The sequence below is a fragment of the Nomascus leucogenys genome, chromosome 22a (assembly GCF_006542625.1).
Source record: "Nomascus leucogenys isolate Asia chromosome 22a, Asia_NLE_v1, whole genome shotgun sequence".
NCBI classification, from domain to species: domain Eukaryota; kingdom Metazoa; phylum Chordata; class Mammalia; order Primates; family Hylobatidae; genus Nomascus; species Nomascus leucogenys.
The window spans coordinates 118,738,868-118,810,956 of record NC_044402.1 but is presented as its reverse complement, the minus strand read 5'-3'; the positions used below and the strand labels follow the sequence as shown (position 1 = coordinate 118,810,956).

At 45.0% G+C, this 72,089-nt stretch overlaps 2 protein-coding genes across 2 annotated transcripts; one reads left to right on the top strand and one right to left on the bottom strand.

The window, feature by feature from the left end:
• Nucleotides 1-21,359: 21,359 nt before the first annotated feature.
• On the bottom strand, nucleotides 21,360-43,604 carry RUFY4 (RUN and FYVE domain containing 4). The gene is made up of 13 exons (XM_030803422.1): nucleotides 43,270-43,604; nucleotides 43,058-43,135; nucleotides 41,966-42,117; nucleotides 41,743-41,849; nucleotides 40,495-40,620; nucleotides 40,111-40,217; nucleotides 39,611-39,754; nucleotides 39,112-39,181; nucleotides 37,248-37,892; nucleotides 36,455-36,561; nucleotides 28,734-28,880; nucleotides 22,577-22,687; nucleotides 21,360-21,989 (listed from the first exon to the last, which is right to left on the bottom strand). Exons 3-13 carry the CDS (start codon nucleotides 42,009-42,011, stop codon nucleotides 21,887-21,889), a joined length of 1,713 nt encoding a protein of 570 aa, XP_030659282.1. The 5' UTR covers nucleotides 42,012-42,117; nucleotides 43,058-43,135; nucleotides 43,270-43,604; the 3' UTR covers nucleotides 21,360-21,886.
• A 7,654-nt stretch (nucleotides 43,605-51,258) lies between these two features.
• Nucleotides 51,259-53,392, top strand: LOC101177447 (C-X-C chemokine receptor type 2-like). Its single transcript, XM_030803424.1, has one exon. The coding sequence runs from the start codon at nucleotides 51,722-51,724 to the stop codon at nucleotides 52,205-52,207; it is 486 nt and encodes a 161-aa protein (XP_030659284.1). The 5' UTR covers nucleotides 51,259-51,721; the 3' UTR covers nucleotides 52,208-53,392.
• The last annotated feature ends 18,697 nt before the right edge of the window (nucleotides 53,393-72,089 follow it).

Genomic DNA, 72,089 nt, shown 5'->3' with positions numbered 1-72,089 from the left:
TGGAACCCCCACTAAATATCACAAGGAAATTGTGGAGTTATTGCGTGCTGTGCAAAAGCTCAAGGAGGTGGCAGTCTTACACTGCCAAAGCCATCAGAAAGGTGAAGGAGAAAAGGCAGAAGGAAACCACTGGGCAGATGCTGAGGCCAAAATTGCTGCCAGGTGGAACTTCCCATTAGAAATACCTATGGAAGGACACTTGATATGGAACAACCCCCTCCGAGAGATTAAGTCCCACTATTCCCAGACTGAAACAGAATGGGGACTTTCACGGAGGCGTAGTTTTCTCACCTCGGGGTGGTTAATGACAGAAGAAGGAAAAGTACTTATACCTGAAGCCAGCCAGTAGAAAATACTTAAAACCCTCCACCAAACTTTTCATATGGGTATTGAAAACACTCATTAAATGGCCAAATCCCTATTTACAGGGCCAAATCTTCTCCAGACCACCTGACAGGTAGCCAAAGCCTGTAAGGTGTGCTAAAGGAATAATCCCTTGGTCCATCATAAGGCCCCTTTGGGGGAACAAAGAATAGGTCACTATCCTGGAGAGGACTGGCAGTTAGACTTCACCCATATGCCTAAGTCAAAGGGATTTCAATACTTGTTGGTCTGTGTTGATATCTTTACAAATTGGATAGAAGCTTTCCCTCTGCAAGACAGAGAAGGCTCAGGAAGTGATTAAAGTCTTAATTCATGAAATAATTCCTAGATTTGGGCTTCCCCAAAGCTTAAAGAGTGACAATGGTCCAGCTTTTAAAGCCAGGGAATTTCCAGGGTGCTAGGGATACAATGTCACCTTCACTGTGCCTGGAGGCCACAATCCTCAGGGAAAGTTGAGAAGGCAAATGAAACACTCAAGAAGCACTTGAGGAAACTAACACAAGAAACTCATCTCCCATGGCCTACTCTTTTGCCCATGGCCTTGCTGAAAATCCGAAATTCTCCTCACAAAATGGGGCTCAGTCCATATGAAATGCTGTATGGACGACCTTTTCTCACAAATGACCTCCTACTTGATCAGGAAATGGCCAACTTGGTCAAAGATATAACTTCTTTGGCAACATATTAACAAAACCTTAAAAACCTACCTGAAGGATGTCACAGAGAAAAGGGAACAGAGTGGTTTCAACCAGGAGATCTAGTGTTGGTCAAATATCTCCCCTTTACCTCCCCATCTATGGACTCTTTGTGGGAAGGACCATACTTGGTAATCCTCTGTACCCCCACTACAGTTAAGGTGGCAGGAGTGAAATCTTGGATTCACCACACCTGAGTTAAATTCTGGATATCCTCTGAGGAACCTGCAGGACCATCAGCTCAGGGTCCCAAGATAGGCCAGACCAGCCTCAATACACCTGCGAACCATTGGAGGACTTGCACCTTCTATTTTGGAAGGAAACATCCCAGACTAAAAAGGCTCCTACCACTGATCCTGAAGAAAAACCCCTTCCTCCTTAAAAAAGATAAATGAAAAGCTACATAATTTTTTACCACTTCTCCTTGCCCCTTTAATGGAATCCTTTTACTATTTCATCATATTATTAAGCAGCATACTAACCATACTCTTTGTGATAGGACTGTATACTGTAGCTCCTGCTGGGACAAAAATAAAATAGAACACAGGGAACCGCTCAGTTTGCTCTCAACACCCCTTTCCAGCCACTCACTGGAGCTACCCTGGCAAGTACTCTAGAAGTATGAAAAAATGAAAACAACAAACTCACACACCTTTTTAACATACACAACCAGTTCTGTCTACCCAGCCAAGGTATATTCTTCTTATGTGGAATGTTGACCTATATCTGCCTCCCCACTAACTGGACAGGCATCTGCATCTTAGTCTTTCTAAGTCCCAATATTAACATTGCCCCAGGAAATCAGACACTATCAGTACCCCTCAAAACTCAAGTCCATCAGTGCAAAGCCATACAACTAATACAACTTAACCCTGCTTATAGGGTTAGGAATGGCTACTGCTACAGGAATCAGAATAGCCAGTTTATCTACTTCATTATCCTACTACCACACACTCTCAAAGAATTTCTTAGACAGTTTACAAGAAATAACAAAATCTATCCTTACTCTACAATCCCAAATAGACTCTTTGGCAACAGTGACTCTCCAAAACTGCTGAGGCCTAGACCTCCTCACTGCTGAGAAAGGAGGACTCTGCACCTTCTTAGGGGAAGAGTGTTGTTTTTACACTAACCAGTCAGGGGTAGTATGAGATGCTGCTTGGCATTTACAGGAAAAGTCTTCTGAAATCAGACAATGCCTTTCAAACTCTTATACAAACCTCTAGAGTTGGGCAGCATGGCTTCTCCCCTTTCTAGGTCTGGTGGCAGCCATCTTGCTATTACTTGCTTTCAGGCCCTGTATTTTTAACCTCCTTGTCAAATTTGTTTCCTCTAGGATCGAAGCCATCAAGCTACAGATCGTCTTACAAATGGAACCCCAAATGAGCTCAACTAACAACTTCTAGTGAGGACCGCTGGACCAACCTGCTGGCCCTTTCACTGGCCTAAAGAGTTCCCCTCTGGAGGACACTACAACTGCAGGTCCCTTTCTTCTCCCCATCCAGCAGGAAGTAGCTAGAGTGGTCATCACCCAATTCCCAGCAGCAGCTGGGTTGTCCTGTTTAGAGGGGGGATTGAGAGGTGAAGCCAGCTGGGCTTTTGGGTTGGGTGGGGACTTGGAGAAATTTTCCGTCTAGCTAAAGGATTATAAACACACCAAACAGCAGTCTGTGTCTAGCTAAAGGTCTGTAAATGTACCAATCAGCACTCTGTAAAAACGCACCAATCAGTGCTCTTTGTCTAGCTAAAGGTTTGTAAATGCACCAATCAGCACTCTGTAAAAATGCAGCAATCAGCACTCTGTAAAAATGCACCAATCAGCTCTCTGTAAAACGGACCAATCAGCACTCTGTAAAATGGACCAATCAGTGCTCTGTAAAATGGACCAATCAGCAGGACGTGGGTGGGGCCAAACAAGGAAATAAAAGCTGGCCACCTGAGCCAGCAGTGACAACCCACTCGGGTCCCTTTCCACCCTGTGGAAGCTTTGTTCTTTTGCTCTTCACAGTAAATCTTGCTGCTTCTCCCTTTTTGGGTATGCACTACCTTTATGAGCTGTAACACTCACTGTGAAGGTCTGCGACTTCACTCCTGAAGTCAGCAAGACCATGAACCCACTGGGAGGAACAAACAACTCCAGACATGCCACCTTTAAGAGCTGTAACACTCGGGGGGAGGTTCCAAGATGGCTGAGTAGGAACAGCTCCAGTCTGCAGCTCCCAGTGTGAGCAACACAGAAGATGGGTGATTTCTGCATTTCCAACTGAGGTACCGGCTTCATCTCACTGGGGCTTGTCAGACAGTGGGTGCAGCCCATGGAGCAGGGCGGGACATTGCCTCGCCCAGGAAGTGGAAGGGGTCTGGGAATTCCCTTTTCTAGCAAAGGGAAGCCATGACAGATGGTACCTGGAAAATTGGGACACTCCCACCCTAATACTGAGGTTTTCCAATGGCCTTAGCAAATGGCACACCAGGAGATTATATCCCGTGTCTGGCTTGGAGGACCCCAGGCCCATGGATCCTCACTAACTGCTAGCACAGCAGTCTGAGATTGAACTGCAAGGCAGCAGCGAGGCTGGGGGAGGGATGTCCGCCATTGCTGAGGCTTGAGTAGGTAAACAAAGCAGCTGGGAAGCTCGAACTTGTGGAGCCCACTGCAGCTCAAGGAGGCCTGCCTGCCTCTGTAGACTCCACCTCTGGGGGCAGGGCACAGCTGAACAAAAGGCAGCAGAAACTTCTGCAGACTTAAACATCCATGTCTGACAGCTTTGAAGAGAGTAGTGCTTCTCCCAGCATGGGGTTTGAGATTGAGAATGGACAGACTGCCTCCTCAAGTGGGTCCTTGACCCCCAAGTAGCCTAACTGGGAGACACCTCCCAGTAGGGGCCGATTGACACCTCATACAGCCGGGTGCCCCTCTGAGACGAAGCTTTGAGAAGAAGGATCAGACAGCAACATTTGCCATTCTGCAATATTTGCCATTCTGCAATATTTGCTATTCTGCACCCTGCACTGGTGATACCCAGGCAAACAGGGTCTGGAGTGGACCTTCAGCAAACTGCAACAGACCTGCAGCTGAGGGTCCTGACTGTTAGAAGGAAAACTAACAAACAGAAAGGACATCCACACCAAAACCCCATCTGTACATCACCATCATCAAAGATGAAACGTAGATAAAAACCACAAAGATGGGGAGAAACCAGAGCAGAAAAGCTGAAAATTCTAAAAATGAGAGTGCCTCTTCTCCTCCAAAGGAACGCAGCTCCTCTCCAGCAATGGAACAAAGCTGGATGGAGAATGACTTTGATGAGTTGAGAGAAGAAGGCTTCAGACAATCGGTAATAGCAAATTTCTCTGAGCTAAAGGAGGATGCTGGAACCCATCACAAAGAAGCTAAAAACCTTGAAAAAAGATGAGATGAATGGCTAACTGGAATAAACAGTGTAGAGAAGTCCTTAAATGACCTGATGGAGCTGAAAACCATGGCATGAGAACTACGTGATGAATGCACAAGCTTCAGTAGCTGATTTGATCAAGTGGAAGAAAGGGTATCAGTGATTGAAGATCAAATGAATGAAATGAAGTGACAAGAGAAGTTTAGAGAAAAAAGAGTAAAAAGAAATGAACAAAGCATCCAAAAAATATGGGACTATGTGAAAAGACCAAATCTACATCTGATTGGTGTACATTAAAGTGATGGGGAGAATTGAACCAAGTTGGAAAACACTCTTCAGGATATTACCCAGGAGAACTTCCCCAACTAGTAAGGCAGGCCAACATTCACATTCAGGAAATACAGAGAATGCGACAAAGATACTCCTCGAGAAGAGCAATTCCAAGACACATAATTGTCAGATTCACCAAAGTCGAAATGAAGGAAAAAATGTTAAGGGCAGCCAGAGAGAAAGGTCAGGTTACCCACAAAGGGAAGCCCATCAGACTAACAGTGGATCTCTCAGCAGAAACTCTGCAAGCCAGAAGAGAGTGGGGGCAAATATTCAACATTCTTAAAGAAAAGAATTTTCAACCCAGAATTTCATATCCAGCCAAACTAAGCTTCATAAGTGAAGCAGAAATAGAATCCTTTACAGACAAACAAATGCTGAGAGATTTTGTCACCACCAGGCTTGCCTTACAAGAGCTCCTGAAGGAAGCACTAAATATGGAAAGGAACAACCAGTACCAGACTGCAAAAACATGCCAAATCGTAAAGACCATCAATGCTAGGAAGAAACTGCATCAACTAATATGCTGCAAAATAACCAGCTAACATCATAATGACAGGATCAAATTCACACATAACAATATTAACCTTAAATGTAAATGGGCTAAATGCTCCAATTAAAAGACACAGACTGGCAAATTGGATAAAGAGTTAAGACCCATCAATGTGCTGTATTCAGGAGACCCATCTCACATGCAGAGACACACATAGGCTCAAAATAAAGGGATGGAGGAAGATCTACCAAGCAAATGGAAAACAAAACAAAAAAAAAAGCAGGGGTTGCAATCCTAGTCTCTGATAAACAGACTTTATACCAACAAAGATTAAAAGAGACAAAGAAGGCCATTACATATTGGTAAAGGGATCAATTTAACAAGAAGAGCTAACTATCCTAGATATATATGCACGCAGTACAAGAGCACCCAGATTCATAAAGCAAGTCCTTAGAGACCTACAAAGAGACTTAGACTCCCACACAATAATAATGGGAGAATTTAACACCCCAATGTCAACATTAGACAGATCAATGAGACAGAAAGTTAACAAGGATATCCAGGAATTGAACTCAGCTCTGCACCAAGCAGACCTAATAGACATCTACAGAACTCTCCACCCCAAATCAACAGAATATATATTCTTCTCAGCACCACATCACACTTAGTCCAAAATTGACCACATAGTTGGAAGTAAAGCACTCCTCAGCAAATGTAAAAGAACAGAAATTATAGCAAACTGTCTCTCAGACCACAGTGCAATCAAACTAGAACTCAGGATTAAGAAACTAACTCAAAACCACTCAACTACATGGAAACTGAACAACTTGCTCCTGAACAACTACTGGGTACATAATGAAATGAAGGCAGAAATAAAGATGTTCTTTGAAACCAATGAGAAAAAAGACACAACATACCAGAATCTCTGGGACACATTTAAAGCAGTGTGCAGAGGGAAATTTATACCACTAAATACCCACAAGAGAAAGCAGGAAAGATCTAAAATTGACACCCTAACATCACAATTAAAAGAACTAGAGAAGCAAGAGCAAACACATTCAAAAGCTAGCAGAAGGCAAGAAATAACTAAGATCAGAGCAGAACTGAAGGAGATAGAGACACAAAAAACCCTTCAAAAAAATCAATGAATCCAGGAGATGGTTTTTTGAAAAGATCAACAAAATTGACAGACTGCTAGCAAGACTAATAAAGAAGAAAAGAGAGAAGAATCAAATAGATGCAATAAAAAATGATAAAGGGGATATCACCACTGATCCCACAGAAATACAAACTACCATCAGAGAATACTACAAACACCTCTATGCAAATAAAATAGAAAATCTAGAAGAAATGGATAAATTCCTCAACACATACACCCTCCCAAGACTAAACCAGGAAGAAGTTGAATCCCTGAATAGACCAATAACAGGTTCTGAAATTGAGGCAATAATTAATAGCCTATCAACCAAAAAACGTCCAGGACCAGACGGATTTACAGCCGAATTCTACCAGAGGTACAAAGAGGAGCTGGTACCATTCCTTCTGAAAATATTCCAGTCAATAGAAAAAGAGGGAATCCTCCCTAATTCTTTTTATGAGGCCAACATCATCCTGATACCAAAGCCTGGCAGAGACACAACAAAAAAAGAGAATTTTAGACCAATATCCCTGATGAACATCGATGCAAAAATCCTCAATAAAATACTGGCAAACCAAATCCAGCAGCACATCAAAAAGCTTATCCACCACAATCAAGTTGGCTTCATCCCTGGGATGCAAGGCTGGTTCAACATATGCAAATCAATAAATGTAATCCATCATATAAACAGAACCAAAGACAAAAACCACATGATTATCTCAATAGATGCAGAAAAGGCCTTCAACAAAATTCAGTAGCCCTTCATGCTAAAAACTCTCAATAAACTAGGGATTGATGGGATGTATCTCAAAATAATAAGAGCTATTTATGACAAACCCACAGCCAATATCATACTGAATGGGCAAAAACTGGAAGCATTCCCTTTGAAAACTGGCATAAGACAGGGATGCCCTCTCTCACCACTCCTATTCAACATAGTGTTGGAAGTTCTGGCCATGGCAATCAGGCAAGAGAAAGAAATAAAGGGTATTCGGTTAGGAAAAGAGGAAGTCAAATTGTCCCTGTTTGCAGATGACATGATTGTATATTTAGAAAACCCCATTGTCTCAGCCCCAAATCTCCTTAAGCTGATAAGCAACTTCAGCAAAGTCTCAGGATACAAAATTAATGTGCAAAAATCACAAGCATTCGTATACACCAATAACAGACAAACAGAGCCAAATCATGAGTGAACTCACATTCACAATTGCTACAAAGAGAATAAAATACCTAGGAATCCAATTTACAAGGGATGTGAAGGACCTCTTCAAGGAGAACTACAAACCACTGCTCAGTGAAATAAAAGAGGACACAAACAAATGGAAGAACATTCCATGCTTATGGATAGGAAGAATCAATGTTGTGAAAATGGCCATGCTGCCCAGGTAATTTACAGATTCAATGCCATCCCCATCAAGCTACCAATGACTTTCTTCACAGTACTGGAAAAAACTACTTTAAAGTTCATATGGAACCAAAAAAGAGCCCACATTGCCAAGATAATCCTAAGCCAAAAGAACAAAGCTGGAGGCATCATGCTACCTGACTTCAAACTATACTACAAGGCTACAGTAACCAAATCAGCATGGTACTGGACAGGTACCAAAACAGAGATACAGATCAATGGAACAGAATAGAGCCCCCAGAAGTAATACCACACATCTACAACTATCTGATCTTTGACAAACCTGACAAAAACAAAAACATTTAATAAATGGTGCTGGGAAAACTGGCTAGCCATATGTAGAAAGCTGAAACTGGATCCCTTCCTTACATCTTATACAAAAATTAATTCAAGATGGATTAAAGACTTAAATGTTAGACCTAAAATCATAAAAACCCTATAAGAAAACCTAGGCAATACCATTCAGGACATAGGCATGAGCAAGGACTTCATGTCTAAAACACCAAAAGCAATGGCAACAAAAGCCAAAATTGACAAGTGGGATCTAATTAAACTAAAGAGCTTCTGCACAGCAAAAGAAACAACCATCAGAGTGAACAGGCAACCTACAGAATGGGAGAAAATTTTTGCAATCTACCCATCTGACAAAGGGCTAATATTCAGAATCTACAAAGAACTTAAACAAATGTACAAGAAAAAATCAAACAACCCCATCAAAAAGTGGGCAAAGGATATGAACAGACACTTCTCAAAAGAAGACATTTATGCAGCCAACAGACACATGAAAAAATGCTCATCACCACTGGCCTTCAGAGAAATGAAAATCTAAACCACAATGAGATACCATCTCATACCAGTTAGAATGGTGATCATTAAGAAGTCAGGAAACAACAGGTGCTGGAGAGGATGTGGAGAAGTAGGAACAATTTTACACTGTTGGTGGGACTGTAAATTATTTCAACGATTGTGGAAGACAGTGTGGCAATTCCTCAAGGATCTAGAACTAGAAATGCCATTTGACCCAGCCATCCCATTATTGGGTATATACCCAAAGGATTATAAATCATGCTGCTATAAAGACATATGCACACATATGTTTATTGTGGCACTATTCACAATAGCAAAGATTTGGAACCGAACCAAATGTCCATCAATGATTGACTGGATTAAGAAAATGTGGCACATATACACCATGGAATACTATGCAGCCATAAAAAAGGATGAGGTCATGTCCTTTGTAGGAACATGGATGAAGCTGGAAACCACCATTCTGAGCAAACTATTGCAAGGTTCTCACTTATAGGTGGGAATTGAACAATGAGAACACTTGGACACAGGGTGGGGAACATCACACACTAGGGCCTGTCATGGGGTTGGGGGAGGAAAGAGGGATAGCATTAGGAGATATACCTAATGTAAATGACAAGTTAATGGGTGCAGCACACCAACATGGCAAATGTATACATATGCAACAAACCTGCACATTGTGCACATGTACCTTAGAACTTAAAGTATAATTAAAAGAAAGAAATTAGTTTTACAGGAGGCATGGACCACATAGAAATCTAGAGAGGTGACAGAGAGAGAGTTACTACAGCCTTTAGTCTCTTAGTGACTAGAAGGAGCTGAGCTAATTTCTACATGGAATAATACCACAGCCAAGAAGATCTTAGCTTGTAAAACCGCATTCCCTATAAGTAACAAGCATAATAAGCAAAAAGGCACCATCTAAATGTAGAATCAAAAGGAACCATGTAAACACACTGAGATAGCATCCTAGGTGTTTCTGCCACAGACAATAGTTATGTAAACCAGAATCCCAAATCTACCAAAGGAATTACAGGATTCTGTTTGTTGGAAGGTATAAGATAAGGGGGTGTTCTCATAACAAGGAGGCACCGGGATGGCTCAGAGAGAATGGAATTAAATGAACAGAAATGTAGACAATAGCTCAGAAGTTAGTTTTCTTCCTTAATATCACTATACTACAAATTTCTTATTGCTTCTACTTTTGTAACAAAACATATTGCTTCTACTTTTGTAACAAAGTTACTTTGTTATATTGCTTCTACTTTTGTAAAAAAGTTACTTTTTTTAAAGTAAGTAAACACTTTCTTTGAAGATATTTTTAAAGATAACTCATGTGAAATCCTACTTTGTAAAATTAGTAAAAGTGGATCTTTTCTGGTTAAAGTTGATTCTCATAGCAAAGGGCTCTGCCTCTTTGACCACCCTCCTTTCTCCCCATCCATCTGTCTGCCTCCTGTGTTCCTCCAAATCCAAGCCCCTTTAAGCTTCTTTAATTAACGTCTTCAGAATTGTTTTTGTATATTGGTTATTCAGACATTTGAGAATTTCTACTTCCAACCTGAAAGTATGTATGCAGAAATGAATGTTATGATGAAGCAACTGCCTAAGAAGTTTAATTATTGGCTGTGATTCTGACTTGTTGATTATTATACTTAAAACATGAAGCGATTTCTGGCTCTGACTTAGCTTCTTTAATCGGAGGGTCACCCACACTACCTTGCCCTGAGCATACTTCAAGGCTGCAAGTCATTTTCTTGTTTGTTTTGTAGATGTTCTGTTTTCCATATTAAAAATATTGTCTTACAGATCTGGAACCAAGCATAACTTTGATAAAATAAAACAAAATGTAAAATTAAAAAAAAAAAAAGAGCTGTAACACTCACTGCGAAGGTCTGTGGCTTCACTCCTGAAGTCAGCGAGACTACGCCCACCAGTAGGAACAAAAAACTCCGGATGCGCCACCTTTAAGAGCTGTAACACTCACTGCGAAGGTCTGCAGCTTCACTCCTGAAGTCAGCGAGACCACGAACCCACGAGAAGGAAGAAACTCCGGACACATCTGAACATCTGAAGGAACAAACTCCAGACACACCATCTTTAAGAACTGTAACACTCACCGTGAGTGTCCGTGGCTTCATTCTTGAAGTCAGCAAGACCAAGAACCCACCAGAAGGAACCAATTCCAGACACAACATCCCAATTTTAACATTGAATGTAAGTGGCCTAAATGGTCCACTGAAAAGATACAGAATGGCAGGATTGATTTAAAAACCACCCACCAAAGATCTGCTGTCTTCAAGAGACACAACTAACACATAAGTGTTCCCAGATGAATGAGGTCCAGCTGCTTGCACTTATGGTCCAATAACAAGATGCAGACCGACTGGGGAAGAAGGGAGTTTATTTCTGTAACTGGTTACAGGGAGAAGGTTGGAGCAAATCCCCAGACCAACTCAAAGTTACAAATTTTTCCCCAGTGCTTATATATATTTTACACTCTATGACTACATGTGGGAGTGCAGCTACAAGCAAGAGTGTTTCATTCAATCTATATCTAATCTTTAACTAGGGTTTGGCATCTGGAAAACTTTCTCTAGAGCCTTGGAAAGTTTCTTAATCTTAAGTGGGCCCCAGTATGAGGTATATGTGTTGGAATGCTTTTATTATTTCATCAGACTTTAGGGTCTGAGAAAACCCAGGCAAGGTCTTAATGGGTTTGTTTTTGCATTCTAGTCCTCATACTCAATGACATGGTTTGGCTCCATGTCCCTACCCAAATGTCATGTTGAATTGTAATTCCCAGTGTTGGGGGAGGGAGCTGGTGGGAGGTGATTGGATCTTGGGGGTGGATATCCCCCTTGCTGCTCTCATGATAGTGAGTGAGTTCTCATGAGATCTTGTTGTTTGAAAGTGTGTAGCCCTTCCGCCTTCACTCTCTCTCTCCTGCTTTGCCATGGTAGGACATGCTTGCTTGCCCTTCACCTTCTGCCGTGATTGTAAGTTTCCTGAGGCCTCCCAGCCACGCTTCCTGTATAGCCTGCAGAACTGTGAGTCACTGAAACATCTTTTATTTATAAATTACCCAGTCTCAGGTAGTTCTTTATAGCAGTGTAAGAATGGACTACTACACCCAGACACTGGTTTCTCTAGTTCTTTAATACTTAACTTATGTATTCATCAAAATTGTAGTAAAGGGTTAGTGGAAACTGACCTTGGCTGCTAATGAAACCTGACCTGCCGCATAAAGACTCATATAAACTCAAGGTAAAGGGAAAAAAGATATTCCACGCAAATGGAAACCAAAACCAAGCAGGTGTAGCTATTCTTATTTCTGGCAAAATAGACTTTTGATCAACAGTAAAAAAAGACAAAGAAGGACATTATATAATGATAAAAGAATTAGTCCAACAAGAAGATATTACAATTCTAAATTTATATCCACCTAACACTGGATCTCCCAGATTTATAAAACATTTACTACCTGACCTAAGAAATGAGATAGACAGCAACACAATAATAGTGGGGGACTCCAATACTCCACTCTCAGCACTAGACAGATCATCAAGACAGAAAACCAATGAAGAAACAATAGGCTTAAACTATACCCTAGAACAAATGGATTTAACAGATATTGACAGAACATTCTTTCCAACAACTGCAGAATACACATTCTTCTCAACAGCACATGGAACATTCTCCAAGATAAAACATATGATAGGCCACAAAACAAGTCTCAATAAATTTAAGAAAATCAAAATAGCAAGTATCTTCTCAGACCACAGTGGAATAAAACTGGAAATTAACTCCAAAAGGAACTCTCAAACTATACAAATACATAGGAATTAAATAATCTGCTCTTGAAAGATTTTTGGGTTAGCAACAAAATCAAGATGGAAATTAAAAAATTCTTTAGTATGAATGATAATAGTGACACAACTTATCAAAACCTCTGGGATACATCAAAAGCAGCACTAAGAGGAAAGTTCATAGTGTTAAATGCTTACATCAAAAAGTCTGCAAGAGCACAAATTGACGACCTAATGTCACACCTCAAGGAACTGGAGGAACAAGAACAAACTAAACCCACAACCAGCAGAAGAAAAGAAATAATGAAGATCAAAGAAGAACTAAGTGAAATTGAAACAAACAAAAACAATATAAAAGATAAATGAAACAAAAAGCTGGTTGTTTGAAAAGATAAACCAAATTGATAGACCATTAGTGAGATTAACCAAGAAAAGAAAAGAGAAGATCCAATAAGATCAACTAGAAATGAAACTGGAGATATTACAACCAATCACACAGAAATACAAAAAAATCAATCAAGGCTACTATGAACACCTTTATGTGCACAAACTAGAAAATCTAGAGGAAATGGATAAATTCTTGGAAACATAAAATCCTCCTAGATTAAATCAGGGAAAAATAGAAACCCTGAGCAGACCAATAATAAGCAATGAGATTTAATCAGTAATAAAAAAATTGCCAACCCAAAAATGTCCAGGACCAGATGGATTCACAGCTGATTTCTACCAGACATTCAAAGAAGAATTAGTACCAGTCTTACTGAAACTACTCCAAAAGATAAAGAAAGAAGGAATTCCCACCTCCCCCAAATCACTCTATGAAGCCAGTGTCACCTTAATACCAAATACAGGAAAGGACATAACAAAAAATGAAAACTATAGACCAATACCCCTAATGACCATAGATATAAAAATCCTCAATAAAATACTAGCTAACGGAATCCAACAGCACATCAAAGATATAATACTTCATGATCAAGTGGGTTTCATCCCAGGGATGCAGGGATGAATTAACATACACAAGTCAATAAATGTGATACATCACATAGATAGAATTAAAAAGGAAAACCATATGATCATCTGAATAGACACAAAGCATTTAATAAAATCCAGCACCCTCAACAAAATAGGCATAGAAGGGACTTAGCTCAAAGTAATAAAGCCATTATATGACAAACCCACAGCCAACATCATACTGAATGGGGAGAAGTTGAAAGCATTCCCCCTGAGAACTGGAATAAGACAAGGATACCCACTTTCACCACTTCTATTCAACATAGTACTGGAAGTCCCAGTCAGAGCAATCAGACAAGAGAAAGAAATAAATGTCATGAAAAACGGAAAAGAGGAAGTCAAACTGTCACTGTTCACTGATGATATGATCGTATACCTAAAAAACCCTAAAGACTCATCCAGAAAGCTCCTAGATCTGATAAATGAATTCAGTAAAGTCTCAGGTTATGAAATCAATGTACACAAATCAGTAGCACTGCTATCTACCAACAATGACCATGCTGAGAATCAAATCAATAACTCAATCTCTTTTACGACAGCTGCAAAAAATAAAATAAAATACCTAGGAATATGCTTAACCAAGGAGGTGTAACATCTCTACAGAGAAAACTACAAAACACTGCTGAAAAATCATAGATGACACAAACAAATGGAAACACACCCTATGCTCATGGATGGAAAAATTAATATTGTGAAAATGACCATACTGCTCAAAGCAATCTACAGATTCAACGCAATTCCCACCAAAATGCCATCATCAGTCTTCATAGAAATAGAAAAAAAAATCCTGAAATTCATATGGAACCAAAAAAGAGCCCACAAAGCCAAAGCAAAACTAAGCAAAAAGAATAAATCTGAAGACATTACCCGACTACAAATTATACTACAAGGCTACAATTACCAAACAGCATGGTACTGGTATGCAAATAGGCATGTAGACTAATGGAATAGAATAGAGAACCCAGCAATAAAGGCAAATGCAGCTATCTGAACTTTGATAAAACAAACAAAAACATAAATTGGGTAAAGGACATTTCAATAAATGGTGCTGGGAAACCACATGTAGAATAATGGAACTGGATCTCCATCTCCCACCATATCAAAAATCCACTCAAGCTGGATCAAAGACTTTAAATCTAAGACCTGAAACCGTAAACATTCTAGAAGATAATTTTGGAAAAACTCTTCTGGATATTGGCTTAGGCAAAGAATTTATGACTAAGATCCCAAAACCAAATGCAACAAAAACAAAAACAAATAAATGGGACCTAATTAAACTAAAAGGCTCCTGCATAGCAAAAAAAATGACCAGCAGAGTAAACAGACAATCCAGAGTGGGAGAAAAGATTCGCAAACTGTGTATCAGACAAAGGACTATTATCTAGAATCAAGGAACTCAAATCAGCAAAATAAGCATCTGAAAAAGGACTAGAATCTAGTATCTAGAATCTACAAGGAACTCAAACAAATCAGCAAGAAGAAACCAAATAATCCCCTCAAAAAGTGGGCAAAGGACATGATTAGACATTTCTCAAAATAAGATATACAAACAGCCAACAAACATGAAAAAACGCTCACCATCACTAATCATCAGGGAAATGCAAATTAAAACTGGAATGAGATGCCACCTTACTCCTGCAAGAATGGCCATAATTCAAAAGTCAAAAAACAATAGATGTTGGCGTGGATGTGGCGAAAAGAGACCATTTTTACACTGCTGGTGAGAATGTAAAGTACAACCACTATGGAAAACAGTGTGTGGATTTCTTAGAGAACTGAAAGTGGAACTACCATTTGATCCAGCAATCCCACTACTGGGTATCTATCCAAGGGAAAAGAAGTCATTATGTGAAAAGGACACTTACACACACATGTTTATAGCAGCACAATTCACAATTGTAAAGATATGGAACCAACCTAAATGCCCATCAAACAATGAGTGGATAAAGAAAATGTGGTTTATATACACCTGAAGGGGTGGCCTGCCCCTCCACACCTGTGGGTATATCTCATCAGGTGGGACGAGAGACTGAGAAAAGAAATAAGACACAGAGACAAAGTGTAGAGAAAGAACAGTGGGCCCAGGGGACCGGCGCTCAGCATATGAAGGACCTGCACTGGCACCGGTCTCTGAGTTCCCTCAGTGTTTATTAATTGCTAGTTTCACTATCTCAGCAAGAGGAATTCGGTAGGAGAGCAGGGTGATAGTGGGGAGAAGGTCAGCAAGAAAACATGTGAGCAAAGGAATCTGTGTCACAAATAAGTTCAAGGGAAGATACTATGCCTGGATGTGCACGTAGGCCAGATTTATGCTTCTCTCCACCCAAACATCTCAGAATAATGGCGCAGCATTGCTGCCAACATGTCTTGCCTCCCACCACAGGGTGGTTTTTCTCCTATCTCAGAATTGAACAAATGTACAATCGGGTTTTATACCGAGACATTCTGTTTCCGGGGGCAGGCAGGAGACAGAGGCCTTCTTCTCATCTCAACTGCAAGAGGCCTTCCTCTTTTACCAATCCTCCTCAGCACAGACCCTTCATGGCTGTTTGGCTGGGGGACAGTGAGGTCTTTCCCATCCCACGAGGCCATATTTCAGACTATCACATGGGGAGAAATCTTGGATGATACCTGGCTTTCCAGGGCAGAGGTCCCTGCGGCTTTCCGCAGTGCATTGTGCCCCTGGTTTATCGAAACTGGAGAATGGCGATGACTTTTACCAAGCATACTGCCTGTAAACATTTTGTTAACAGGGCACATCCTGCACAGCCCTAGATCCCTTAAACCTTGATTCCATACAACACATGTTTTTATAAGCTCAAGGTTGGGGCAAAGTTACAGATCAACAGCATCTCAGGACAAAACAGTTGTTCAGGGTACAGGTCAAAGTGGAGTTTCTTATGTCTTCCTTTTCTACACAGACACAGTAACAGTCTGATCAATACTACTCAGCCATAAAAAGGACCAAAATAATGTCTTTTGCAGCAACTTGGATGGAGCTGGAAGCCGTTATTCTAAGTAAAGTAACTCAGGAATGGAAAATCAAATTTCATAATTTCAGTTGTAAGTGGGGGCTAAGCTATGAGGATGCAAAGGCCTAAGAGTGATATAATAGATTTTGGGGATGCAGGGAAGAAGGTTGGGAGGGAGGTGAGGGATAAAAGATTACATATTGGGTACAGTGTACACTGCTTGGGTGACAGGTGCATAAAAATCTCTCAGAAATCACCTCTAAAGAACTTATCCATATAACAGAAAACCACCTGTACCCCAAAACTATTGAAACAAAAAAGAAACACACAAACATACAAAACTTTTAATATGACAAAACAAAGCATGCATATTTTAAAGAATACAAGCAATAAAAAAGCACAAAATCATATAAAGCACAGCTGGAAAGTCTCCCTTCCGTTCCTATGTTCACCCATATCTTTTCCTCAGATAACTACTGTCTACAACTTGGTGTGTACATTTTCCCGGAATTCTCCCTTTGCAAATACAAACATGTTTTCCTTCCTTCTTTCTTTAATAAAAAAGGTATATCTACTATATCATATATATATGTATATATCTCACCTCAAGTGATCCTGCCATCTTAGCCTCCTGTGTATCTGGGATTACAGGTGTGAGCCACTGGAACCAGCTGAATTAATTATTCTTATCTGTTCCCCTTTTGCTTTGGATTGTTATTTTATTATTATTATTATTATTTTTGGCCTCAAGTGATTCTCTCGCCTCTGCCTCTCAAAGTGTTGGGATTACAGGCATGAGCCACTGCGCATGGAAAGAAATATACTTTTTTTTCTTTTGGAGACAGAGTCTCACTCTGTCGCTCAGCGTGGAGTGCAATCTTGGCTCACTGCAACCTCTGCCTTCCAAATTCAAGCCATTCTCATGCCTTAGCCTCCTGAGAAGCTGGGACTGTAAGTGTTCACCACCACTCCTGGGTAATTTTTCTAATTTTAGTAGAGACGGGGTTTCATGCCATGTTGGCCAGGCTGGTCTCGAATCCCTGGCCACCCACCTCGGCCTCCCAAAGTGCTGGGACAGGCGTGAACCACCATGCCCAGCCTTGGATTGTTATTTTGTTATTGATTGATTTTGTTATTGATTTGTAGGACCTCATTATATAATTTGGGCATATTATGTTTTGAATATTTGTCAATTATGTTAAGATATTTTCTTGCTGCCTGCTGTATGCTTTTCAACTTTATTTATGGTGGAAAGTTACTGTTCAGGTCTTACTTGATCTCTGTATCATTGAATCCCACTGACCCATCCTCCTCTATTCCCCTTGACCCCTCTTGTCTTGTTTGTTGTTCTATTTCTTAATTTATTTCTCACATATTGAGGTTCCTGGGATTCTACTTCGGTTTTCTTCTCTTCTCACTCTACCTGCTCCCTCTTGGTGAGTCCACTGGTTTTCATGGCTTCAGCTGCCATCCGACATGTGCCAGGCTCTCCCGTAGCTACTGCTCCCGACCAGTGTCTCCCCTAAGCTCCAAACTCTGACATGCAATTATCTCCTGAAATCTCTCTGAGGGCCCACAGATGTTGCAAATTCAACATGTAGAAAACTAATCTCATTGTATTTCCTGACACATCTTTCTTCTGAGTGGTTCCTTTTTCAATCATCTGCCAAACTAGAAATGTACCTGCTCCTTACTCTTCCTCTCCTTAACATCACTCCTGACTATCTCCTCCTCACCATCTTCACTGACAGTGTTGGGCAACACTTTATTCTCTCTCACCTCACTTAAGGCAATGGTCATGCAAAGTTGTGGGTTCTAGACTGGGCTGTGTGAGTTAGAATCCACCTACCTAGTCCTGGACTTTGGTCAAGTGATTTAATCTCACTGGGTCTCAGTTTCATTATCTGTGAAGTGGCTATAATGACAGCAGCTCCCACATGGGGTTGTTATGTGGATTAAATAAGTCCGTACTGATAAACACTTAGAATGATGCTTGGCTCTGTTAGCTGCTCCTCATCCTCCTCTTCCTCCTCTCTCCCTCCTCCTCCTCTCCTAAATGTCCTCCACCTCAAATAATTCCCCCTTTAACCCACCCTCCAATCTACTGCCAGAACGAGCTTCCTAATATGTGAATTTGATCACTTTCTTTTCCTCTTAAAATTCATCAAGGACCCTGGTTACACTCAGGTAAAGTCAGACTCCTGAGCCGGTCACCTGGTACACTCCATCTAACTCCTGTTACTTCTCCAACCCTGTCACTTCAGGCTCCCCCCACCCTCAATACAGAACCCTTAACTCCAGCCACAGGGAACCACCTACAGTCCCCTCAACCCCCAAGGAGCTGTTCTGGTTTCCCCTGGGGTCTTGGCATGTGTTTCCCTTTTCCCTGGGATGCTCTTTCCCACTCTTTTGGTTTGGCCAACTCTCCCTTTGCCTTGCAAATGTAGCCAAGGGTTTATAATTCCTCATCCATTTGGCTGCTCCTTCCCCCATGGTGAGGTTCTTGAAAGCAGTGCTTTCATTTATATTTTTGTCTTTGTATCTCCAAATCAATCATTGTTTGGCATGTCATAGATGCCTAATATATTTTCGTTGAGCGCTAAATGAATTGACAGGTAGGGGAAACTGATGTATGTTGGAGCATCCCAGTGACATCTAATTTAAAGAAATAATTATGTTGCCCCAATTACCCAGGGCATCCCCAGGCTATGAATATAGATGAAGTCACATCAGTAGCAACAACCTGGATTGAGCTGGCTCAGAGCCCATGTGTTCATGCTGGGCTTCAGCCCTGTAATGCACTCCTCAGGGACTTGGGGGAGTCTATTAGGGGTGTCTCTCACATGCTTCTCTGGGCTTTGCAGTTGCTGGACATGCACCCTAGAGTCACCACTGAAGAAGGACGGGTGCACTTGCAGTGCCAGGCTCTGGGAGGTCTATGGTGATCTTTGTGGATCTCTCTGCTTGAGAGTCCCCAAAGTCTAACAGACTTTTCTGATTTCTTTTTGGAGCTCTTTTGCTCTCCACTGGACTTGGTGCAGACTCTTCAGGGGCAGTGTTGAGCTAGATGTTGTTCTTCAGCATTGCTCTTCTTTTCCCCAAACAGTGGGAGAAGGTCCAGCTCCCCCAATCCTGGCCCCTGATTCCCATCTGATGAGTTCTCTTCCAGGGGCAGCCTCCTTGCTCTGTGAAATGGGCTTCAGCCAGTCCCCCTCCCCACCCCGCGAACATCCAATCAATTCATCAGGAAGGTCTGAATTTTGTGCTGGAGTTCCTGCTATAATATCACTTCTTTTGCTACAGTAAGAATCCTGCCCCAGTAAAGACATGTGAGTAAGCCTCATTTCCAGAAAGGGACTGCTGCCCTTTAGGGTAGTGGCAATTCTATTGCTCTGATTGCTCCAGGAGCCCCCCACTTTCTCCCCTCACCCTGTTATTGTGTTCGCTAAGCAGAAGTTCTCACCAACTCTCTAGGGCAGAAACTACTGTTGCAAAACTCTTGCTCCATGTGAAGGTAATGGGATGCAATCTGGGCGGCCTAACCCCAAGAGGCTGTCCAGGGCTCTGGTCAGAGCCACAGGATTGCCCAACCGCTGTGGCCGCTGTGGAGGCTCTGGCAGTGCCTGCAAGCCAGAGCAGATAAGGACACTGTGACTGCTTGTTGGGGGCCACAAAATGTGTCTTAGAACCTGTGTAGGGCAGCTAATCACCTTATCATAGAGTGTGGTCTGCACTTCTTCCCAAACAGTTATTCTCAGAAGCACCACAATCAGGTGCCTAGTGAATGACCTACACCTTTCATAAGCCTTCTTGGACAATACAGGGGATGTGATCTTATGCCACAGTACTACATAGTCCACATCAATGGTCCTTATCAAAGTCTGGCCAAATGAACAATGCACAGAGAGTGACCTAGACTCAGCCCTTCCCTCCAGGTACTCTCAACTTGAGATCAATCAAGAACTATAGTGGTTGGTAGGGAAGGACAGAGAGGTCCAAGTTCTGTGTCTGTGCCTCTTTCCTGCCCTCCAAACCCAGGAGTCCTGGCGGGAGTGGGGTGGGGGCAACAGAAACTCTCACACGCTGCTGGTGGGAAGGGCCAATGTACAACCTCTTTGGGCAATAGTTTGGCAGTTCCTTAAAAGTTAAACATGGCCGGGCGGGTTGGCTCACGCCTGTAATCCCAGCACTTTGGGAGGCCAAGGAAGGCCGATTATGAGGTCAGGAGATTGAGACCATCCTGGCTAACACGGTGAAACCCCGTCTCTACTAAAAATACAAAAAATTAGCCGGGCTTGGTGGCAGCCACCTGTAGTCCCAGCTACTTGGGAGGCTGAAGCAGGAGAATGGTGAGAACCCGGGAGGTGGAGCTTGCAGTGAACTGAGATCACTCCACTGCACTCCAGCCCGGGTGACAGAGCGAGACTCCAACTCAAAAAAAGAAGTTAAACATAATGACCCACCCATGTCATTCCTAGGTATTTACCTAAGAGAAACAAGTGTATGTCAGCAGATACTCATGTGAATCTTATTTGTAATAGCCCCAAGTTGGAAACAACTCAGATGTCCATCCACAGGTGAATGTAGAGGCAAACTGTGGCATATCCATGTGGTGGAATACCACTCGACAATAAAATATGTTCTTGATATATGTAGCAACAGGCACGAACCTCAACGTCATTAAGCTGAGCAGAAAGCAGGCAATAAAGAGGGCATACTGTATGATTTCACTTACATAAAATTCTAGAAAATGCACATTAGCCTGTGGTGACTGAAAGCAGATCAGTGTTTGCCTAGGTATGGAGGGAAGAGAAGGGAGGGAGGCCACGAAGGGGCACAAGGAAACTTTGGGGTGGATAGATATGTTTATGAAGATGGTTTCATTGGTGTTTATTAAAATCGAAACTCATCAAATTGTACACTCTGTGATGTTTATCATATGTCAGTAGTACTTCAATAAACATAAAAAGAAACACAGCAACACAAACACAGATCCCTGAAGCTGACTCCAGACAGGAAGCTGCTGGAGAGCCCAAGACAGTGCAGGCTTCACTTCTCGTGAATCAGGAAGGGTGGGCACCACTGCTGGGTGAGTGGGGAGTGTGGAGGAGAAATGTCAGGGCTGCTGGGGTCTTATCTACAGTCATGGATTTGCTGAGCCCAGAGGGACTTTAGAGAGGATGGGGCTCGACTCTTAACGTTAGAGAAGAAGCCCTGAGCACTGAGGGCTTCGCCAAAGTCACCTGACTCGTTGTGGTAGCTGCAGGGCTGGAACCACTCCCCACACCCTACGCTGCCCACAGAAGTGCTGGTGCCTTAGAGCTCCAGTGTCTAGAATTAGGACTGGACAAACAAGAGGGCTGGGAAGAGCTATGGGCAGGGAGTGGATTGAGTGGGATGGGCAGGCGGGTGGGAGGCCAATCATGGGCTGGTCTTGGTCTTGGTCAGGTGACCTGGGCTTCTCCTCCCTGGGCGCAGGGTGGGCAGCAGCGGTCTCTCTTCTTGTAATCCATAGAGCAAGTGTGGCAGAGAAGGCCTCCGCAGAGCCTGGAAAGCAGAGGCAGGAAAGCCTGGGGCGGCCTCTGCAGCTGGCACTTCCCCAAGTGGGCGCTGAGGTCATGGAGTTCCAGCATCTTCAGGTCCACCTGAGACATCTGTCTCTCATCTCCCAGTGGAATGCCCTTGGTCTGTCTCAGGTGGTCTCCCCTATCCTGAAGGGTGTCCTGATGCTGACCCCTCCAGAGCCTCCACCTCCACATGACAGCTTCTCCTGGTGGTTCACCTTCCTCTCTCCCAAGGCTGGTCCTAGCACTGTGCTCACAGAGGAAGGAGGGGAGCAGCTTACGCTGTACAGATGCTCCCTTCCAGATGAGAGGCCCATTTCTCAATCGGCTCTTGGAGGGGGACCCAATCCCACCCCCCAGACCCCACTCCTTATCTGACCCTTCTGTTCTTCTCCTTCATGGCTCTGCTTAGTGTTGGAAGCCAGATGTGGTAGAATGAGTGGCCAGCTGTAAGTGGCCTTTTATAAACACCCAGTTCCTGTGTCCCTCCCTTCCCTGGAGTGGGTGGGTGCTGTCAGCTTGTGGAAACTGGGCTGTCCCAGAGGGAGGATTCTGTGCCCTTCCCTTTACCTGCATGGATACCGCCGAGACAATCGGCCAAATATCTTGCTACAGGCCACACAGCACCCAGGGGCCATGGAAGAGAGATGCTGGAGCCTCTGCCACAGGCGGTCCTTCTCTCTGATGGGGGATGAAGGTGAAGAGACACAGACAGAGACAGAGATCAAAAGATAGAAATGGGAAATGACCCAGACAGAGAGACAGAGAGGAACAGAGGGAATCACACAGAGAAGAAGAGAGAGACAGAGAGGGTGATGGAGGGAATCACATGGACACACACAGAAATAAAAAGAGATTCAGAGACAGGGACAGAAACGAGAGCAGAGATGCAGAAAGACAGAGACACAGCAATGGAGAGGGATACAAAGATGGACTGAGAAAGGTGGTTACTCAGAGAGAGAGAGAGGGGCGGAGAGAAGAGGAAAGAGGGAGAGGGGGAGAGAGAGAGAGAGAGAGAGAGAGGAAGAGGAAGCCAGAGGATTGGAGAGAGACAGAGAGTGACATAGAGAAGTTGAGAGATATATAGAGGGAGAGAGACACACACATAGAAAGAGATGCAGAGACAAAGAAAATGGAGACAGAGGGAGAGAGACAGATATGGAGACAGATGGAGAGATAGAGAAAGAGACACAGGGGCCAGAGAAAGACAGAGAGAAATGAAGAGACAGTGAGAGACACATACAAGAGATCAGAATGCATCTGACACCTGGCCTCCTCTTCGCCCAAAATAACCTTGACCCATGATTTAAGGACCCATTATTTAAGCACAAAGGAGTGTTCCCTGATCACAGAGGCCCCTGGGGTTTCTTGCTCCGGACACTTACAGCACATCTTGCCTACTGTCTCTTATCTGGCACTTAGTACAAACTGTCTTGTATTTATTTACATGTATGCCCTTGCAAAACTAATTTCACTGCTTTTTTCTCTCTTCTTCTTCTTCTTTTTTTTTTTTTTTTTTTTTTTTTTTATTTGAGAGCATCTCACTCTGTTGCCCAGGCTGGAGTGCAGTAGCATGATCACAGCTCACTGCAGCCTTTACCTCCTGAGCTCAGGTGATCCTCACACTTTAGCCTCCTGAGTAGCTGGGACTATAGGCACCTGCCTGGCTAATCTTTTGTAGGGATGGGGTTTCGACACGTTGCCCAGACTGGTCTTGAACCCTTCCTCAGCTTCCCAAAGTGCAGGGATTACAGGCATGAACCACCATTCCCCACCTTCACTCCTTCTTGTAAGGATATTTAGGAAGATGGGTTGTTTTAAATTTTTATCAAAATAATACATACACATGATTTAAAAGTAAAATCGTACAAAAGTGCTCATATCAAAAGGCATCCCCTCTCTTTCTCGTTCTCAGTGGCAAACCATTTCTGACATCTTTTTGCTTTCTCTTCTTGAGATTACTTCCAAATTTAAGTAATCTGCTCCTATAGCTCCTTCTTTGTTTACCAATAGAGAACATTCTCTATAGAGCTCCTTCCTTTGATATCAGAGGATTTAGCTTATTTATTACCATCCTCACTAACTCACCCTCCTAACATAGTTATAGTCCTATTTTTGGTTCCTCTATTGGCTACCATTGTAATTTTTTTTTTTTTTGAGACAGAGTCTTTCTCTGTCACCCAGGCTGGAGTGCTGTGGCATGATCTCGGCTAACTGCAACCTCTGCCTCCTGGGTTCAAGTGATTCTCCTGCCTTGGCCTCCCAAGTAGCTGGGATTACAGGCATGTGCCACCACGCCTGGCTAATTTTTGTATTTTTAGTAGAGATGGGGTTTCAGCATGTTGGCCAGGCTGGTCTCAAACTCCTGAGCTCAGGAGATCCACCTGCCTTGGCCTTCCAAAGTGCTGGGATGACAGGCATGAGCCACCGTGCCTAGCCTACCATTGTAATTTTTACAGAATATACTCACATATTTATTTCTTCATCTACTAACTATGGGTAGTATCCTTATGACTCCTGTTCTGTAATATGATGATGCAGCATCTCTTCCTTTCATCTCACCTCTTTCCTCCACCTTCTAACTTGCCATTTTTTCTCACAGCATCCAAAATGGTAACCACTACCCCACATGTGGCTATTTACATTTAATTTAATTAAAATATTAATAAATAAAATAAAAACTAGTTCCTTAGTTGCACCAGCTCAATATTTCAAGTGCTCCATCTCTACATGTGACTACCAGCTACCATACTGGACAGCATAAATATACAACCTTTATAGAACATTCTATTGGATTCTATTCTATACATAATATTGTTAAGGTGGTAGCATTTATGTTCTGTTTCTATAATTACATAATTGCTTTCTGTGCTTTGCTTTTAACTTGATTCTAACATTGAAAAAAATTAATGAATAATATTTACATTATTAGATAATATATATACATATTTCTTCCCAAAGAGCTAAGATGTCTTCTGCAACATTTTCCTTCTTAGAAGGCTTTTGGTTTTCTGGGAATTTTTAATTGCCTTTCTTTGTTCCTTGCATTACTTGCCTTTAACATATTATTTTCCTCCCAATTCTTCATCATTTCAGGTGTTCTCTTGATTCCCTTTCTCCCCAGAGACCTTCCTCCTGGGTCCTTGGTCCTTCTGCTACAGTCTAGATTGACTGCTCCCTGGGCTTGCTGCCCACTTGTCATCTTGGGAATTCCCTTTTCTTCTCTCCTAGGCTAGAGCTATTTTTTTTTCCCTGAATTCCACATCTTCTCCTTTCTTGGCTTACTTCCTTGTTTTTCTGGAGCACATCCTCAACTAACTTCCTATGAAAGGCTATGTGGGAGGCAAATTTTCTGAAATCTGTCTATGTGAAAATGTCTTTACTCCACCACCTCCCCCACTTAATTCATGGTTTGTCTGGAAACAAGATTCTAGGGCAAAAGTCAGTTTTTCTCAGAATTGAAAAGAATTGCACTATAGACTGTTTAAGTGGTTGGATTCTACTTCTTTTATAGGTGATCTATCTTTTTTCCTAGACAATCTTAGGACATTGTCCTTATCTGTCTTACCGAAATTTCATAATGATGTATCTAACTGTGGGCTTTGTTTGTTTTGTTTTTCATTTCTTTGCTCAGTGAAATCTTCAGATCTGAAGATCTGTGTCCATCAGAGCTAGGGAATTCTCTCACATCTTAATTTTTGCTATGTTTCATTTGTTTCTCTCCTCACAGTTAGAAAGGACACTGGAACTCAGAGACTGATTATCTGTATGTCTAATTATTTCTCTCCTGACTCCCATCTCTCTATGCTTTTTATTCTAACCTTCTAAGAGACTGCCTCATCTTTCTCTTCTAATCATTTTAGTGAATTGAAAGAAATTCAGTGATCATAATTTTAATTTAATTTTTAATTTCCAAGAATGCTTTTCGTCTTTTGACAGATGCTTTTTATGGCATCCTGTTTCATGGAAGATGGATCTTTTTCCTTTGTTTATCTTCATCTCTTCCCTTTATATTCTAGACTCTTCTCAAGTATCTGGGGATCCTTGGTTGTCATTTTATGTGTAAGAAAGAGGCAACAAAATCTGTTTAGAGCTCTGAATAGTGGACAGGAATGGTTGACTAGTGGCTTCCCTTTAGTGGGGACTAGGCAGGGAGCTACCTGCTACAACCAGACACCCAAATGCCAGAAAACTGGTCTTTTATTTGGGGCACTTGAATTCCTTTAGTGAAGGATCTTTTGATCATTTGCTTGGGAGATAGGCCCCTGAGTGCTGGATATTCTGCATGTGGGGAGACAGGCAGAAGGCAGCAGGTATGGATTGCTCTTTCTAATGACTTTTTCCCTCATCTCACTTCTGCCATGTGTGGCTCTGGGATCTCTGGATCCTACAAAAAACTTGGGCTTCACACAGTATCCACTTCTCCATCCATTTTCCAGCTTCTGGAAATTAGCTGAAATCTCTCCTCTGTGGTTAGCTCCTCTACTTTTCTCACCGTTTTAAGTTTTAGTCTTTTATAGTCATTTTAGAGAGATTTCAGGATGGAGAATAGATAAGATGTGGGCAGTCCACCATCCTGACGCAGAAGTCAACCTTGGTGGCTATTTCTTTTTTCCTTTTTCTTTTCGTTTTTTGCTTAGGGTCGTATTTTCCATAAGCTTCTGCCAGGGACATTGTATTACACAGTTTAATGTCTCCTGCCTGAGAACCTGTGATTAATCACCTTTGCACTAGGAAACTAGTGCTGATGAACTAGTATATTTTCTCTGGATGGGAAGTGAGATTTAGTCACTCTGTCTTTCCCTTTTTGATCCTGCTACCAATATGCTCATTGCTGAGTTCTAATGCTAACCCTAATCCTAACACTTTGGGGATATATACATTTTGTTTTCTATTATATGTTCCATTTAATTTTCTTTCTTTCTTTTTTTTTTTGAGATGGAGTTTCACTCTTGTCGCTCAGGCTGGAGTGCAGTGGCACGATCTTGGCTCACTGTAACCTCCGCCTCCCGGGTTCAAGCAATTCTCCTGCCTCAGCCTCTTGAGTAGCTGGGATTACAGGTGCCTGCTAACACACCCAGCTAATTTTTGTATTTTTAGTAGAGGCAGGGTTTCACCATGTTGGTCAGGCTTGTCTCGAACTCCTGACCTCAGGTGATTCATCCACCTCGCCCTCCTAAAGTGCTGGGATTACAGGCCTGTGAGCCACTGCACCCGGCCATGTTCCATTTAATTTTCTAGTTTTTTTTTAACAATCACATATATATGTCTTTTATTGTTGGCTACCTTAAATTCTTTCATGAGGTCAATACTTCACTTTTTATATCTCTCTTCCTCCCAATTGACAGTAAATTCTTTGGAGGAACTATTCCTTAAATTATTTGTTTTTCATTTCCAAGTTGATGTCTCCTTTTTCTCACCCTTAATACCATTTGGATATTGTGTAAGAGGATTTAGTTCTAAATGACCCCTCACCTGAAATCCTAGCACTTTGGGAGGCCGAGCTAGGTGGATTGCTTGAGGTCAGGAGTTCAAGACCAGCCCGACCAACATGGTGAAATCCCATCTCTACTAAAAATACAAAAATTAGCCCGGCATGGTGGCACACACCTGTAGTCCCAGCTACTTGGAAGGCTGAGGCAGGAAAACCACTTGAATCCGGTAGGCAGAGGTTGCAGTGAGCTGAGATGGCGCCACTGCACTCCAGCCTGGGGGACAGAGCGAGACTCTGTTAAAAACAAACAAACAAACAAACAAAAAACCCTGAGCAACCTTCAAATTTTAATGGAACCTGAGTCCACTGGTCTCCTGTTTCCTGAACTGTATGAGAGGATAACATATGTATGTGAACTCTCTTTCTGCTCAACTAAAGGGCAGGAACTATGCTTTCCGCATCTTCCCCATCTCTCAGTGAGCTTAGTGGTTTGGAGCTGACCCTGGTGAGCCCAGCGTCTGGAACCTAGGACAGCTGACCCAGGGCAGGTCCACAGGCCCAGGGTCTGAGGAAGTCCCGTGGGCAGGCAGGTGTAGGACACGTGATCACCTCTGGGTTCTCCCTGGTGTCTTTTTCCTCCTCCCAATTCCTTCTCAACCCATGGTTCCTTTCTCCTCCCTAACCTTAGTAGGCGTGTGTATGTGGGGGTGGGTCTGGGCGGGGGTGTGCATTATTTTCAGGGGACTCTATACAATTTATATGCTATGTATCCTAGGTGACTAAGTCTGCTTTTTTTTTTTTTTTAATGGATTCTCACTCTGTTGCCCAGGCTGGAGTGCAGTGGTGTGATCTTGGCTCACTGCAACCTCTGCCTCCCGGGTTCTAGTGATTCTCTTGCCTCAACCTCCCAAGTAGCTGGGACTACAGGCACTCGCCACCATGTCCGGCTAATTTTTGTATTTTTAGTATAGATGGGTTTTCACTACATTGGCCAGGCTGGTCTTGAACTCCTGACCTCATTATCCGCCCACCTTGGCCTTCTAAAGTACTGGGATTACAGGTGTGCACCACTGCGCCCGGCCAAGTCTGCCTTATTTCTGACCCTCAGTTTCCTTTTCTGTAAAATGGGGATAACAGCAGGGAGTGGCTAAAAGAAACAGAAGGGTTAGCTTATATAAAAGGTCTAGAACCCTGCTTGGGAGTTGTGAGTGGAGTAGAATTTTCATGCTCCGGGCTCCACATCCCTTACCGTTCTCCCATCTGTTTCCCCTTTCCCACTGTCCCCGTCCTTACTGGATCAATTCCAACACCCGCCTCTTCATGGCCTGGACCAAGTCCCGCTGCCCTCCAAGCTCCTCCTGGTACATGGCATCCCTCCTCTCAGCCTCCTGTTGCTTCTGCTCCAGCTGTGCCTGCAGCTCGGCTCTCTCTTCCTGACACCTGGGTACAGAAGGAAGACTAAGTTCTCAGGGGGCAAAGCTCAGCCTTTGTGCCTGAGCTAGGCTGAGCCTCTTCCGGATAGGGAGCGCATGGGAGACGCTGGTGATGCCCCCGGCAGCTGAAGTACACACACACACACACACACACACACACACACTACAACACACAGCCCACCACACACAAAATGCATACACATAATACAATATAACACAACAGACAGAACACCCAACAGAACATATATATACAATACACACAACACACACAACCCCCACACATTGTAACACACACAATACTACACACAACACATACATACAACACATACACAACACACACTATAACACATACACAACTCAACATATACACAACACAACACAAACGTAACCCATACACATAACAACATTCACACAAAACACAACACATACACACAACACAAAACACAATACAACACACACAATGCACTCACACAATACAACACATAACAACAGATACAACACCCAACAGAACACATATACACAACACATACAACATATACACACAAGACAATACACACAACACAACAACCCCTACGTATTATAACACACAATACAACACACAGCACACAACACCCCCTACATATTATAATGCACACAATACAACACACGGCACACACAGAACACATATAGACAATGCAACACATACACAACACACAGCATAACACATACACACAACTCAATATATGCACAACACACATGTAACCCATACACATAACACAACACAAAAACACAACATATGTGCACAACACAAAACACACAGTACAACACATACAACACAACATACACAGACACAGCACAACACTACATACACATTCATAATGCACACATAACACATCGTACACACCACACACAATCACAATCACACAACACAATGCACATGCATAACATGCACGCACAACACACACACAACACATACACAACACAACACACATGCAATACAACACAAAATGCAACACAACATATACACAACACACAGCACACACATGCCTACAACACAACACACACCCTAATACACACATAGTGTAACAGAACACATACACACAACACAGAAGACACACTTACAATGCTACACGCATATAATTTACACATATAATACAATACGTACACACACCACAACACACCACACATCACAACATACATAATGCACACACAACAAAATACACACAACACATATATAATGCACACACCACACACATAAACAGAACACAAACAACACAACATATAAGCACAAACTTGCACAACACACACAACAGACATCCATAATGCAGACGCACAACACAACATGCACACAATGTGTGTGCGTTTACACACACACATACAAAGCACACACCACACACTGAACTGCACACTGTGTGTGGCCTGACACCTATGAACTGACTCCTCACCAACCATTCAGAGAAATGAAAACAGGGCCCTGCCTTGAGTGTTCCTTTAGAGGGAGGGGATGAGCCAACATTTCCTCCTCCGGGCTTTGTTTTTAAACATTTCCATTTAAAATGTAACTTTCTTGAAAGGTGTGTTCAACATCATGGCAGCTCTCTGGAGGGAAGGCAGATGCCTGGGAACCCAGGCTGGATGGTCAGTGCCCAGCTGGAAATAATTGTGTGTGGAAGGGGAACAATGAGGGATTTAGGGTGATGTTTTGCTTTAAAATATTTAAAAAAGTTATGTTACATTGTCTTTTCAATTAAAAAAGTAATAGTAAAAATATGGCTTTCCTAAATTTGTTTTAGTTTTGGGCTTGGCAGCTTCTCAGCTCCACTCTTGGTTTTTCTTTTTGTCTGTAGTGGTTTTCTGAAAGGTTCCAAGAAGACCACTGGACTGGAAATAAAAAAGACCTGGCCCCAGGGCCCAGCCTCTGGCTCAGTTGGGAGGCCCCTGGCTCAGCTGGGAGGGTGTTGCAACGGCAGGTGGCGTGGGTGAGAGTCCCGGCGCTTGGGATGCATGTACGTGTCTGTGCCAGTGTGTGTCCTGGGGCTTGAGCGTGTTTGAGGGGAAGAGGCTTGCAAGAGGCTTGACAATGAATTGAACATACAATTTTAAAACACCCCCTTTTAGCATGTTGCAGGGAAGAAAGTTCGGTGGGCCATGACATCAAACCGTCAGCAGCCCAGCCACTGACATTTCCAAAGAGTTCAGTCACACCAAAGCGTTCTGGTGCTCAGGCACGAAGCAGGGCCATGTTTTTAATCTTAATGAACATTCTAGTCTTTTGGCACCTCATTTCTTAGCTGCTGACTTTAATTTTCCTGAGCTAGTTTACTTGCCCTGTGATCCTGGGCCCTTAATATGATCACCGTGGTGTGTACATGTGTCTCTGGGGTGGGAGAGAACACTTACTTAGCACCTACTGTGTGCCAAGGGATGTTTAGGTGCCAGGAATAAAGCAGAGCCTATGGATCTTACCGTGTTTGGGGCAGGGGTAAAATAAATGATAGACTTGTAAAATAACTAAACTGAGTGCTATGACAGAGACAAAGGAGAGGCTAAGACAGAGACCAGGGAGGGTTCTTGGAGAGGCTTCTCAGACAAGGTGAAATGGAAGCTGACCCAGAAGATGAAAAGTCAGCAATATAGAGCCAGGCATGGGCACATGCAAAGGTCTGCAAGTTGGAAGGAGCTGAGCTTGTTTGAGGAACTGAAAGAAGATGAGTGAATCTGGGCTGCCACAAAGGGCAGTGGGGGGCAGGGAAGGCAGAAGAGTGGGGAGGTGGGCAGGACCTGAGCTGTCTGTCAGTGGCCCAGGAAAAGTGGATGTTAATCTCAGTGAAATGGGGAGCCTCTGAAGTATTTTAATCAGGGGGTGATGGATACTCCTAGCACACGAGGGGACATGGAAGGAATTAGTTTACTGAGCACTTACTATATGCCAGGCCTGAGCTTAGTGTTTCATAGCCCCATTCATTTAGTTTTCACAATGTTAAGAGACAGATAATATAATCCTCATTTTAGAAGAGAGAAAAGTAGAACCTCAGAGAGGGGGTGACACTTGCCCAGGGTCACACAGCTTGATGAGTGGAGGGGGCAGAAATCTGGACACAGGCCAGTCCAGATCAAAACTCTTTTTGCCTCCCTACACCTTCATCCAGGTAAGGCCCTGATCACCAGTGATTCCTGGCACTGGTGCCAAGTGGGCAGCAGGTGGGAGGGAGGGAGTGAAGGATGCTGATGGAGCCTGGCAGGCCTCAAAGGAGCTCAGTGCTGCTGTGCAGGGATTGGGGGACATGTGACATCTGCCTAGTTCCCCATCCTGAGGACGTCTTTGGCTGATGCTTGTCCTAATTTCTTTTGCTCAAGATCTTATTCCCAGCGCAGAGGACACCCACCTGCTTGGAAAGATGGCCCCACGAGCGTAAGAGCTGGGAGGAGGAACCTTAGCTATCCCACCGTTGCCTTTTGCAAATCAGGGTCCTGAGGCCCAGAGAGGGAGGCCACTGTCCCCAGGGGCCCACAGCTAGAAAGCTGTGAGTGGGTGTTGGAAGCCCCATGTCTCAGCCCAAAGTCCGTTTTCACAGCCTCATGGGCCTGTCCGGGGCCTGCGGCCTTCAGGTGGGCTGTGGCTTGCCTCTGCCCCCAGCCTATGCTCTGCGCAGGACTTCTACCACCCTTCCACTGTCCTCCACGCCACAGCTTGAGTGAGCCTTTATACACAGAAGTCAGACGGAGAAACACCCCTGCTCTAAACCCTACCCCAGCCTCTGGTAGCACAGAGAAGAATTCCAGCGCCTCACGCTGTCTTTGAGGCCCCTGGCTCCGACTCTGCCCCTCTCTCCTCTGCTCAGCCACACCCCGTATGCATCTGGCCTGCCTGTCCACAAACGCATGTCTTCCGGCCATTCCCCTGGCCACAGCACTTCTCACTAGAAATTTGCATCCAGTGTTTCATGTAGTTGGGGCTTCTGCTCAAATGTCACCTCAGGGAGGACTTCCTGGCCCCTAGTCTGAATGACTATCCTGTCTTTCTCCGCGCCCTTCCCTGCCTTTGTTTTTTCCCTAGCATCCATCCAATGGCCATGGGATTGCTATCTGTTTCTCTGCCTGCCGTGGGATTGCTATCTGTTTCTCTGCCTGCCATGGGATTGCTATCTGTTTCTCTGCCTGCCGTGGGATTGCTATCTGTTTCTCTGCCTGCCATGGGATTGCTATCTGTTTCTCTGCCTGCCATGGGATTGTATCTGTTTCTCTGCCTGCCATGGGATTGCTATCTGTTTATATGTCCCAGGTCTTCTAGGGCAGGCTGGGCCAAGTTTGTTCACCACACCTGCTCATGGCATTGTAGAAGCATACTAAATGTCCAAGGAATGAATGGGTCCCTCGGCACTTCTATTCTCTGTGTTGAGGAACTCATCGCCAGCTTGATGCCCACGGGCTCCTTTCCTGGGAGTGAGCTTTGTCCTTAGCTCCCTGGCTCCCAGGCATCAGGGTAGCACATCCTCTTCTGAGCCTCAGGGTCAGCTGTTACTCACCGTCCTTACTCTGAGGACTCCAGGATTGATGACCCAGCCCACACTTCCCTCCTGAGTTCCGCACTTAACTGCTTGCCCAGCAGCCCCCGTCTGACATGTCTAACAGGTATCTCAAACATAATGTGTTCAAAACAAAGCTCTGAACTTTCCCCACAAACCTGCCCTCCCACAGCCCACACACTTCAGTTAATGGTGACTCAGCTGTCAAAAAGCTCAAGGTCATTCTCAACTTCTTTCTTTCAGACAGCACATCCAATTCCTCAGGAAGTTCTACTTCACACTTCATCCAAAGCCCAGCAGCTTCTCCTTGCTCCATGCCGCTAGCCCAGTCTGAGCACCCCCACTCTCCCCTGCACGGCAGGGTCCTCCCTGGACTCTCTGTGTTCAACTTGCCTGCTAACAGGCCAGCTCCAAGGGGCCTTTAAAACACACATCAAGCCAGGCACCGTGGCTCATGACTGTAATCTCTACACTTTGGGAGGCCAAGGTGGGTGGATCACCTGAGGTCAGGAGTTTGAGACCAGCCTGGCCAACATGATGAAACCCCATCTCTACTAAAAATACAAAAAATTAGCTGGGCGTGGTGGCGGGTGTCTGTAATCCCAGCTACTCAGGAGGCTGAGGCAGGAGAATCACTTGAACCCAGGAGGCGAAGTTTGCGGTGAGCCGAGATGTCGCCACTGCACTCCAGCCTGGGCAGCAAGAGCGAAACTCTGTCTCAAAAACAAAAACAAAACAAAACAAAACAAAAAAACCAACAACAACAAAAAACATGCGAGCCTCCAACAGGCCGATCTGTAGAGAAAGTGGACTGGTGTTGCCTAGAGCCAGGAAAGGAATGAGGAGTGGCTGCTAATGGGTACAGAGTTTCTCTTTGGGCAGATGGGAATGTTCTGAAATTGACTGAGGTGGTGGATGTATAACTCTTGAATATACTAAAAACCATTTAATTGTTAAGCATTTGAAAAAGCATGTAAACATCTTTTTGACATTAAAAAAAGTCACGTCCCTCTCCTACTCTGAGCTCTCAGTGGCTCCCATCTTCCTCTGAGTCAAAGTCAAGGCACTTCCGATGACCTCTCGGGCTCTCCCTAACCTGCCTCCTTGGCTCACCTGACCTTTTCCCACATCCTCTCCCTCCTTCACTCTACTGGAGCCCGGAAGGCCTCCTTGGATGTTCCTAAAACTGCTCTGCCCGTCCCCCATCAGGGCCTTTGTTTTTGCTGTTCCTGCTGCCTGGAACATTCTACCGAATAGTCAAAGGGCTTGATCCTCACTTCCTTCAGGTCTTTAGGTCAATGTCACCTTTTCAGGGAGGCCTTCCCTGGCCATGTTACCTTATTAAAACGTAAAATACCACACCAACACATACCGTTCCTTTTGTCTGCTTTATGTCTTCTTCTTAAAACTTATTCCAATCTGACATCCTAGGTACTTTACTTGCTAATCACATTTTTTGCCTCCCCCATTAGAATGCAAGCTCCATGAGGGCAGGCGTTTGGCCTGTTTTGTCTGTGAGAGGATTTCCTGTACCTTGGACAGGCCTGGCTCAGAGTGGGTGCACAGAGTGTTTGTGGAATGACTGAATGATGAGTGACAGGTGGCAGGAGCACTGTGGTCTGTGAGACAGGGCCCCCAGCAAAGGGAGCAGCCAGGGCCAGGCCATCTCTCTACAACCTTCCAGCTGCTCCTCCCAGACTATCTTGAACCCTTGAAGACATTTGTGTGGGCAGAACCCCCATGGTCATTTGGGCCCTGAATCATGGAAACCTTTGGTGACCACACTGTGTGCTTAGCTGAGTGTGGAGTGGCAGGAGCCCAGGGGGCCCTTTTGGGTTGGTTTCTGGGCTCCCGGGCCTCTCTCACTGGTGAAGCAGACAGCCAGCAGGCTTCCCAGTGATTCAGGCTGAATCACAGCTACTCAGGCCCTGCTGGGGTCCGACTGGTGTCTGTTGGACCTGGGGCAGGTGTTAGCTATGTGGGAGGGAGAGACAGGGGCAGGTGGGCAGACTGACGCACCCGGACACCACAGGAGAGAGACACAGAGAGGCTGAGTCAGGCCACGGAAGATCTCTGCAGCGAGAAGAGACTTTAAAAAATAAATTATGGGCTGAGTGTGGTGGCTCATGCCTGTAACCCTAGCACTTTGGAAGGCTGAAGCTTGAGCCTAGGAATTTGGACCAGTCTGCACCATGTAGTGAGACCTCGTCTCTACAAAAAGAAAGAGAGAGAGAGAGAGAGAGAGAGAGAAACTGAGACCCGAGAGACTGAGGACTGAGCAGGGATGGTACAGACATACGGTGTGCTGTGGGCCCCTGAGGTCAATGTGATGACGGAAGATGAAGACACTGGATGGTGAGAGACACTGAGCGGGAGAAAGGGAGACTGAAGTGCAGGCACCGACATGCTGCCTGAGGGGGGCGTCTGAGCCCACTGGTTCCGGAGTCAGCTGCAGGCCTTGAATCTCAGCTCCCCTGCTAACTAGCCAATGGTGGGTGAATTGTGCAGCATCTTTGAGCCTCAGCTTCCTCCTCTATAAAATGGGGGTTCTATAGAACTCATCTCATAAGGGTGTTACACAGAAGTACCTACAGCAGGGCCCGGGACGTAGTAAATGCTCAGTAAATGATAGCTATGATTATGAGAGGGTGAGACGTGGCATAACAGGAAGAAGCAAATGGGACACAAAGAAACTGAGTAAAAGAGGGAGACAGAAAGAGATGCAGGAAAGAAGCCCAGTGGAGTAGGGAGGCAGAGAGGGTGGAAAAGAGAGAGGAGCTGCCCAGGGGAGGCAGCAGAGGGAGGCAGGGGTGAGGGTGGGAAGGAAGCAGGCCAGGAGGCGGGGCCTTTCCTGGGGCTGCTCTGGGAGACCTACGAGAAAGGGATGCACAGAGGAGGGAGGGTGGAGCCCTGGGATCAGGAGCAATGCCCTGCAGGCGTCAGATCCCAAAGGTGTGCCCAGCCCAGGGCCTGGTGCACGGGAGGTTCTCACAAGACCTCACTGGCTTGACTGTGACTGACAGCAGGACTCAGGGAGCACCTCTAGGTGCCCTGTGCTGTGGGTTGCCAAGGTTACCTGCTGAGCTGCTCCCGAAGTGCCTGCAGCTCCCCCTCCTGCTGTCTCAGCAGCTGCTCCTGGCTCTGGGCCTGCTCCTCAGCCTTCCGGAACCCAAGTCTGAGGCTCTAGGGGGTGGAAGGAAGGGAGAAGGAGGCTGAAGGAGAAGGGCAGAGACCCCAGTGCCGGGGCTGACCTAAACAACATTCCCAAGAGACTCCAGGCCATGCCCTGGCAGAGCTGGGGACAGTGCTGAGAGCTGTGATGCCTGGCTTTCTCCTAGGCCCTGCTTCTGGGTGAGCCTGGGCCGCTGTTTCTTCCTTCACTGAAGGGTGGAAGTTGTAAACTCAGAAACTTGCAAGTCCCTGGGTGGAGGCTGAAGGAAGGCTTGGTGACAATGTTGAGTGACCTCCAGGAGAAGCATCTACCACAGGAGCAACCAGGTGGGCTCTGCAACAGTAGAACTTAGATTTGGGGAAGAGACTTACCGTTATGAGGATATGGAACTGGAGAGAGGAAGTGACTGCCTGGAAGAACTTCTGGGAAGGGATCTCAAACTCCAGTGCCTACTGGGGCTGGGCAAGAAGTATTGCCGAATAAAGTGGGTCTAGCGTAGGGCAATAGGGAGAGGCGGGGACTGTGGGGACCTGAAGAATGTATGGCTTTCAAAGGCATCCCCAAACAATAATCCTGAATGGGCCAATAAAAATTGTCCAGTGGGAGGGAATGGTCCCAGGCTACCATTGCAGACCCTCATCTGTGGGCCAGGTCAGAGAGGGGCGAATAACCAGGTATGGAGCTCAACTGTTCTCACCTTGATCTCGTCCTGCAGGGATACCTCGGCTTGCTCCTCCCTTCTGGCCACACGGGTCACTTCTGTTTGCACTTGTGGATTCTCCACGGTAGAGTCTTCCTTTGTTGCGAGTCCCTGAAGGACCCAGGGCTCCCCCAGGATGCTAGAGGCCCCAGACCCCTGCCTGCTCCCTGATACTGCTCCCTCTACGGTCCCTCTGGGGCTGGGCATCAGCAGCCTCTGGACATGACTCCACTCTGCTTCCTTTTCATGAGTCCCCTCTGTTGTTCTCTGACCCTCTGCAACCAGCAGAACCCCTGTGCCCTCAGCCTCTATCCCTATCACCTTCTGAGTGCCCATAGCCCCCTTCCCCTGTCCCTGGGCGCTGGGTGTTGAGTTCCCCAGGAAGATCTCAATCCACGGGGCTCTTTCCTCCTGGTCTAGCTGAAGCTCCTCCCCTTCTGGCTCCCACATGCTCTGGGGGTACCTATGTCTCCTGGAATTTTCGCCCTTCTTTTCCAAAAAGAAAGGAAGATGCCTTCGTTGCTGGGACCCGGGAAGCCCTGCCAACTGCTGTCCACTCGGTGCATCTTGCAGACAGATGGCTTGACTGGTGTGTGAGTCCTCAATCTGGACATTTTCGGGCCCTCCATATGTGGCTGGGATCTGTGGAGAGGACCCCAAACCAGTCGTCCCTCTCAGCACCAATTCACTGACCTGGTGCCATTAGATTAGTCCACAGCGCTAATCTAGTCAGCTTGCTAAATAGACAGGTACCAGGTCCTCTCACTGGAAGCTTTGATTTATCAAACCCCAAATCTGACTTTTAGCAACACCCAGGTGATGTGAGCACCATGCTTTGGTCTGGTGAGGGACAGCAGTGCATCCTGATGTCCTTCCGTCCCTTCCCCCAGCCCACATCCTTCTCCCTCCTGCACCTGGGTCTTGGGTATTGATCTGGTTCCCCCTAAGTTCCTCCCACTCCTTTCCTTTAATCCTTCTTCCTGAACTACACATGGTGTTTCAGTTTTTTCATCTGCAAAATGGGAATGATAATACCCGGTTTTAGGGTTGTGATGAAATCTCTACTAGACCAACACTCAGCTAAGAGCGACCTCTCAAGAAGCCTTCTCTGTGCTCCCATGTTCCTCCGTTCATTTCTGTGTCACTTACACTGAACTTGTATATTGCAATGCTTTTTTTTATGGTCTATCTCCATGAAGAGACCCTGAACTTTTCGGGCCAGAGAACTAATAGTATCTGTACCCAGTGCCTGGAAGCTGGTGGGGGTGCAAAATGTGCTTGTGGGATGATGATAACAACAATGACGGTGACCACACACTGCCATGCGGGGAGCGTGTAGCCAGGAGCCCTGCGCAGTGCTGGATGTGAGTTGTGTCAGTTCATCCTTACAATATCCCTATGGGGCAGGACAAGTAACTTGTTCAAGAACCATAGTTTGTAAGGGTGGGGCTGGAATTCAACCAAGCAACCTGGGTCTTAGTCACTTCTTGAACTGAACTGAGTCATTTGTCAATTGTCCAGTGCAGGGGACTCAGCAGAGGGCGTCTCTCTCATCTGTTTCCTGAAGCTTTCAGTGGCCCGCCCCCCATAGCACTTTCTCCTCCTCTGGGCCCAGTGGCTCCGGCAGAGGGTGCTAGAGTTCCCTTTCTCTCCCAGTGTCCCCACCACCCCAGGAATAGGGGCCCTCTCCTCCTCTGCAGCTCCCCAGCCCCCTGCTCCACACATTGGCCTCTTGCTCTGTCTGTCCAGTTGGATCAGGGCTCTCTGTACACTCAGAGGGGGAAGCTCAGTTTCTACTCAACCTGAGGACGCCAAGGAGATGGGGAAGAGGCAACTCAGAGTGAAGGCAGGGCAGAGGCACCTTCTTTGGGGCATGTTTGTTTTTTCTGGGTCTCCTTCCCTGGGTTTGGGTGGAACTGGAGCAGCGTGACCTGAAAGTGAAAGAAGCAGGAGGACCCTGGGCCTCTCTTCAGTGGTGGGCTTGGTCCTCATATGGAAGGTATCCCATCTTTCCACTCGCCCATTCATCCCATGACACTTCTTCCTTCCTGCCCACCCACCCTCATGCATCCCATCCTCCATTCATCTGTACTTTCCCTCCCAGAATCCTGCTATCCATTCATCCTCCAGCCCTCCACCTCAACCACCCAGGAAGTCGTTAGTCAGTGCATATTCTAGGCAGCATTATGCCATGAATTTGCACTGGGAGCATCGAGGGCTAGAAGGATCCAAAGTCATGGAGCAAAAGGAGGCAGAGACAGACGGGGCTGGAGGCTGAGGGCTTGGGGCTTGCCTGGGACCCTTGGTGGCCATGGGACCAGGTGTCAAAAGAGACTTCCCTCCTGGCTGCACCCACTCACTCTGAGAACATGGGCCAGGCTTCATCCAGGTCTGGCTGCTGGAGGTCCAACTCGAAGGCCACCCCATTGAGAGCATAGAGAGAGTCCAGCATGTCTTCTTGGTGTTCTGGGCAGAGCAGAGGGCTCCGGGGTCCATACCATTCCCTGTGTTAACAATGATCAGAACCCTTGGCCTTTGACCCTGGTGCTATTCCTCCCGCCCCAACCACCCCCACCCCAGCTCAACCTCAACGAAGCAACCTCCACTACACACCGTCATGAGACTGTTCCCCAGGCAGAGTTGTGGCCCTTCAGGAGCAGGAGGCCCAAGAACCCTGATGCTCCCAGGACTCCTGGGTTCCAACCTCCCTCTGCCCTTTCTCCCTTGATTTTTCCTTCATTACTCTCATTGTAACTGTCCTTGATAGAAAGCCATCCATGGGGGGTAAAGGAAGGCTCTTTTACAAAGGAGGGAAAGTGGCTCAAATGGCATCGGCAGGAGGATGTCCCAGCAGCCCCACCTGGTGAGCTCTGGGTTCAGGAGGCAAAGCTGCAGGGCCTCAGCCAGCTGCCCGTGGGCCAGGCAGAAGCGGATGAAGGCACGGCCTTTCCCCAGAGGGGTCTTCAACTGCAGAGTGCACAGGGGCAGAATGGGGGGCGGCATTAGGACAAAGGGCGCCCAGGAAACACAGAGAGAGGGGACTGGAAGTGCTTGGCAATGGGAAGGGTATGGGGGACCTAAGCCATGGGAGGAAAAGGGTGTCTGAAAGGGTGCTGTGGGCAGGGCTTAGGAGACATGCAGAGCAGGTGAGGGGTCTATGGTCGGTAGAGCAGGATGGGGGAAAAGGGGCAGGCCTATGTCCACCCCCACCCCTTCAGCCTTCTCGCTGCCTGGCCCCGGATACCTTGTCCTGGGAACGGACAAAGTGGATTGGCTCCATGTCCCCCCGCTGCCGTCGTAGGGCAGTGCAGAGAAAGTCCCAGTAATCCTTCCGAGGCCCCAGGAAGCTCTTCTGCTCTTTCTGGTCAAACTAGAACCAAAATGAGGCAAAGAAAGTGTAGAAATGCTTCCTCCTAGAACATGCCCTGCATTCTAGCTTGCTGAGTGGACACGTGCTGGAGGAGAGGGCTCCTGCAGACACACCCGGCATCCAGACCGAGCCCTGTCCTTACTGGCTGTGTGACCACGAGCAAGGTGCTTGACTTCCCTGAGCCTCAGTGTCCTCATTCATTCACTCAGAGGCCCTTATTGAGCACTTACTATATTCCAGGCCCTGTTCTATGTTCTGGGGATACAACTATGAACAAACTGACTTCATGGAACTTAAATCTTGATAGGGGAGTTAAGACAACAAACAGATGAGATAAGTAAAGCATCGAGTATGTTAGTGATGCCTGCTACAGAGAAAAAAATAAAACAGGAAAGAGAATGGAAAATGTGGTGTGTGTATGTGTGGTGTGTGGCATGTGTGGCATATGTGTTGAAAATCTAGGGTGTCCAGAAAAGCCTTCCTGCTTGAAGGAGCTGAGAAAGTATGCTGTGCATTCCAGTGGAAGAGCATTCTAAGTAGAGGGGAGAGCCCGTGCAAAGGCCCTGAGGCAGGAGCATGACTGGTGTGCTCCAGGAAGATCCAAGAGGCCAGGGAGCTGGAGTGCAGTAGAGGAGTGGCAGGGTGGCGAGAGATGAAGTCAGAGAAGTAGGAAGATGTGTGTCAGGGTGTTGGGGGGTGGACATCAAGCATCTCAGAGGGCGAGAGTGAGGACTGCATACAGCCAGGCATATAGAGGCCGAAGCCTGACACATAGCAAGTATTCAATAAAAGCAGTGCTGGTCATAGTTGGGGCTCTGAGTAGCAGCAGGAAGGGCCAGTCCTAGGACATCCATGCCTCTGAAGCTTTAAGCAGTGGGGGTTGCCCCCAGGCCTGGGTTCCACCCCCAGGCCCGGGTCCCTTCCAGCCCCACTTTGCCCCACCTCGCTTCTCAGGCTGCAGTGACAAACTCCAAGAGTGAGGTTAGGTGTCAGGAGGGAGAGGGAGATGACACAGTGCATGGTGAGGAAGGGGGCTATGGCTCCTCCCTGATTTTCCAGGAATGTCCTACCAGTTATCTGGGTCTGGGGAGAGGGATGGGGAAGGGGAGGAGAAAGTCCCACCTGCAGCAGCAGCTCCAGGCAGCCACAGAGTCTGTGCAGCTCAGCACTGGTGTCCGTCACTGGCCCCTGCCCATCTCCATAGCCCTGGAGGATGGCAGAGACGGCAGCTGCCGGGAGGATGGCAGATGTCAGGCATAGGGTAGCGAGGCCCCTGAGGGAGGGGCTCCCAGACCCTGACTTCTCCCACGACTCAGTCCCAGAACATCTCGCAGGACACACTCACCTCTTAGGTCTTTGGTGACCTTGAGGATGGCTCCCTTTTCTGCCATGGGTACTTGGAAATGATGTGATTCCTTGCGACTTGGACTGTGAGCCCAGGAAGGACCCTCGGCCTCACTGCCCAGCTCTCTCCTTACACAAAGCAGGACGCAGAGCCTACAGAGGGAAACTGACTTATCTCAGGTGACATAGCAAATTACCTAGTGGGGGAGAATCCCAGCTCTATCTTGTAGGCCAGCATGTGAAGATGATGGTGTGGCCTCCACCGATTGAGCAGTCCCTGCATGACGACACTGTGCTAACACTTGATGTCCTTGCCCCATTCAATCCTCACATAATCCTAGAGGTTATTAACTCCATTTTAGACCAGGAGAAACAGGGGGTTGGAGAGGGTAAGTCTTTTATCCAACATCACAGAGGTACCCAGGATTTGAACTCAGGTGTGTGTGTCCACAGGGCCTGTGTTCTGGGTCCTGACTTGGTGTGAGCGACCCCGTGAGGGCTCATGCCATGTGGACACTAGCCTGGGGGTGTCCACTCCTTCCCCTTGGAGTGCCCCCAGCCTTGCCTGGGTACTCATTCTCCTCGAGACACCCACTCATCCTTTCCTGGGCCCCAGCTGAATGGAAAATGTGTGCTCTTTGAGGAGAGGGTGCAGAAGTAAAGCGCGGCCCCAGGGCTGGGGCTGAGCAGATGCTGCGTGGGTGTGGGGAGCAGGGCGCCTGGTTTTAATACTGCCTCTCTCTCTAGGGCGATCTCATCCTCTTCTCCTCCCTATGGGTCCTGGGGCCCAGAGAGGGACACAGTGGCCCTGACAGCTGGTGGCCTTATTCTGAGATCCTAGAGTCAAGACCAGGCATGGAGTGGAAAACCCAGGTGTCCTGCCTCCCGGGCTGTGGCTGCTGGAGTTTGGGGTGGGGTGGCAGTGGTACAGCAGTGGGACACACTGGAGGGGAGGGGAGAGGGAAACGGAGGTAAATGAGGGAGGTGGGTGGGGCATGGGATTTAGGGAGAACGGGGTCAGGAGTCCAGAGACCTGGGTCTCCATCCTGGCCTGGCTACGCACTCACTGTGTGATCTCGGGCAAATCACTCACCTTCCTTGAGCCTCAGTTTCCCCACCTGTAGACCAAAGATTGGACTGACGGTCTCGGCAGCCCCTCCCAGCCCAGATCCTGTGTGAAATCCATGAACGGCTCCATGTGTCTCCTCCTCTCCCTCATCTCTGCCATGCATTTTTTTTTCCCCTGGCTCCTGGCATCACTCCCCTTCTATCCCCGTAAGTTCCAGGGGTCTCCCTGCTACTCACCCAGGAGAGCCTGACTGGCTGGGGCACGGGAGCGCGGCTCTGCTGCCTGAGTCCGTCCCTAGTGACTGTGCCTTGCACAGCAGTCCCAGGATTTACAGCCTGGGAAGAAGTGACTCAGTCTCAGCCCAGCAGCCTGGAGGGGGGAACCTGGCTCACAGCGGTGGGGGAACCGAAGACACTGCAGGGAAGAAGTGGTAGAGGCAGGATCCAGTGCACTGGGGCAGAATGGTGAGATGGGGGATGGGTGCTCTCAGGCCGACCTGGGGTAGAGTCACCTGTTGGCCAAATGGAGGCTGATCCATTGTGGTAGCTGGGACTGCTGCTAGTTTCCTTTTCGTTTTCAGCACTTGCTCTTGCTTTTCTTCCTTCTCGCCACCAGGGGGCAGAGGGAGGCCGTGGAGCTCCGCAGCTGCTATTGCTGTGGTTGTCTCTTCCCTGTCGCTTGGTTGGGCTGTGAGGCAGCGCTCCAGGGTGGGGAGGGGAGGTCGAGGGTCCCACCACGCTCCTCCTTCCTGTCTCCACCTCAGTCAGCCGAGGCGGTCCCCGTGAGTGCTGGTCACCAGTGCCGACCCCCCAGGCCTGATCCCATTCCCAAAAGGATGCATGTGAGACCACCAGTGAGATCCCGTGCCCAGTAATGGGCCAGGCGGGTTTCCCAGGTGGGCTGGGGCCCCCCACCCTGGCTGTGCTCTGCCTCCTTGAGGTTGGGGTCTTTCCATGCCGGGTCCTCGTTTCTCCAGCTGAGCTGCTTCAGGGGCTAGTATTGGGGCAGAAGAGCAGGGGCCTGGGAGGACGGCTGTTTTCACAAACCCCAGGAACCGCATCTAAAAACCAGCACAAGGGATGCCCCAGCCCGTCTGCCCTCTCCTCCGTCCCTATATCCCCCATGCCGAGGCTGCAGCCCCCATCTCTGTCTCCCGTGTCGTGTCCCTGTCTCCCGTCCCTGTCTTTCCCTCATTCCTTCCCTTTCTCTGTTCCCTGAGTCTCACTTTGCACCCTTGGTCTCTTTCTTGCCCTCCCAATTCAGTCTGTCTGAAGCCCTGTCCGGGATCCCTGCCCCTGCCCTCCTCCAGCACCCTGCCCTTCTCCAGCCCCCTGCCTCCCTCCAGTCCCCTGCCCTCCTCTAACCCCCTGCCATCCTCCAGTCCCCTGCCCTTCTCCAGTCCCCTGCCATCCTCCAGCCCCCTGCCCTCCTCCAGGTCTGAGCTGGGAGGCAGGTGTCTGTTCTGGAGGAGGTGTCTGCCAGGGAACCATTAGGCCTGGTATAGGTATGGCGCTGGTTTCTCCCTGGGAGAGTAGGAGGAGGTGTTTGGGGTCACCAGGGATGGGTAACTCCTCTCTAGGTCCCTGTGACCTCAGGACTCCCTGTTGGTGGGTCTCCTTGTGTCACCCTGTGTCCCTGCCTCCCCACCTCCCACACAGCCAGCTTTGACATGGGGCAGGTGCCTGTTGGGCCAAGTGAGGGTGGGCAGGGACAGGGTCAGTCAGTGGGGTGGGATGGAGCGAGGAGCCAGGGGCACAGGAGGTGGATGATCAAGGGGTGAAGGAGGGGAGGGTGTGTGTGCCGGTGTGCGACAGTGGCAGGGACAGGGATGGGGACGAGTGTCTGTCTGCATCAGATGAGCTGGTTTCTGAGCGGCCTCTTGGGAGAGCCTGGAGCTTGCCTGTGACTCCCTCCCTCCTCTATCTGTGGGGTCAAGCTCCTTCCCAGCTGCTGTGCCCTGACTCTGGCTCCAGTGGGGGTTGCTGCTGCTCGGGGCTCCCCCCTTCAGGGGCTTAGGGAAGAGCAGCCTGCACCCATCACCTGGGCCCTCACTAGAGGAGGGGTGATACCCTCATTCTTGGGGTGGATAAACATCTTCTGGGTGCTGATCCCCTCAGGAGCCAAGGCTCAGTGGCTACCCAGACATCTGGGCTGCCTGCCAGGGCACTCCTACTGCCAGTCCTGCTACTTACATGCCCCCATTCCTCTCCTGGCTCTCCTGGAGCCCTCCCATGTGTGCTGTGTGTATATGGATTGGGAGGGTGGAAGGCAGAGCAAGGGGCCTGGGAGGTGGGGCAGCCATCTGCAGGGCGGTGCCAGTGGCTGGGGTTAGAGACGTTATGAGCCAGGGAGAGGGCTGAGTGGGGCCACGACTAACTTGGGAGAAAGGACCGGATGCGGAGATGGCTTGTACGTGGGTGATAAAGAGCAGGAGGAAGTTGAAAATGACCCCTCTCATCTCACAGAGACGGTGACTGACAAGGTGGCTTCAGACATTTGTCTGTATTAGTGTGTTGAAATATTTCGTAAATACAGAAAAGTGTACACACTTCCCACTGACTGAACACACAGGTGTATCGGTATCCTCAGCTCTCAGAGTCTAGAAATTACCATTAAAGCAACAGTAATCAAGACAGTGTGGTGTTTGTGAAAGAACAAGGAAACTGAAAATCTGTCCCATTTTGAAAGACATTATGAAGACGCGACAATCCAATGTAATGTGAGATCCTGGATTGGGTTCTGGAACAGATAACAGACATTTCAGAATATGGTGACATTTTCATAAGGCTCATAGTCCTCTGAATAGCATTGCAGCAATGCAGATTAGTTAGTTTGGTCACATGTGGCACGTAATGTAAGAGGTTACCTTTAGGGAAAGCTGGTGGAGGGTATATGAGACCTGTATTGTCTCTACCTTCATTGAATCTCTTCTGTAAACACATAATTATTTTAAAATAAAAAGGAAAGAAGTGAGATTCCTGGCCTGCAATCACAAAATGAATTGGAAATAGCATAAAGCAGAGTGCTCTAGAAACGTTGACAGTTGGCCGGGCGTGGTGGCTCATGCCTGTAATCCCAGCACTTTGGGAGGCTGAGGCGGGAGGATCACCTGAGGTCAGGAATTCGAGACCAACGTGGCAAAATCCCGTCTCTACTAAAAATACAAAAATTAGCTGAGTGTGGTTGCAGGCGCCTGTAATTCCAGCTACTGGGGAGGCTGAGGCAGGAGAATCCCTTGAACCTGGGAGGTGGAGGTTGCAGTGAGCTGAGATTGTGTCACTGCGCTCCAGCCTGGGCTGCAAGAGCAAAATTCCTTCTCAAAAAAAAGAAAAAAAAAGAAAAGAAAAGTTGACAGTTGCTGTATTGTTATCATCATCATCATCTCAGCAACCAGCCTTCCCCACCTAGCAGCACTTTGGATATTTCTCTGCACCTGTGTCTCTTCTATGGGGTCCTGGCCCTCTCAAGGCCCTGATGCCTCCCTGTCCCCTTCCCCACCCCCCTTGTCCCCCAAGTCTTCTGGCCCCACCCCTCCTGTCCCCAGGGAGGCTGCTACACTGGTGGCTGTAGGAGGGGCAGCCACACTCCCTGGCGATTTCCTGCCCCAAGTGTCTGTGCCCTGACACGGCCTGGCCAGAGCCGGTTAGAGTGCAGCCAGGAGGGCACTGCAGGGGTTAAAGGAGGCCATGGCTGGCAGAGGGGGCCCACTGCTGGCTGACTCCTGGAAGGAGGCGGTGCACTGCTGGCCCGCCTCCTGGGCTGGTCTGGGAGGGAAACCCACTAGTAGAACCCTCTGCTCAGTTGCTCCCAGCAGTGGCCCTGGGACCAGCTCTGCTCCTTGCACCCTGCTCCCTGCCTGGACACAGGCTCACTTGCTGCCTTCTTCTGGGAAACCAGTTTTTTGCCAGCCACAGCCGCTACTCCCACCATCAGCCACCACTCCTGTCCTGGGAATCCCTTGTCCCAGACGCCCACCTGACTTAGTGGCTCCTCTGCAGGAAAGGTGAGTGAGTGAGTGGGGCTGGCAGGCCCGGCAAGGTTAGGGTTCAAAGCACTGTCTCCATCTCCACTCTAAAGTGTGGGCCCTGCTCCCTTGCCCTTGGGCATATCCTGGCAGGAGTACCCCCTGCACCTTCCCCAGCACAAGCCCTTACTTCTTCCTCACCCCTCTGGGCAGAAATGGTCAATCAAGGTGGTTAATGAACAGACTGACGCTGCCTCCCCTCTACCTGTCCCTCTCCCCCACCCCTCCTCTCCTTTTCCGACTCTGATGCCCTGCCTGCAGTGGGCCAGGGAGAGGGCTGAGTGGGGCCATGACTAATTTTGGAGAAAGGACTCGACGTGGAGATGGCTTGGGTGTGGGTAAGAAGGAGTGGGAGGACGTTGAAAATGGCCCCCCTCATCTCACAAAGATGAGATGATTCTCCACCTGTTCCCAGGCTGGAGAATCCATATGGAGCTGACCTCAGTGTCTGTCTCCCAACCCCCAATCCAGGGCTTGCACTAGGACTGCCTGCCCAGATGTTTTAGGCTGGCTACTGTTCTAGAAGAGGAAATGGGATCGGGGTGATGAAGGGGGACCCGGAGAAGCCTGCTGTGCTTCAAGGCTGGGCTCCCTGCAGGGGAGGGGATGGGGTTAGGGGACAGGATCGGTGCTGGATGGGGAGGACCTGGAGGGGGAGGGCAGGCAGGCAGGCGGTTGTGGGATGGGAATAGGAGGGGGAACTGGAAACTAGGGTGCCAGGGTCTTTGGGCACAGGGGCTTCTCTTCTGGAAGCCCCAGTTGTCCCTTCAGTGTGGCACCATTGGGGAAGGTGTAGGGGGAGCACCCTCTCTTCCCCTCCTAAAGCTGTCTGGGGTGGGTAAAAATCATGGTGGCTCAGACTTGGCCTCAAGTTGCACCTTCCCCTGCCAGCTGGTGGCCACTCCTGTCTCCCCTACTCCAGCTCTCCCTGGACCTCAGTACTTGCTACAGCTGGGGCACCACCTGCCTGAAACCTCTGGCCCAGGGTTGTAGGAGGGAGCGAGGGAGGATGTGGATTGAGATGGAGAGGTGGCGGGGAGAGCCCCGAATGGGATCAGCGCTGGAGACCCAACTTGGGGTTGGCTTGGACTCTGCTGCCCATGGAAGGCAGGGAGTTGGAGAGGAGTGGGCTGGTCCAGGCTGGGGAGGGTCTCGGCCAGTCTGGCTGACCACCAGAGCTGGGAGCCAGCACTGTAACCAGGAGCTGAGGGTTCTTGGTGGTGGAGGAAGCAACCTGGGGCCCTCTGCTTCCAGGCGCCTGGCTTTGAGCCCTTCTGGCTCTGCTTCACCATCCCTTATCCTATACTTCTTCACGCTCCACTTTCCACAAAACTCTAGTGCAGAATTTCCCAGGGAGATGGCGGTGTCCAGGAAGTATAAGTACAGCGAATCTGGTGGCCAGGTGGAGTGGGGCTGGGGTAGGGTGCTTATGGGTTCATGGAAGATACTATTGTTTTGTGACCAACTTCGGGCCTCTGATGGGCTGTGGCTGAAGCCTTGGAGTTTGGGGACCCTCCGGCTCCTGTTTCTACCCAGATAGGAGCAGGAATCAAGAGGGGTCAGAAAGGACTTTTGTTTGGTTGAAGGAAGAGGAGACTCAGAGGTGAAAGCTTGGCTCAGGTGAAGGAAGAGCTTCCTAGGGACCTTGCCTTATGGGCTGACGTGTAAGGTAGTGAGCTTATTTTGTCTAATACAGCACTTGCAGGGGCCCCATCTCCCTGCTAGTTTTGGGGAACCGAGAGCCTGATGCTCTGCCCTCACACTGTGCCCCTCCCTCACACCCATGACTCAACACCTACCAGGTCCGCCCCCAGCTGCTTCCTGCAAAGGTTCTGAGGTTCTTCCTATTCCTCTTGGCCCACTCTGCCCCTTGCCTGCTGGTTAATCCCTGAGGGCTGGAGCATGCCACTATGAACATTAGTTTTTTGTGGGCATAGCTTTCAATTCTCTTGGGTATATCCCTAGGATGGGGGTTGCTGGTTCATGTGGTAACTCTATGTTTAACTTTTTTGAGCAACTGCTAAACTGTTTTTCAAAGCAGTTGCACCATCTTACATTCCCACCTGCAATGTGCGAGAGTTCTGACTTTTCCACTTCCTCACCCACATTGTTCTTGGGCATCTTTTTCTGAGTGTGCCCAGCCTGGTGAGTGTGAAGTGGGTCCTGGGACCTTTAACTTCCTGGTTTTTCTGTCACTGGGTTCCATTTTTGGGGGTAGGTTATGGACTTGGACCTGGTTGGTGGTAGGATGGTCATCCCTTACTCTAAGGCAATGGCCAGAGGGTGATCTATTTTGTGGTTCGGAAAAAAAGCTAATTAGGGAGCTGGATTGCTTTAGTTGACTTCTTCTTTGAGAAACTGGCATAACATTTTTGAATGGCTTCAGCCCACCCTCTGCACCCAGGCTTCCCCAGAGCAGGATCTCTCCTATCCCTGTAGCAAGGACAGAGCCAGCAGAGATGGACTGAATGAGAAGAACGGGGAGTCAGGGCTGGATGGAGGCACACACATGCAGGACAGGAAGGGTCCCCAGCAGGGCTGGAGAGCCACCAAGCAAGGGTAGTGCAGCCCCTGTCTTCTCTGCTTCCTGCCGCCATTCCCTCTTATTGGGGTGCGGGCTGGCTATGTCTGCTCATCCTGCATGGCAGCACATGGCTGCTCAGAGCTCCTCAAATAACCTGTTAGGTTTCCACCCACGGGGAGAATCAGGCAGCCCACTTGCTTATCATTTTTTATTTATTTTTATGTTATGTTATTTTATTTTGGTTTTTGAGACGGAGTCTTGCTCTGTCGCCCAGGCTGGAGTACAGTGGTGCCATCTTGGCTCACTGTCACCCCTGCCTCCCGGGTTCAAGCAATTGTCCTGCCTCAGCCTCCCAGGTAGCTGGGACTACAGGTGCATGCCACCAGGCCCAGCTAATTTTTTGTAGTATAGTAGAGATGGGGTTTCACCGTGTTGCCCAGGCTGGTCACGAACTCCTGAGCTCAGGCAATCCACCTGCCTCTGGCTCCCAGAGTGCTGGGATTACAGGCATGAGCCACCACGCCCGGCCGCTTATCATTTTTTTTTTTTTTTTTTTGAGACGGAGTCTCGCTGTGTCTCCCAAGCTGGAGTGCGGTGGTGCGATCTCAGCTCACTGCAAGCTCCGCCTCCCGGGTTCACGCCATTCTCCTGTCTCAACCTCCCGAGTAGCTGGAACTACAGGCGCCCGTCACCACACCCGGCTAATTTTTTTAAAAATATTTTTAGTAGAGATGGGGTTTCACCGTGTTAACCAGGATGGTTTCTAGCTCCTGACCTTGTGATCCACCCACCTTGGCCCCCAAAATGCTGGGATTACAGGCTTGAGCCACTGTGCCTGGCCCACTTATCATTTTTAATATACTTTTCCAAACTACACACACATTCCCAGAGCAGGCCTCCTTCTACCCAAAAGAGAAACGCTGGGCCTTACTAATTAACTGAAGATTCTTCCAGCTCGAGTCTTCCAAAACTCCATGCTACTGTTCAAACAGTTTTCCAGAACACTTGTTTCAAAATAACTTTCAGAAGCGTGCACAAAGAGATTCGTCCCTCACCTTTATAGTCAAACCTTGATCTTTTTTGAGGGTACAACCCCATTGGAGTGGCTGCTTAGTCCCCTGATTACAAGAACTGAGTGGCATCTCATGTTTCTGAACATTAAACCCAGCCTCAACAGCTGAAGGTGCTCACCACTGAGGGATCCAAGTAGGATTGAGTGTTCTGTAGTTATTATCCACAGGGAATATTCTACAAAGTTTTGGGAGACTGTGATGTCATGGGAAATGCTAAGAATATGTGTCCAGCATGGAAGGGAACCAGTATGGAAGTCTTTTGATAAATTGTGGCATTTATCACTAACATTGCCTCAAAACTTTAGACTACCTGCCATATACAAATTAGAGGTGAAAATTACTTCCATGTAACATACAAGCCAACACAAAGAATCCTATCCCAGTTTCTTGGATGGGTAGGCAACAATCTGGGTAAGGTTTATTGTGCGATAATCCTCTTCTCTCTTCTATAGGCCAGGATTTAAGTTTACCTCAAAAACGGAAAATTTTAGCTGGGAAAATTACATGTGGGAAGACATCTTCAGTGGAGATTTTAGTAATTACACTTTCAACTATGACCTGACCCCTTTTCTACTAGGTTCTGCCCCATGTTGGCCAGAATCCCTAGCAATCAATTATGTTTTGATCATCATCTATGCCCTGATGTTTCTACTGAATCTGATGTGAAACTCCCTGCCAGTGCTGGTCATCTTATTCAGCTGAGTCAGCCACTCTGTCACCGATGTCTACCTGCTGAACCTGGCCATGGCTGACTTGTTCTTTTCCCAGACGTTGCCCATCTTGGCTGCCTCCAAGATGAATGGCTGGATTTTTGGCACAATCTGTGCCAGGTGGTCTAGCTCCTGAAGGAAGTCAACTTCTACAGTGGTATTCTACTACTGGCCTGCCGCAGCGTGGACTGTTACCTGGCCATTGTCCATGCCACACGCACACTGACCCAGCAGCGCCACTTGGTCAAGTTCATATGTCTGGGTGTGTGGAACCTGTTCCTGTTACTGTCCCTGCTCATCTTACTTTTCCAAAGGACCGTCTACCCACCCTATGTTAGCCCAGTCTGCTGTGAGGACATGGGCAACAATACAGCAAACTGGCGGATGCTGTTACGGATCCTGCTCCAGTCCTTTGGCTTCATCGTGCCGCTGTTGATCATGCTGTTCTGCTACAGATTCACCCTCCGTACGCTGTTTGAGGCCCACATGAGACAGAAGCACTGGGCCATGCCAGTCATCTTTGCTGTCGTCCTCATCTTCCTGCTCTGCTGGCTGTCCTACAACCTGGTCCTGCTGGCAGACATCCTCATGAGAACCCAGATGACCAAGGAGACTTGTGAGTGCCGCAACGACATCAACCAGGCCCTGGATGCCACCGAGATTCTGGGCATCCTTCACAGCTGCCTCAACCCCTTCATCTACACCTTCATTGGCCAGAAGTTTCGCCATGGACTCCTCAAGATTCTAGCCATACATAACTTGATCAGCAAGGACTCCCTGCCCAAAGACAACAGGCCTTCCTTTGTTGGCTCTTTTTCAGGGCACACTTCCACTACTCTCTAAGACCTCCTGCCTCAGTGCAGCCCCGTGGGGTTCCTCCCTTCTCTTCACAGTCGCATTCCAAGCCTCATGTCCACTGGTTCTTCTTGGTCTCACTATCAATGCAGCCCCCATTGTGGTCGCAGGAAGCAGAGGAGGCCATGTCCTTACTAGTTTCCCTTGCATGGTTTAGAAAGCCTGCCCTGGTGCCTCACCCCTTGCCATAATTACTACATCACTTGCTGGAGCTCTGTCCATCCTGCCCCTGAGCCCATGGCACTCTGTGTTCTAAGAAGTGAAAATCTACACTCCAGTGAGACAGCTCTGCGTACTCGTTAGGATGGCTAGTATCAGAAGAAAGAAAATCATAAAATAGAAGGTGTCCACAAAGATGCAGAGAAAGTGGAATTCTCGAGCATCACGAGCGGGAATGTAAAATGGTGTGGCCACTGTGGAAGACAGTATGGCAGCTTTCCTCAAAACATCGGACATAGAATTACCACATGATCCTGCAATTCTACTTCTAGGAATTGACCCACAAGAAGTGAAAGCAGGGACTTGAACCCATATTTGTACACCAATATTCATAGCAGCTTATTCACAAGACCCAAAAGGCAGACGTAACCCAAATGTTCATCAATGAATGAATGAATGGCTAAACAAAATGTGATGTGTACAATGTTCATCAATGAATGAATGAATGGCTAAACAAAATGTGATATGTATATAAAGAAGTATCCTTCAGCCTGAAAGAAGAGTGAAGTACTCATACATGTTACAACACAGATGAACCTTGAAAACTTTATGCTAAGTGAAATAAGCCAGACATAAACAGATAAATAGTTTATGATTCCACTTACATGAGGTACTGAGAGTGAACAAATTCACAGAGACAGAAAGCAGAACAGTGATTACCAGGGACTGAGGGGAGGGGAGCATGGGGAGTGATGGTTTAATGGGCACAGAGTTTATGTTTGGGATGTTGAAAAAGTTGTAAAGATAAACAGTAGTGATAGTTGTACAACAATGTCTGAGTACTTAATGCCACTAAACTGTACACTTAAATGTCTAAAAATGGTAAAATTTTATGTATATTTTACCTCCATTAAAAAGAAAACACCTTGGCCCCCAAAGGTACTTTTGCCAAAGAACCAAGGCTGGAATTTCTTGCTAAATGAGATCATTAAATGTCTTTCATTGCTTAAACCACTTTTGTGTGTTTGTTTCTTCCAACCAAAAGCTTCCAAACTGCTACAGAGAAGTGGGGCAAGAGTGAGCAGAGGTCTTGGGTGAGAGTCTTTACAAGAATTAAATCTCTTTTTTATTTGTTGTGTCATAGAGAGAAGGATAGAATAGAGATGGAGCCCAGCCTTGCCATCCCCTCACCCCCAACCCAAGCTTCCTGCTGTAGACGACGCATCATGGAAAGAAATGTGTTCTGGGATGCTCTAGGGCATCTCATATCCTGGGGTGAAGCAGTAGTCAGGAGTGTCAGGGGTGGGACTTAGAAGGTGCAGAGGGTTGAGTAAGTTCACCGAATTCCCCTGAATCTTCAGGAAGGCGGAGAGCTCTTTCAGGTCAGCCAGCAGCACCCACGTTGAGTGTCCCTCCCTCTCTCTCTCTGTCCCCCACAAGCACACACCCATCATATGGTGGTGTCTGGTGCCTTGCGCTGACCTTCCTGAGCAGAAGCAGAATGAAACTGCTGCTCCAATTCCCACTTACAGATCTCACATACAAGGTCCCTTCTGGCCCCCCACTGACCTGGAAATGTGAAAGGAAGAGAATTTGGGGAAACACAGTTCTGTCTTATCATGCTGACTCAGTACAAATCCCTCCACACAAACTTATGTGCAAACTCTAAGGAAAAAGAACGGTTCCCACAAATGTTCGGGTGATGTTTATTAAATGGTCGAGGAAGGGAGAAGCACGTTGGGGCTTTTGAAGGCACTGATAATGCCCTCTTTCCTTACCCACATGATAGATGCTTGGGATTTAGTGTGTTATTATTCCTTAGGCTGTAAATGTAAGTTTTTCTTAACTTGTAGTATGTATGCTATTCACAATGAAAATGTTTGAAAATGTTAAAATAAAGGAAAAGCTAAGGAGAAAGTGATCAGAAGAACACAGGGACAACTTGGGTCATTTTGAGGACCCACTGCACAGAGTGGAGTGCAGGCTTTTGCATCTTGTAATTTTGGAGTGAGAATTCACCAGATTAGCAGAAGATACTTTTATGCATTGCTGGTAGTAGATAAATAGGTACAAGCTTTAGAGAAAGCAATTTGATGATATCTCTTTTAATGCACACAATCTCTGATTCAGGAATTATACTACTACAAACCTATCCTACAGAAATACCCGCTTAGTTGGACAAATGTCTACAGAACATTCATTGCAGCCTTATTTACAAAAATCAGAGATTAGAAGCAACCCAAATGTTTATCAAGAGGGAATTCATTAGTTACACTCTGAAGTTGCAGCCACACCACAGAATACTATGAATGCAGTAGTTTAAAGTCAAAGCTAAAAACATTCTGCTAAGTGGAAGAAGCCAGAACAGAACCACACATTATATGATTCCATTTGCCTAAAATGTTTCCTGAAAAGGCAAATCTGCAGAGACTGAAAGCAGATGACTGGTTGCCTGGGCCTGGGGTTGGGAACACAGATTGATTATAAATAGTCACAAGGGTTCTTTTTGGGGTGACAGAAGTAACCTGTGGTGATGGTTTTACAGCTCTGTTAGTTTACTAGAAACATTGGATTGTATCCTTAAAACAGGTGTGTCTTATAGTTGGTAAATTATACCTGAATAAAACTGTTTTTAAAAAAGAACCTTAAAAAATTAATGAGATAGGTATATGAGCAGACACGGAAATTTCTTCAAGAAATAATGTGGAATGAAGGAGGAAGGTAGAACAGCATGTGTAGTAAATGGCTTACCCATTTGTATAAAAATTATAATATATGTAGATTTATAAAGGTTCAGACAAATGTCTAGGAAGTATCAAAGTCACATAAAATCTAGACATGAATTTCTAAACAAAACCTTTTATGCGGCAAAACAATTACAACTCAGGGTGTGTACACAGACTGGGGTGGTCTTTGCAACAAAGAGAAAGTTGCAGGTTTTATTAGAAAGAGAAATGTTGAGTATTGTTTTGAAAGAAAATTCATTGGCATTAAGCAAAGGTTTTTGGGAGTTGACAAGCTCGGATAGGTAGGACAGTGCTGGGTAAAACTAGTCTTTTCTTTTCTTTTTTTTTTTTGAGATAGACTCTCGCTCTGTTGCCTAGGCTGGAGTGCAGTGGCACAATCGTGGCTCACCGCAACCTCTGCCTCCCGGGTTCAAGAGATTCGCCTGCCTCAGCCTCCCATGTAGCTGGGGACTACAGGCGCAAGCCACCATGCCTGGCTAATTTTTAGTAGAGACGGGGTTTCACCATGTTGACCAGGCTTGTCTCAAACTCCTGACCTCAAGTGATTGACCTGCCTCGGCCTCCCAAAATGCTGGGATTACAGGTGTGATCCACCGCACCTGACCTGGATAAAACTAGTCTTGAAATCACAGCAGCTACTTGGTAAAACTAGTCTTAAGGTTACAGCAGGTCATTTTGGCAGCTGAACTGTGATGTAATCCCCGGTCAGGCCCTTTGTGCACTGAGTGCTTCTTTCCCCTCTGGACACTCAACTCTAATTTAGTTGTGTGTGACAAGATAACATAAACTGTAATTTATGTAATCAATTTTCATATTTCCACCTGTTGATCAAGATCATTGTCTGAAAGCATCACTGGGTAACCATCTTGAAGTTAGGCTTCATTGTCCTTCATGCCAGGATGAGCCCATCCCTGTGGTCTTGCATTGAGGGGAAAGTACAAGAGTCAGTGTCAGGGACCCAGACCACATTTGGGCAAGACAGACCAGAAGTCGGGGAAAAAAGCTCTCTCAGGGCAGAGTTGCCTGGAGTTTAGCACCAAGTTCTATCTAATTATTCTGGCAGGCATCAGCAATCATCTTGAAGTGTGGGGCTAACATTATCCTGTTGGGAGAACTGGCTTTGCAAAGATTAGACAGGCAATAAAAGCAGAGCTTACAGAGCAGAATACAAAAAACAACCAGCAACAATATAATAAATCCAATTTGTACAATGGTTTTGAACCAAAAGCCCAAGCCTCAAAGCAACCAACTAGACAAATCAAATTGAGACCTGTTGCAGCCATTGTGTAGCATTCCGTGAGTGGGCTGAATTAAAGCAGAGAGTGTCAACTCTAGAAAAGGGACAATTTGAACAAAAATTCGTGCTGGGATATTGCCAAAGATACTCACCAGGTGGACTGAAGGATTTTTTTAGGTCAGATTCTGTCAAGTTACCCATAGCAGTGTCTAATTTGTGAAATTTTAATGATAGCATTATCCTGTGAAGTGGAAAAGGTAGTCAATGAGAGGGGTAGGAGTCATATTACCATATGGAGCTGTATTTTGATGGTCTTGGGAAAAGCTGCCTATAGCATGAAGTTGCCAGTTTTGTAGTTCAAATATCTCTGATGATGGCATTGTGGCGGAGATGGTTGGTGAACTCTCTGTGTGGACGCATACATCAGGCATGAGTCTTGTTCCTTGAAATGTATATTAAGTTGTTTAGTTTTAGTTTAGGGCTTTAGGAAGGAGTAATTTCCTGCTTAGTAATTCCATGGGGGGAAATTGGATCAGAGGAACCCAGAAGAATTTAGGATATAGTCCATTCTACAGACAGACAATAAAAAATTAAAAACAATGCACTGGACTACAATACAAAAGCAATAACGAGTGTATTCTAGACATCCCAATTTTTACTGAAGATAATCAGAGTAACGCCAAATTTAGTTTTATCAGGTTTGACCTGATTATTTATATAAGTGTAGTAAAAACAGTGATTGAATCTTAGATTGTATTTTTTTTTTTTTTGAGACAGGGTCTCGCCCTGTTGCCCAGGCTGGAGTGCAGTGGCACGATCTCGGCTCACTGCAACTTCCACTTCCTGGGCTCAAGCAATTCTCCTGTTTCAGCCTCCCTTGTAGCTGGGACTGCAGGTGCCCGCCATGACGCCTGGCTAATTTTTGTATTTTTAGTAGAGTTGGGGTTTCATCATGTTGCTCAGGCTGGTCTCGAACTCCTGAGTTCAGGTGATCTGCCTGCCTCAGCTTCCAAAGTGCTGGGATTACAGGCATGAGCCAATGTGCCTGGCCTTGTATCTTCTTCTTATTATTTTTTTAATTTTGAGACTAGGAAGCCAAATTAAGGCAGGCTTCTGATTTTATCTTCAGTACCTGGAAATAAGTTAAAATATGATAACTTCGTCTAACCCTGATAATATAATTAACATTTTAAATTGCATCTTGCTATAAAGGAAACAAAATTTTATTGAACTTATGTGAATAATTATATTGTCATAAAATAAAAAGTACTCACAGATAATTTCCAAATTTTAGAAGGATCAAGTAGGAAGAATAAGTAAATGTTTTCACCTTTGTTCACGAAAATTTGCCTCACCAAATTGTTAAACTACAGATAGCTTAAGAGAGAAACTTTTCTTAAATCTGGAAAACAAGACATTTAAGTAAAGAACCAACAATATTTCAAATGATATAAAAATCATAATTTGTATCTGTTATTCAATTTCATGTAATCAATTTTTATTCTGCTTGATTTTGATTAGCAGTTTTATGAATCTATCAGTTTTTCTCGTTAGAGTTTTAGAAATGTTATTTATTTACTCCACTGATCTTTTTTTTTTTGAGACAGAGTCTCACTCTGTTGCCCAGGCTGGAGGGCAGTCATGTGATCTTGGCTCACTGCAACCTCCACTTCCTGGGTTCAAACAATTCTTGTGCTTCAGCCTCCTGAGTAGCTGGGATTACAGGTGCACACCACCACAACTGGCTAATTTTTGTATTTTCTGTAGAGCTGGGGTTTTGCTATGTTGGCCAGGCTGCTCTCGAGCACTTGACCTCAAGTGATCTTCCCGCCTCGACCTCCCAAAGTGTTGGAACTACAGACATGAGCCATCATGCCCGACCCTAGTCCATGATCTTAAAGCAATTAAAAACCTGTATTTAAAAGTACTTGTAAGAGTCTTATGAATCTGATTGCAGATGCCTTTAGAGAAGAATCAACACAGTAGATGATAAAAACAGAATAGCCATGCTTGAAATCTGATGAAAGTTCAGCATTTGAAAAGGAATTCTGTCATTTGTATTGCAAACAGCATTTTAAGACAAAAATGAGAATCATGGCTGACAGCATCACACCAGGACCATCAGACTTTTATAAATTTCATATAATCTTTAGAAGATGAAGATTTCTGTCAGTAACATCCACATGAATATAACTTAAAAGATGTTTAGGCCAGGTGCAGTGTCTCAGGCTTGTCATTCCAGCACTTTGGGATGCCAAGGCAGGTGGATTGCTTGAGCTCAGGAGTTGGAGACCAGCCTGGGCAATGTGGCAAAATCCAGTCTGTACAAAAAAAATTACAAAAATTAGCCAGGTGCAGCTGGGCGCGGTGGCTCACGCCTGTAATCCCAGCACTCTGGGAGGCCGAGGCGGGCGGATCAGGAGTCAGGAGATCAAGACCACGGTGAAACCCCGTCTCTACTAAAAATATAAAAAAATTAGCCAGTCGCGGTGGCGGACGCCTGTAGTCCCAGCTACTTGGGAGGCTGAGGCAGGAGAATGGCATGAACCCGGGAGGCAGAACTTGAAGTGAGCAGAGATCGCACCACTGCACTCCAGCCTGGGTGACAGAGCAAGACTCCGTCTCAAAAAAGAAAAAAAAAAATTAGCCAGGTGTGGTGGTGCATGCCTGTAGTCTGAGCTACTTGGGAAGCTGAGGTAGGAGGATTGCTTTAGCCTGGGAAGTTGAGGCTTCAGTGAGCCATGTTCATGACACAGAACTCCAGCCTGGGTGACAAAGTGAGACCCTGTTTCAAAAAAAAAAAAAAGAGGTTTAATATCACTTTGTTATTTGACAGTGCTTTTTATACAATTAAACATATTAAATAAGCCTCATAGGAGACACATCCTTTGAGACTTTCCAGGGGCCCAACTAGAAAATCCCAAAGCCAATGTTAGGTTAAAAAGACTTAAATTAGAATTATATTTTAGGGAAGTTTGTCAAAGATGTTAAAAGGCTTAAAACATTTAATTAAAATAGAATCATGAGCCAGGCACTGTGTCTTGCACCTGTTATCCCAGCTACCTAGGAGGCTGAGGTAGGAGGATTCCTTGAGCTCAGGAGTTTAAGGCTGCACTGAGCTACGATCATGCCATTGCACTTGAGCCTGGGTGACAGAGTGAGCCTTATATTTATGAAATGATAATAACTATAATAATAATAAATGGAATCAAATGTCATTTTGAAATAACAGTCAATTATTGAATCAGAAGGATAATAAAAATACTTTAAAAGTAAATATGAAATGTTACATAGCTGAGAGAAAAAAAATCCTTAGACCTGTGTTAGGGATGACTTTCAAAAAACCTAATATTAGTTTATTAATATTAACAGCACAAAGCACAAGAAGTTATCTTTAAAAAAAAAAAGTGAGATAGGGGTCTTGCTATGATGCCTAGGATGGCCTTGAACTCCTGGACTCAAGCAACTCTCCTGTCTTAGCCTCCTGAGTAGCTGGAACTACAGGTGCTCAATACTGTGTCTGGCAAGAAACTATCTTAAAACTTGAAATCTCTGTTTCTTAGGCAAATTACTTAAAAGGTAAAGAAAAGCCTCCTGCAGTATAACTGCTTGTCTTTATGGGAAGCCTATTTGGATAACCTGGAAGACAAACCTCATACAAAGATAATTAGACAAGGTAAGAGTATGTCCAAGGTTAGGAGTGTATACCATATTATAGGAGAAAAAGGTAAATAAGAAAACCAACACCTTGGGCAACGGAATGCATGGCTTTTAGAAAAAGTAAAAGCATATGAAATTGTCTGGTTACATAGAACAATTTAGACACATCAGGAAGAGGTGAGTACAGAGCCAACTTACATTGGAGGACATGTTGTCCTCCTAGGCCTTTAAGACAAACATTCTGGGTCAGGCCACAAGAGCAGAGTCTGAAATAAAAAAAGAAAAAGCTACAGGAACTGACAAATATTGAAGGGGACAGTCACCACTTTAGTAAAGCAAAAAGATGTACCTTTTCAAGGAAGAAGAGCAGAAGGCAGTGACGCATGACCTGTAAGTCACATGTAGTGAGACGTGAAAAAGCCAAACCCCTGAGACATGAATCTGAAAAGCTTTAAGAGGAAAACTCTACCTTGAGAAAGGAAATTATCATTTTGAATGAGGAAGACAGCACTTCTAAGTTGAAATTATGTAGAAAATTTTAAATAGAAAAAAGGTGTATTTTAGAAGATGATTGAAAATTCGACAGAATTCAGAATTAAACCCCAAACCTCCTGTAATTTTGTTGTTGTTGTTTACTAAAAGCAGATCAATATTTTAAGAAAATCTTTCTGTTTCAAACACAGAAGACCAGTCTCTAGCCCTGTGCCATGGTACTCCTGATGTCAGTGTTTAATTTTTAGAAAACTTAGAAACATTTTTTTAAATCCAGGCAACCTAATCACACACAAAACTCCCTTTACAAAACCATCCTTCATAAATCCTTTCCAACTTGCTTAGGTCTTCCATTATTTTCTTAAGGTCTCATTACTGCCCTACAGTTTTCTGTGTTTTTTTTTTAAATATTGGAACAGCCAGTCATTTTATCTTAGGACAAGAATGTTCTCATTCTTGTTTCCATAATAATGGGAAAAACCCATTATTATGGAAACCACTTAATATTTTTTCTCTTGCAAAAATTAGCTTTTGTATATTTTGTATACAGAATTAAATATACTGATTAGAACTTTAATTTTAGAAACCTTAATTTTTAGTAAAAACCCAGGAATAAGTACTTTTCTGAACTGTTATGTATAACCATCCCCTGAATGTATGTTTTATAATACTTAAAAACATATTTTTACAGAACAATTTCCAACGTTGTATAGGACATTTTCTTAATAGACCCAAATATCTTTCATGTTTTTGTAATATTTAAGAAGTCAAAAATAAATAAGCTTGAAGCTATTTAACAATTAATGTTTCAGCATTTTATCTTATTTAGAAACAGTTCAGGACTGTGATCCCAGCACTTTGGGAGGCTGAGATGGGAGGATTGCTCAGGCCTAGCAGTCTGAGACCAGCCTGGGCAATATCGTAAGACTTCATCTCTACAAAAATTAATTTAAAAAATGAAAAGAAATTACTTAGATATTTTATAAATATCTATCACTCACTTTAACATAACTTCAAGATTTTAAATTACATGAAAAGTTTATGTATAAATGTTTATTCCATTTAGATATAACTCGTTTTTTATTTATAATAATTTTACCTAGATCGCTCTTGAAAACTGAGATATTAGAGCAGGTCATTATTTTAAGTCTTTTTCCTGTCAAAGAAAATCACCAAAGGTTAAATTGTGTTTGATATACAGAAAACAATGGTCATTGCATGTACTTCATCTGTACATTTGTTCTTAGGTCAAACTCTTACTTTTATGATCTTAAAACATCTAGCAGAGACAAATATGACACTGTCTGGCTACCAAACCCAGGCCAAAAAAAATGTGTGGTAATACGGAGAAAGATGTGAATATCCAGCTATAAGAAGGTCATAGAACACAAAATGTTGTGGATTTTGTAGTTTGGTGAGTGGGAGAGAGTGGCACCCAGCGGCTTCTTTCACTCTTGCAGTTCTGTGAGCAGGAGGGAGGGTTACAGCTCTTATTCCCACCTCCCACAGTTTGGTAAGCTGGCCAGGAGTGTCACAGCTCTTTTGCTCCTGCCTACTGTAGCTTGGTGAGTTCCGGGTTCTTGTCCTGTGATCAAGAGGAATAAGATATGTGGACACCGGAGAGTGAGTAAGGTGGAGAAGAATTTTATTGAGTGACAGAAGAAAAGCTCTCAGCTGCAGGAGGGGACACTGAAAGTGGGGTAGCCATCTGTGAGGCTGAGTCTGAGTCTGAGATATTTATGGGCTTAGAATGGAGGAATACTTGCTGATTGATCCATGGGTGGCTTTGGAAAAAACACCTTTCGATTGGTTAAAAGACATCATCCAGAAGTAGCCAATCAAGAAAGAGTGGGTGAAATGGGGATAGAAGTTCTCGCTCTGGTCGTGGACTCTATCCAGAACTGGCAGCTGGGTTTTCAGGCTTTAAACTGTCCTTGGTTTGAAGGTCAGGCTTCACCAGGGACCCATCCCTGTCTGACTAGGAATTTGTCTGTCTCCTGTCACTATCACAAGCAGATTCAATTCAAATAAGATTATCTCAAGGCATCTATTCATCAAACTCAAAGAAAAAGAAGGTCAAAGATAAAGAAAGGACCTAGCTGGGCATGGTGGCTCATGCCTGTAATCCCAGCACTTTGGGAGGCTGAGGCGGGTGGATCACCTGAGGTCAGGAGTTTGAGACCAGCCTGACCAACAAGGAGAAACCCTGTCTCTACCAAAAATACAAAAAATTAGTCAGGTGTGGTGGTGCATGCCTGTAATCCCAGCTACTTGGGAGGCTGAGGAAGGAGAATTGCTTGAACCTGGGAGGCGGAGGTTGCAGTGAGCTGAGATCATGCCATTGCACTCCAGCCTGGGCAACAAGAGCAAAACTCCATCTAAAAAAAAAGAAGACCTAAAAACAGCAAGAAAAAAGAAGCCAATTAAATATGAAGGGGCTCCAATACATCTGGCAGCAGACTTCTTAGTGGAAACTCTACTGGCCAAGAGAGTGAGATGATATATTCAAAGTGCTGAAGGAAAAAAACTTTCAACCTCAAATGTTATATTCAGCAAAATTATCCTTCAAGGATGAAGGAGACGCAGAGACTTTCCCAGGCAAAAACACCCGCCAACTCTGGACATGATCCACAAGTGAGTTGCCTGCCCCAGGCCATGGGAAAAAGAAGGTCATTTGAGGAACATTCTAGAATCCCAAGCCTGAGTATCAAGTGATGAGGTCCCAAACCTGCCATTTGGAATGGTGTGGAAACTCAGGGCCAAGAAATTTAGCAACAACAAAAAATGCTGTGAACCATATGACCCAGTAGTGCCCCAGCCAGTACAGCCATGAAACTTCCCCCATGTAGATTTCTTTGTAATCAAGGGCAAATGCAAGATTACCTGAAAATATGCTCTTCAAAAGATAAATTCATGATTAAATATTACAAAGAACTAACAACCACCAGAATCAACAATCAGCCAACTTAACCTATGGGAGATTTCACAACTGAGGACTAGAGATAATAGAGCAATCTGAATGTGATTTTTAAAACAAGCATGTTTTAAAAATCCAGAGGCATTTTATATTAAGAATGGAGAATTTAATGAACGTGTTTACCTCTGTTTCCTCTCAAAAATCCACTAAAAATGACACTAAAGGGATTTTTTTAAAAGGCATAATCCTACAAGGTACAAGGATTAAGAGAAAGTGAAGAAAAGATAACTGATTTAAAAAAATAGAAATCAGAAGTAGATGGATAAGTGGTAACTGAGTTTATTAGACCAAAAGTAAAGAGACAGAGACAATAAAGGGAATCAAATAAATCTTTACAAAAACCATAATATCTTCAGAAACATAAGAAACACTATAAAAACCCTGGAAAACAACCTAGGAAATACCATTCTGGATATAGGAATGAGCAAAGATTTCACAATGAAAACACAAAAAGCAATGGCAACAAAAGCAAAAATTGACAAATGGGATCTAATTAAACTAAAGTGCTTCTGCACAGCAAATTAAACTATTAACAGAGTGAACAGACAACCTGCAGGATGGGAGAAGATTTTTGCAAACTATGCATCTGACAAAGGTCTAATATCCAGCATCTATAAAAAACTTAAACAAATTTACAAGAAAAAACAACCCCATTAAAAAGTGGGCAAAGGACATGAACACTTTTCAAAAGGAGACATACATGTGGCCAGCAATCATGTAAAAAAAGCTCAGTGTCACTGATCATTAGAGAAATTCAAATAAAAAACACAGTGAAATACCATTTTAGACCAAAAAAAGACAAAAAATAAGAGATGCTGGCAAGTTTGCAGAGAAAAAGGAACGCTTATACACTGTTGCTGGGAGTGTAAATTAGTTCAACCAGTGTGGAAGACAGTGTGGCAATCCCTCAAAGATCGGAAGCAGAAATAAATACAAATGCTCATACTATAGAAAAACAGAACTTATAAGTTCAACCCATCAGAAGGAGCCAAAAGACTTAAAATTTATAACTGGGAACTTTCCAATAAGATAGACTTCTGGATTAAAATTAAATATGAAAATATGAATATAAGTTAAATATCTAGATCATTTCCATATGAGATAAACTACTAAAATTATTAATCACTAAATAAATGTAAGTTTAAGCTTATGTACTTTAGGCTTGTTATTAAAGAGGAACTAGAGATTATTGGGTGCACTGATAAGCATATCGTGTGCCATGGGGAAATATGATTTAAACCAATGAAACCACATACTTCCTAATTTTCACTAGATATTAAGGCTACTAAGGGTTAAGACTTTTAAGTAATACATGTAATTAAAACTACTAAAAACAAAGGATGAATGAAAACAACTGTACACAAATATGTATATGAAAAATGTATTTTAAAAGTGAGATGTATTTTTAATAAAGAAAAGTATAAAATGTACGTGTTTTCCTTAAGAGAAAAAGAGAGTAATTTTGTCTTAAAGCAAGATGACTTATTGATCCAGAGTAAAAAAGGAGAAAAAGACTAAGACAAAAAAGATGAATAGATAAATAGATAACAGAAAGTTGCAGAAGGTCTATGAAAGAAGAACTTTATTTGTGGTCACAGCACTAAGATTAGATAGATTTTACTTGTAAGTTAAAAAGACTCAGTAATGTACTGGTGCAAAGTTAGAATTAGGTTTTCTCTCTGTTAAAAGGACACATTTTCTTGGAGTATTGGTCTCCCTGTGATTGTGAAAGGTTTTTTTCCTTATCTGTTAAATAATTGGCCTAGAAACACAGATTTTGTGTTTAATCAAGGTAATTTTTTATACTTCATGTTGTCTTTTTAAAAGCCTTTTATTATGGAAGAAAAGTGTAATCTTTTCAATACTAGAAGACCTAAACTTTTTTTTTTCTTTTTCTTTTTCTTTTTTTTTTTTTTTTTTTTTTTACCACAATGAAACTTTTTGTGTTTGCCTTTGAAACCACTGTCACTTTGGTATTGTTTTACAGTGCCCTGTGAACCTATTTAATCAAGTGTTTTAAACCTTTTGACATTTTGGACAGCTCCCCAAAATCACATTCTAAATTAAGTCTTTTGGACATCAAATTAACATTGAGAGTTTCCAGAAGGGTCCCTGAAATATGTCAAAGGAATTAATTTTATCTCCTTGTAACAAGAGGGAAGTTAAACTAATTAGACTTATTTGATGTGTTAAATTGCATGAGAGGCACTGCCAAATAATAAGTGATGCTGAACTTTCTCTAAGTTATATTTGTCTTTGATAAGAGTGTTCTAGAAATTGTATAAAATTCCTAGAAGTCTCATATTTCCTGGTATAATGTTATCAGTTATAAAACTAATGATTGTCTTATAATGCTCTATTTTTAAGACTAACCAAATTTTCTTCCTGAAAGATTTTGAAAGCAGCTATGACACAACATTGCAAGATATTCATAGAAAATGATTGCTTCAGCAACATGGATGGAACTGGAGAACATCACATTAAGTGAAATAAGACAGGAACCGAAAGTTAAGCACTGCATTGTCTCACGCATATGTGGAAGCTAAAAAAGGTTGAACTCATAGAAGTGAAAAGTAGAAGAGAGGTTACTAGAGGCTGTGAAAGGCAGGTGGCAGGGGGAGTAGTGAGAGACTACACTCTCCCTATACAATTATAGGATACACAATTAGGAGGAATAAATTCTAGTGTTCTATAGCACTGTCCAATGACTATAGTTAACAATAGTATATATTTACAAATAGCTAGAAGAGAGGATATTGAATGTTCCCAACACAAGAAATGACAAATATTTGAGATGATGGATGTGCTAATTACCCTGATCTGATCACTATACATGGTGTACATCAAAACATCACTATGGGCCGGGCGCAGTGGCTCACGCCTGTAATCCCAGCACTTTGGGAGGCCAAGGCAGGCGGATCATAAGGTCAGGAGTTTGAGACCAGCCTGACCAACATGGTGAAACCCCGTCTGTACTAAAAACACACACACAAAAATATCCAGGCACAGGGGCAGGTGCCTGTAGTCCCAGCTACACGGGAGGCTGAGGCAGGAGAATGGCGCGAACCCGGGAGACGGAGCTTGTAGTGAGCCGAGATCACGCCACTGCATTCCAGCATGGGTGACAGAGCGAGATCCCGCCTCAAAAAAAAAAAAAATCAGTATGTACCCCATAAATATGTATCATTATTATGTACATATTTGCCGATTTTTAAAAAAGAAGTAGAAAAAAGACTGGTAAGTACAGGTGTTTGATAACTAAGATTATGCTATTGGACTGGGTAAGAAGTTCCAAAACTCGAAGAAAAAACTGATAGTTTCATGAAACTGTTAACAAAATATCAAACAAAACAAAAAAGTTAATTAGATGAGGCTAAATTAATGGATGAGAATGATTATTCATTTTATTACTTTTTGTTAAAACGTTGGTTTTTTAAATGTATTGTTTTCTAGATTTAGGGAAATTTTTTTTCTTTTTTCTTGAGCTGTCAATTACTTACATTAATTTGATAAAATATGCTTTGTAAATAGAAAGGGAACATTTATCTTTTTCTTCCTACCTGATGGTTCCAGGATTTGGAAACTCTTCTTAAATATTCTTATATGCAATATGAGTATTTGCACTGGTTCAATAAAAATATACTCACTTTGTAATAGGACATAAGTGGGCAAGTTCTTTGCTTGACTTCTTGTCTAGAGAAGTTTTAAAAAGTCTAATCTGAGATTTCTCATGCAGCCAAAAATCATATGAAAAAATCTCAACATCAATGATCATTAGAGAAATGCAAACCAAAACCACAAAAAATAAGATACCACTTGGCACCAGTCAGAATGGCTACTATTAAAAAGTCAAAAAACAACAGATGCTGGCCAGGTTGGGGAGGAAAAGGAACACTTATACACTGTTAGTGGGAGTGTAAATTAGTTCAACCAATGTGGAAGACAGTGTGGTGATTCCTCAAAGACCAAAAAACAGAAATACAATTCTACCCAGCAATTGCTTTACTGGGTATACGCCCAAAGGAATAGAAATCCTTCCATTATAAAGACACACTACACGTATGTTCATTGCAGCACTATTCACAATAGCAAAGACATAGAATCAACCTAAATTCCCATCAATGGTAGACTGGATAAAGAAAGTGTGGCACATACACACCATGAAATACTATGCAGCCATAAAAAAGAATGAGATCATGTCCTCTGCAGGAAAATGGATAGACTGGAGGCTATTATCCTTAGCAAACTAATGCAGCAACAGAAGCCTAAATATTGATGTTCTCATTTATAAGTGGGAGCTAAAAGATGAGAACACATGGACACACAGAGGGGAACAACACACACTGGGGTTTATCAAAGGGTGGAGCGTGGGAGGAGAAAGAAAAAGGATCAGGAAAAATAACTAATGGGTACTAGGCTTAACATCTGGGTGACAAAATAATCTGTACAACAAACCCCCATGACACATGTTTACCTACATAACAAACCTGCACATGTACCCTGAACTTAAAATAAAAGTTAACATAAAAAAAAATCTGATCTGAGATTTCTCATTACAGCTAGTTTTAAATAACTAAGATTGACTGATACAAAGACAATAAAGCACCATGGATATTATCATATTTTATAGCATATATAGAATTATTATTCTTGCATTTACATACATATTCAGGTTAAGTTTCATGAAACTGATGGCAGCAGTGGCTTATCTGGCCACTGCCAAGACACCGGCTGCAGCGAGGAGGTGCAGCCTGGGCCATCTGCTCCACGGAGCAGGCAGGAGCCCCACCCCTGGGTGCCACTGCAGCTGCCCAAGCCTAGCTGTAGATCCTGGCATCTCTGTGCTCTTGGAGGCCCCGGAAGGCCTCCCTGACCCTTGCAGGCTCAGAAGTGCCTGCTCCTGCTGCCTGGCCTCTCCGCACTCCTGGTGCCAACTCTGATCATGGAGTAAGGTTGCATCTGAGCCTGGGCACTGTCACAGTCCTGCTGGGTGGGTGCACACTCAGAGCAGTACTGGGACACCAGCGCCCTGACTCCTCAGCCCCCTTCTGGACTTTGGGCACTGACAAGCATGGGAGGGAAGCAAGATGGGGCTGAGGGCAGCTCAGCACTGGCCTGAAGGTGCCCCTTCATGTGAGCAGCCTGGATGCCATGGTTGGTGGCAGGAGGCAGACAGGCTCCTGGGAGGAAGGTGGTGGGTCCCTGGTGAAGCCCCACCTTCAAAGTCTGGGGGCTGGGCTGCCAGTCCTGTGGACTGGAGGTGGAGCTTGTGGTGCTTTTTCTTGTGCCCACCCATGGCTGCTGATGGACCAATCAGCATGCACTTCCCCCATCTGAAGACAATGCATACCCCAGACTCAGCCAGAGAAGAGCAGATGTGGGGACGACCAGTTGCAGAGAGGAGCTACCCTCTCCAGGCCTCATCTCTGCTGAGAACTGCAGAAGTTGGGTTGACCAGCTGCAGAGAGGACCTACTCTCTCTGCTGAGAGCTGAAAAGATGTTGGGATGACCAGCTACAGAGAGGAGCTACCCTCTTTGCTGAGAGCAGAACAGATGTTGGGATGAACAGCTACAGAGAGGAGCTACCTTCTCCAGGGCCTCCTTTCTGCTGAGAACTGCAGACAACTGGATGACCAGCTGCAGAGAAGAGCTATCCTCTTCAGGGCCTCCTGTCTGCTGAGAGTGGCAGATGACCAAATGACCAGCTGCAGAGAAGACCTACCCTCTCTCCTGAGAGCTGAACACTCGCTGGGATGAATTGCCTAAAGAGAGGAGCCACCCATTCCAGGGCCTCCTCTCTGCTGAGAGCTGAAGACTTGATAAGACAACCTGCCTACAGAGAGGAGCTACTCTACTGCAGGTCTCCTCTGAGCTGTTCTAACATGCAATAAACCTTCTCTTCGTCTTGCTCACCCTCCACTTGTCTGCCTACCTCATTCTCCCTGTATGCAAGACCAAAACCTGGGCAAAGGCGCCACTGGCCACAGAGGTTTCCAGCCAGAAAAGCAACACTCCAATCACAAAACTAGATTTATTTTGTAGAAACAAAATAATTGTGATTATTTTTGGTAAAAATAGGAGTGACTATAATAAAGATTGTATTTCATTAGAAAACTGTAATACACCCATTATCAAATTCTGGTCCTGCTCATTTTTTTTGAAGTTTTATCTCCCTATAAACTGGATTGAGTCTTGATTTTTCCTGATTTCACTAAAAGTTAAAACTCCCCCTTTCCCAAGCCCTTCAAGCTGAAGCTGGATGATTTTAGCTTCAGAAAAAACGCTACAACAGATCATGTATGAACAACTTTCATGCTTGCTGCTATGGGGATCACTTGGAGAGTTTACCAGAACACCCAACAACATAACCAGAGACATTCCAACTGCAAATGAGATAAATCCATCAGACTGCAGCTGCCATCCTCATTTCATCTTCTGAAGATGCTTTAAACTCAAATCTAGAAATCTCAACTAACTAGCCTCTGGACTAAAACACCAAGATCACAGTTTGCATGAAATATTAACCTCTGTTTTTCTTTTGTTTTCATAGATACATACCCTAAGTTCTCTTCAAGCTATGTAACTTAACAAGAAAAACTTATGCTCATATTGATAAGAAATGGTGTTTCTATGTTAACAAATCAGAAATAGTTGCTCCAAAATTAAAGACCTTAAGTTTTTTTTTAAAAATCAGGTACTACCTCTTTTATTAATTTATTTAGTTGATTAAATTCTGGAAACTCTGCTCCTGGGAATTTTTCAGTCCTTGGATATTATTCTCCTGATTGTCATTGCCTTTATATCCCGAGTGTGTTGTAGTCTCTCATGTGGTGGTTCCCACCAGCCACTCACTCATCAAATGATTGCCATCAAGGATTAGACAACTTGGATAAGTCAACAGCCCAACTACTCAAGCCTACAAAGACTATGCAATTTTGGATAGTGCTGACTATGTGATTTTACAACCCAGGGTAGCTGTTGATGATGATGACATCTACAGGACTCTTTATTCCAGTGACTACATCAGTAGCAGTAACTGAGAATAACGCTATACTGCTTGCTCATACTCTTAGCTTGCTGAAAGGATGACCAAAAAGGGAAAATTGTTAAAGTAAATTAAAATTGAGATCAGGCCTCAGGAATCCCTGAGAAGACAAAATCAGGTAGGCCTTATAAATTACCTCAAGCTTGCTTGATTTGAAAACATAAGTGAAACTTAAGCTATTTCTTGTAAATGCCTAGTTAAAGAAAAACAAAACTTATCTCAATCATTCAGAAGTAGCCAACGAACTTATATAATAAAGACTTCCCCACAGGATAGACCAAATAAAGCAGCTGTATAATTGTAACCAATCATTTTTTTTTTTTTTTTTGCTATACCTCTGTGTTCAACCTATAAAAGCCTCTCTCTTGCATTCCCTCAGTGGAGTGAACTGCTTCTGGTTTGGAACTGCCCAGTTCATGAGCTGTTGTTTGCTCAAATAAACTCTTTAAAATTTTATTACATCTCGGACCTAAATATATGGAGAAAAGATACTATGCTCATAGACTGGGAGATGCAATATGGTTAAGATGTCAATTTTCTCCAACTTGATCTATAGATTCTATATAATCCAAATCCAAATCCTAGTTAGATATTATATAGAAATTGATAAGCAGTGTCTAAAATTTATTTAGAAATATAGCCAAAGCAATTTGGGGAAGAAGAGTAGGCATGGAGAGTCACTGTCCAGGTTGGAAGAAGTCAATGAGGAGCTCCAACAGAGAGGTCTTTGAGAAAGAAAAATTAATAGATTATCCAATGAATGTGAATGTATTGAGGGAGACATTGGGACTGATGTCATGATAAGTACATGGAACATCCTATCATCAATTCCAGGGAAAACAAAACTTGTACAAAGAAAGGAAGTGTAAACGTCAGACCCAACTACGAAAATTTTTACATAGTCATTATAACAAAAACATTCAATACTGATTTAAACAAAAGTATGGATCTGTATCATGGGAGAATGGGGAAGGCAGTATTTGCGTTTACTTGACAGGAGTAAAAGCCGGAGAGAGGTTGAGTGAACATTACATTCTTGTAGAAAGTCAATGATAACACCTAAACTTAGAGGGGAAAAAAATCAAGAACTAGCAGAATAAGTATGGACAGTTGTTGCCCTTGCCTGCAGGGATTGAGGCTTCATAAAACCATTTCACTTTTTCAACAATATACATAATAGTAAGATTAAAAAAAAGAAAAACTAACTTCAGAAAGTCGAGTTAAAGTATTCTGGTTTTTATTTTTTATTTTTTTGAGATGGAGTCTCGCTCTTGTTGCCCAGGCTGGAGTGCAATGGTGCAATCTTGGCTCTGCTTCCCGAGTTCAAGTGATTCTCCTGCCCCAGCCTCCAGAGTAGCTGGGATTACAGGCATGCACCACCATGCCCAGCTAATTTTTGTATTTTTACTAGAGATGGGGTTTCTCCGTGTTGGTCAGGCTGATCTCAAACTCCTGACCTCAGGTGATCTGCCTGCCTTGGCCTCTCAAAGTGCTGGGATTACAGCATGAGCCACCATGCCCAGCCCAAAGTATTCTGTTTTTTGATGTATTT

Excerpts from the sequence above, each read along its gene's own strand:
- LOC101177447 (XM_030803424.1), top strand. The coding sequence starts at position 51,722 with ATGGGCAACAATACAGCAAACTGGCGGATGCTGTTACGGATCCTGCTC.
- RUFY4 (XM_030803422.1), bottom strand. The coding sequence starts at position 42,011 with ATGGCAGAAAAGGGAGCCATCCTCAAGGTCACCAAAGACCTAAGAG. Across the intron at positions 39,755-40,110 it reads CTGAACCCAGAGCTCACCAG|GGAATGGTATGGACCCCGGA; the intron begins GTGGGGCTGCTG and ends TTGTTAACACAG. Across the intron at positions 37,893-39,111 it reads ACAAACATGCCCCAAAGAAG|ATCCCAGCCACATATGGAGG; the intron begins GTGCCTCTGCCC and ends TCCTCTCCACAG.